Source organism: Glycine max, chromosome 12, assembly GCF_000004515.6.
Source record: "Glycine max cultivar Williams 82 chromosome 12, Glycine_max_v4.0, whole genome shotgun sequence".
Classification (NCBI taxonomy): Eukaryota; Viridiplantae; Streptophyta; class Magnoliopsida; order Fabales; family Fabaceae; genus Glycine; species Glycine max.
Window position 1 is genome coordinate 8370765 of NC_038248.2, and position 63616 is coordinate 8434380.

Consider the following 63616-nt stretch of genomic DNA (forward strand, 5'->3'; position numbering starts at 1 on the left):
ATTGTGTTCGAAGGGACAGTGTGCATATGTTATAAGTTGTATATCAATGGTCGATATAAATTATATAAACCCTAATAAAATATGCACGCAGACCAAGGAAGAAGAAAATACAAATGAGTTCACTTAATAACATATGTACTAAGAAACCTTTTTCTTAATTAGGGAAACCCTTTTCGTATACTCTTTTTCTTTATTGCATTAGCTATATTTGGTAGTAACTGGTAACGAAGTACATGTACATGTATGCTGGCATACACGGAAATGAGTCGTGCATGTACATGTATGCTGGCATATACTGTTGGCTTCCAATCTACCATTCTGCGTAGAATTAAATTCGCTCCGTTAATTATTTGTATGAAAAAAAAAAAGAAAATTGCTCAGACAAATTCTGGCAAATTTGAATGGGCAGTCATGGAAAGAAAATGTTTTCAAATCGAAATTAATAATGGTAGTCTTCGTTGACTCGTGCTGCTGCACTGTCACTACTCAGTGGGGAGAAGCTAAGCTAGATCACAATTCACAACAGCTCCAGTTGCAATACAAGATAATGTTCAGCTCCAGTTTCTAGTTGAGGTCATTCAAGTGTTGGGAGTGTACCCACAGAAACTGAGAAACATCTAATATCTAAAGTTATGTTTAGGTTTAAAGTTTGGTAAGTATTTTTTTTTTTTTTTGCAAATTTAATTTTAATGCAAAATTACACATTTTAATGCATGAGAAGAAAAGATTTATTATTTTGAAACTAAAAAAAGTACTTTTTATTTCTTGTTTGGTAAAGAAGAAGAAAATAGGACGAATGAAAATAGAAATGATGAAACGAAAATAAGAAATTAAATATATTTGATTGAAGAAAATAGATAAAGAGTAAAATAGAGAGATAATTAAAAATAGATGAGAAATATATAGTACAATAAATCCTATTAATTTAAAATCATTTATTCTTTTTCTCTCTCCTACTAAACAAATAACAAGCTCATCCTTTTTCTGAATAGAGACTTAATCTTTTTTAACTTTAATTCAAACATATTCTAAGTCAAGACAAAGTAATTACTATAAACTTACTTTATATTTATATATATTTATAAAATTCATAACTTATATATAAAAAACTTGTTTTTGAGACTTAAAGCGATATAACGCGCATTTATAAGAATTTAAATATGTCTTGATATCTACACCCACACATTTATTGGCAAAAAAAATTGTTTCATCCTTATAACCAGCTAATTACCTTGAGTTTTAATCTGAATATATAATTATGTTAAATATTTTAAAAAAATTATTATTCATAATCATCTTATCTAATTTAAACAAAATTATTTACAACAAAGCATATTTATAATCTCTACGTAAAGAATTTCAATTAAAAAAAATGTACATCGTTGACAACACTAAGGTTTACTTTAAAACTTTCAAGTTACTTTTTTTTTTCTTTTCAAATTTCTTGTAATAATTGTTTTTTTGCTGTAATTATTTTTTTCTTTATCAAATTCATTGTTGATTGTTTCAAACTAATTGAATGGAATTTTAATTTGTGAAAAGACTCGCATTGTCCATAACTATGTTTGCAAGAAAGATTGACTATAACTTCAAAATTTAAGTCAAAATATATAATAATAATGATTACATTAGAGGGAAAATGAATTAACTAAAAGTTTACATGTGACATTTGTTTACATGACAAAAAACTTCATATTATATACTAAAGATTCATTTATTCAAGCTTAAAGAGTTAATTTTGTAATGCAACCTTTTTTTAGTTTTATTTTTCAAAAACTATAGTTTTATCTTTTGAAAAATTTACAAATACATTTCTTAAAGTTTTACATTTTTTAAAATATTACATAATTATTATAAAAATTTTAAACATAATTTTAACCGAAAATGAACCTTTTGTTTTTTAAGAAAAAGGCACACTATAACAAACAAATTCTAAATTAATGAAACTAAACTACTATATATACCAACAACAACAATAATACTAATAGCTGTAAAAAAACAATAATAATAATAACAATCTCATTATTTCCATGGCACATGAACATCAGGTGCCTTGAACCTATTTAAATAAATATATAGTTTAAATAAGAATATCATATATAATCCAAACACGGATGATCTTATAGCTGCTGAATTTGGACATAACATGAAGGAGGGGAGGACAGGAGCAATCTATAATTCTATAATAATCTATGGCATCATAACATGAATGGTACAAGAGAACAAGAGAAGAGGCTTGAGTTAAGCCATGAATGGAAATGAATGACACTGTTCAAATAAGAATACCAATGCTGTTGGTGGCATTAATAGTGGCCCACAGCCTTGCCACACCGAATAGCATTACTTGGAATTGGGTACTCATCTCTCCATGAATTTGCAGGGGAATACACTCTAAGATAAAATTGCTGGCCCAAATACTGATGAACCCAATTCTCAGACCTCACATTCCACATTCCCACATTATCCAAAGGCATGTAAATTGCAGTCCATGACTTGGGATACACCTGTCAAACCAATTAATACTTTTCAATATCTAAATAATAATGACAATGAAAACGATATGGCATCCAACTAAATAATTCATGCACATGCACGACCCTACAAATAATTTTTACCCTATTAATCAATCAGAAATTATCATGTACGATGATTTTGTCGATTTTTATAATAATTATCTTAAAAGTCATTTATAAAGTACTGACCGACTATCAATATACAAGCCTTTTATATTGTCTGTACATTTGTTTTAAACTCTAAAGAGAACACATTAAGAGTTATATCATATCACAAGGGATAATTAAGTTGATTACCTGAACTGTGGAACGAGAAATTGTATCTCTTAAATTGTAATTTAGCCTGCTTGCTGATGACCATTGACCTCCATCCATTCTGTTCATTCAAATGAATAGGCGTATTATTATAATGTTGAATTAGTATGACAAAAATGTGTATATTTGTAAGTTCAAAGATAGAACTCAGTCAGAATTTTGACAGGAGATACATGTGACTCCAAGTTGGTGAGTCCAAAAATCATAGATCTCAAAGAATACGAAGAGTTCCATAGAAGTAACCCATTGTATTAATAAAATGAAAAAAGATAATAACAAATAAGAGTGCTACATACATGCATCATTTATAAAGCTTGTTGAACTAGTAATTAACATGTAATTAACTAGCTTATCAGAAAGCTAGTAGAATCAAAAGCTGTAACACTAAGCAGTTTAGTATCAAATTTGCAGCAGAAAGGAATGAGTTGGGCAATCTTACCCTACTACAAAGAAGCTGTGGCCATCAACGTGCCATGACTCCACAGTGTCTTCAGTGTTCTCAAACACAACCTCCACAAAGCCTCGAAAATCGGCTTCCATGACAGAAGTTTGAAGGTAACCACCACTACCAGTGGGGTAGTCAGGGATACTTCCAAGGGAGAACACCCCTTGAATCTTGTAGTAATCAGCCAGTTTAAGTGGTGTATCAGCAGGTATGAAGGACACACTATTGACAGCGTATCTCTGTTTGCCATTGATAACTGGAGCAGAATTTTGAAGTCTAATTGTTCGAGTTGTGTTTATCAAACCATAATGGTATGATCCTTGTGGATTAGGTCTTGGCCCACTTGCTGTCAAATTCCTCCTGATTTAATCAAGTACATGTTGTAAGTAAGCATGGTACAGTGAGAATAGTATATTTCAGAGACATTAAGATAACATAAAAATTTGGCAGTATAAAATCACATAAACTTGTTATATCACTCGACTAGTTCTTCACTATAGAATAAGTCGATTAGATCTCAAACAAAATATTAATATAATTCTGTGGTGGATAATTCTAAAGGATCAAATAATGATTTTAGAGTGTTGTTCTCCAATCTAAATTATAGTTTAACCTTGGTAACCTACATTGATTTTTTAAGCAAACCTTTATTATAGAGATTACTGAGGTGAAACTCTAATTCTGATTGGATAAGGATACTAGAAACACCTAAGGAACTGCATTTGTATTTTGTCCAAAGGAAAATTGCAAGCAAAATTATCAGCAAATAGCATATAGCTAGCTAATGAAGAACAACATGAAAATGCGAATCTAAGTAAATACCTAAGAGAGCGAGCTTGGTTTAAAGACCAATCAACTTGAATAGTTGGCCCCCAAGGAAAAAGGCCAGTAACACCTCCACCAGAGTTACTATAACGAAAAATGGAGGTAGCATTCAACACTTGGGAGGTGAATCGTGTTGTGACAACAATGAGGTAGTCTTGGGGTGGTTGATCAGCAGTAACCAACACAGAGTAAGTCTGCCCTAGATGAACATCAAGTGAATCATAAATGTTTTGGAGAGTGTGGGTCCCTTCCACCTCAACAATTGTCATTTTATGCCCTTGGATTCTAAAGTTGATGGAAGAAGTGAGTCCCACATTTGATATCCTGAATCTGTACGTCTTGCCTGCCCAAAAATCAAGCACCTCATGATTTAAAATCCAATTATTGTAGCTAGATCTGCTATGGCATCAGCTTTCAAGTAAAGAAATTGCTTGAAGTTTTTGTATACCTTGATCAACTGTAAATGTGTAGGCATTGGAACCACGTCCATTGATGATAATCCCATCTGGGAAGGGAAGGTCACTTCCACCATCCAAAATAGCCCTCAAATCCTGCAAGAATCAATACAAGTTTACAGATGATTTAGCCTGTGTTTGGAAACATGTGTGCCAAAGAATAAATCATGTCACATGATTATTGACGCAAAAGCTACAACTAGTAGCTTCTATCCAGATGTGAAAAACCACATCCATAGAAATTATTGCATAGTCACAGACCACCATGTGTCTATTGTCCCAACCAATCTTCACTAGACATATAACCGAAATTTTCAATTTATGAGGAAGAGTTTATAACTCTCAATTACATGTCGTGTGCCAATTAGTTGGGACCATGGTGGTCCTGTACCATTAAACATGTAATAATTTGTCTTGACACATGACCAAACACGCACATGGGTGGAATTTCTTGAACAGCATAGACTGTTTCTTAGTTACATTGTATGGAATGCAAGGACTAATATAAAGCTCCTTTTAAAGTGAGGTGATGTATAAAGTGGAAAAGTAACAATACATCTAGAAAATTGATTTGATAAAATACTTGCAAACTTAGCCAAATCCAACAACATTTATCCAAAGAAAGCAACTTACTGTGTGATTTCTCTTGTACCAGTCTCCTGCCAATATCGTGAAATCTCCTGCTGGAGGAGGAAAAGGCACCGGAATCCCGGGGCGGCTCTCAATTTTGAATCCACCATAACCTCCTGCTGCCTTGTGGAATGCAAGGGAAGGGTAGTAGAAGTAGCTACCTATCTGATCCTTCACTTGAAGAACATAAGTGAAGTTATGCCCTGGTAGAATTGGACAATTGGTACCATACACTCCATCCTGCCATGAGTTTCTCCTCTGCAGAACTCCATTCCTATAAAGAATCAAGTAGTATAACACTGAATTCTCCTCACATGAATAATAATAAGCGTTGCAATAGAAGTCTTAGCCCTGTCATTTTATTTACTTATTTGGTTGGTTATCACTAATTTACTCATCAAACATTGCCTACCATTTTGGGGCAAAGGCAAGATTCCATCATGTATTATATTGTAACATCTACAAATTACATTAAAAATTTGATGTTTCTAAATCATACAACTATTTAATATTTCAATCAGGGGAGTGTCTGTTGTCACTTGTCACAATTTTTAATTATATAAAATTCTCTAAATTATTATTTTGATTAGCAAATGAGGTTATTTATAAGAAAATTATATAAAATAGGAGTTATAATAAACATATTAGCGTGACAATAGAAGAGTCTTATAGATCTATTGAACCACAAAACATAAAATCAGTGGCAGTTCCAGTCAAAGAGATTTTAAAACCACCCAGATCTAGGCATTTAGCAAATAATATATTCCTGTAAACCAAACCAACCACAATCCTTCCTCTGCATTACCCCTTTTAAACGACATCGTAGCTTCCAAAAAAAGGCTTTCATAAATGGTCAGAAAACAGAAGAAAAGGGAAAACTTTTTTTTCTACAATTTTTTTTCTGTAGCTTATACTTTGAGAGTGAACTGAACAAGAAGGAAATCAGAGAAAGAAACTAACCAAGATAAGAGGAAAGGTTCATCCAAGCTGTTGTAAACATTGATAATCAAGTTGTCATTGGTCACAGCTTCAATTTGTGGCCCTGGGAATTGCCAGTTTATCAAAATCCCCTGCCATTAAAATTTACACATCATATATATTAATTTCATTCATAAGAAAAACTAAGATTATGAAGATAAGAAAATCAAAACAACACTAAAAAAAGGCACCTGTTGTTTAACACCAAGTGGATAAATGTCTCCATATGTAACATTCCAAGTGTAGAATCTATAAGGGTCTTCCCCTCTAGCACATGACACCAACAAAACCAAAAATAAGACACAACACTCTCTTATGGAGCAACCCATTTCTTAATTCTAGGATTCTGCTTCCCTCCCAAACCCAAAAAATGTGGAAATGGGAAAATGAAAATCTTGTTTCAACTTTGAACCAACCAAGTTCAATATTTTTTTAACACAGCACCACCCTCTTTTCCTTTGTGCAAAGGGGTCAATGCCAACCCTTTGCTTTCTTTTTCTTTTGCTTTAGAAACTCAGCCTAAGACAACTGATATAAAGAGAGATAATGTCGGGAGAGAGAGAGAGAGAGAGAGAAACCAAAGGATTCTTCAACAGAAGCAATGGATCATTAGGGAACCACCTCTTGCATTTGCATGTGGATATGTGAGATAGTAACCAGTGGCATAATTGAGCTGTACCCAACAATGCAGTACCTTTATAATGAGTGTCAGCAACCCCTTCAGACTACGTCCTTTCAAATTGACCATAGCTAAGTCATTGATTTTAAATTATTTGATGTTAAAATATACCAAAAAGGAAATAGAGGCCCAGAATTAAAAAAAATAGTTAAATTATTCATTTATTTTTTTTTATAATTTTTATTTTTTAGTTTTTAAAGTGATTTTTTTTTATAATTTACAAATTACATGAACTAACTAATAAAAAATTAAAATGTAAATTATAAGAACTAAAAAAATACTTTTAAATTACATAAAGTAAAAAAGAATTAAAATATAAATTATAAAGATTAAAAAAATTATTTTCAAATTATAAAAATTAAAAATATAAGAATCATGAAACTTATATAAAAACATAGTTTAACCTAAAAAAAATTGAAAGTTACCGGATAATTATAGAACCACTATTATGGAATGACATTTACTTACTTTGGTATGCTAAAAGAATAATAATGCCTTAATGATAGAAGACAATTTTAAACTCTAAAACCAAATTCAAGGTTTAACTTTATTTACTTTTATAATAATTTATAACCGCAAGTTGCTTTTTTAATTAGGAAATGTGAGGAAAAACTTAACATAAACATAGAAGAGTATCAATTATCAGGGATGAATTTGTCTTTTTGTTCTTTGTTGCTTTTTGTCTTGAAGGAACTATGTAACTGATTTGCTCCAGAAAACAGTGCATTAGGGTCTACTTTGTCTGCAGGTGTTTGAAAATCCTGGTCTTGTGCATTGATAGCCAGTAACCACTTTTTCTAACACGGTAACACTTACTAGATTTTAATTCTACACGTTGATTCCGTGGCTCGTCTAAAAAAATATTCTCTCTCTCTCCCTCATTTTCTTTAATTAAAAATGTTTATAGTTTAATTGTAGGATTTCCTCTAAACATAAAGAAGCAAATCAAGAAATTTATTGTTTATTTTTAATGGGTCAGTTTGTTTAAATTTAAAAAATATTCTCTAAAACAGTATTATTTTATTAATGCTACACATGATACATGAAAAAAAACTAGTTTTGAGGATTTCAATTTTTATTTTAAAAAACTTATATAAGGATAGATTTGAAAAATACAATAAATGTTAAAAAATTTGAATAGACGTATTAAATTAAACAATATTCCCACCCTAAGTATAGAAATATTAACATTAAAAAACTTTAATTAATGCTACACATGATACATGAAAGAAACTAGTGTTTATCTTAATTCATATAAACACTATATTTAGATTATAGTTATCATTAATTTTTCAATAAAATAGAAATATCTCTATGAGTTTTATGAATTTTCTTTTGAAAGAGATGTTATAGAGCGTGTTGTACTCTTTTTACTACGGGAATTTTTTTATAGAAAAATATAAGAAACCAAAAATATTTTTATAGTAAACAACGGCTTACAGTTCTTAAAAAACCACCATGTTCTTTAGATTTGGCCACTTTTGTTAATATAATCGGAAATTGGGAAGGTCAACTCTATAAGACATGAATGGGCCACATGGACTTCAGCCAACCCAAACCTAATATGGATTGGGACCATGTTGGACTTCTGGACTACAGTTTACCCTTAAAAAGCAAATTGCTATTCCTACATGAGATTTTGTTATTCTCACCTATCCTTTTTCCAGATACAATCCAAAGGACCAAAATAACCCTATCCCCTTTTTTACACCCTTCCCCAATCCCTTCTCTTTCAGAATCTTGCTTCTTCCACCCCCACCAAGTGACCATGTTTTTGGCACCCCACCCCGTGACACTGTCTGACCAAGATGGTAGTGACCATGCATATTCAAGTCTCCGCATTGCCGCCCTGTCAACCTTCGGCAAAAACACCAAAAGGGGCCCTTTTTACAAATTATTTACCAAAAAGGGGCCCTTTTGCAATTATTTCCGGGGGGTCTCTTTTTTTATTGCAAAGCGCCCCCCACCCAGGCGCCTCCACTGTGCACGTGACACAGGGAGGTAGCGCCCCTGACGCAGGCGCCTTTGGTAGCGCCCAGGGGTCAGGCGCCATTTGTAGCGCCCAAGGGTCAGGCGCTACGGCTAGCGCAGGGCAGCCAGGCGCCTGCCCCCCCCCCCCCCCCCCCCCACCCCCCCAGCCTCTTCTTCTCACACCCCCTCAGCCCCTTCCCACACCCCCCAGCCTCTTCTTCTCACACCCCCCCAACCTCTTCCCACACCCCCCACCCGAAAATTCTATATTTTTTATATTGTTTATCAAAAATTTAAATTTTGTTTCATTTTTGTTATTAGTATTATTTGTTATTTTTTTATATTCTCCCACCCCAAAATTTCAATAAGATTATTTTTTATACACTCTAAATTGTATATTTTTTAATTTGTTTATCAAAAATTTAAATTTTTTTCATTTTTATTATTATTATTATTTGTTATTTTTTTATATTTTATTATTCTCTCTTTTTGAAGTATATATAAGTACATTTTCAATAAAATACATTTTCACCTAAAATACATTTTGAAATCCTAAAATGTTTTAAAAGGTTTTTTGATTTGGTCAATTCTTTTTTGATTTGGCCATTAAATTACGTTAGAGATCACTTTTGATTTATGTGTCATTAACATTATGGTTATTTATTTTTATTTATTTTAAAAGCATTGCACAATAAATTGAAACGTTGAAGTGACAATAATATAAAATTAACATGAAAAAAAATCATACAAAGTACATGACAATATGAAACACATGGAAAAAAATAATACAAAGAACATGAAAATGTTAAACCATGCGGAAAAAATATAAACTCATTATTAATCAATCATCACTATGTCTGTGATACCGCGACGAAGTTCCACATGGCCGGTCCCAATTTCTAGCTGCCCTATCAGGATTTCTTCTTCTAGGATTCGCCCTTTCATCCACTTGGTCAACCTCGGCAGAGAAATCATGACGTAAATCGACCCTTAATAAGTCGTCCATGTCGGGTATATCTCCAGGTACATTCCACGGACCAGCAAGTGGGGCATTTGGGGTCGATACTTGACCACTTTGGGTAAATGAAGGAGTTTCCGTTGAAGAAGGAGAGGACCCAAATATGCCTGCAAAACTATACCCAGGTTGAAAATCATGTGGGTATGAATACATCGGCGGCATCTGAGACGGTTCTTGGGTGAATGTCAGCGGTGTGTAATACATTCCATGTTATTGTTCTGGCATCGGAGGCAAACTATATGTTGCTGCATCAACAGTTTCCCGACGTCGCGCTAAGCCTCGAGTCTCCACACTTTGCCGTAGTATATTAAACTGTTGATGTTCAAATTGTGGCTGAGAAGGGGGAGCATCTTCATGTGCCTCAAGTATCCTATCCTCTTCCTCAGACAAAAGAGTGATCTTCTCGATACATGGCAGTAAATCGTCAAAAGTAGAAACCCTTCTCCCAACAGGCGACACCATAAAATGTAGTGTTTCGGCGATTTCACCCTGCATAGAAAATAAATGAATAGTTATTAAAATAATCTTAAATAAGCGCAACATTATTTTCTAAATTATAATGGACAATGTATACCAATAGTCCTCTTCTTGCATGTTTTGGGTCCACATAAACTTTTGTTTTACGCCTGTACAACCTCATATATTCAGAGTTCAGACCGAGGGTCCCTGTTTGTGGCGGCGTCTGCTCTACTCTCCTTTCATAGCGACTATTTCATTCATTAAGCGCGGGTTGCATTAGTCGCATCCAATTTTTTCCTTCCTTTCCCTTTAATGTCAAGTCATGTATGTTGTTGGGTTGCATTACTGGTCCCGGAATAGGTTGCTGCATTCCAAATTGTCTCATGACTCTATCCGGCTGGTGCCATTCCACTTTTTGAAAACAAATAAGTGGTATGATACATGTCCATAATACAGACCCAAAAAAACAAACTTGACTCAAATTCATTTCCACATGTCCAGCATAAGGGACCCATACAAACTGCATATAAAAGTTAAATTTAATAAATTAATTAAGAAATACAACATCATTTAATAAACAAACATCAAAATTGTTACCTCGTCGCGTTTCATGACATCTAATTTACGACGAAACTCAATTAAATTGTCATTGCCTATGTGATGCAATTCACCTCCCAACCAATGATTAACATCAACCAAGCATGTTTATTAATAATGAATTCAAAATAGTAAAGGAAAGTATACCTGTAACCAAGTGGCGCGTTTTGTTGTTGTGGAGGAATAACTGAGGGGGCTAATGTTGGGCATCGTTCCCATGCCCATAATTGAATCAAGAGAGTGAAACCGCCTATTGATTTAGCATTATAGTCTGTTGCGATGCACATCTCTCTATAAAGGTTACCCAAAACAGCAGCTCCCCATGCATAACTACTGCACTCTCTAAGGTCTCTCAGAAACTGCAAATATTTCAAATGCACCCGTTTGCTGCTTTTGTCAACAAACATTACCCCACCTATGAATCGTAAGATCCAAGCACGAGCAAATCTTTCAAGGCCTTTTTGGTTGCCTGTAAAATCATGAATATTTGCAAAATGAGAAGACAACCAACTCAATTTAATTGAGTTCCCATCAATTGCAGCATCGTCAGGCATGACACCCAATAATTCATGAAACAATTCAAACCAGTCAATATTTGTATTTCCAATTAATGGTCTTCCATCCACAGGAATACCAAGTAGCACAGAAACATCTTGAAGTGTAATAGTTGCCTCTCCACACTTCAAATGAAATGTATGCGTTTCTGGCCTCCACCTTTCAATAAAAGCATTCACCAATGCTCCATTCACTTTCAGCTGCGCCAATTTCATTATCGGGTACAAACCCGAAATTTATAATAGAGGAATAATTTCTTCGGGCGGTGCTTCTCTATGATTGTACAGTGGTGTGGCTCGTCGAATTTTTAATGTCCTATCATTAGCACCATTCCAAATATGTTGGGATACATGATTTTTTTGCATCCACAATAAATCATCCTCTAATGGTCCAGATGCCACGTCATAGTGATGAGAAGATGACGAACTAACCATATTAAAACTCCTGTATAGAAAGAAAAAAAAATTAATAGTCACACATATCATAAATAATAAATAAAGTTAAGTACGTACGCGTAATTTAAATTTTAGAAACGAGCACGTAATTTAAATTTTAAAAATGAGCACGTAATTTAAATTTTAGAAACAAACACGTAATTTAAATTTTCTTCACATTGAGTGAGGAATTTTTTTACTTAATTTTCAGAAAATATATTTTTTTTTCTCCATTTCAACAATTTCAAAAAACATATATATATATATATATATATATATATATATATATATATATATATATAAATTATATATATATATATATAATAAAAAATAATTTTTACACATTCAGAAATTTTTTTCTTCATTTTCAGAAAAAAAAAAATATATATATATATATATATATATATATATATATAATAAAAATTAATTTTTACACATTCAGAATTTTTTTTCTTCATTTTCAGAAAATATATATATATTTTTTGTCAATTTCAGCAATTTCAATATATATATATATATATATATATATATAATAAAAAATTATTTCTTCACATTATTGAGGAATTTTTTTTTTCAACTTTCAGAATATATATATATATATATATATTTTGTCAATTTCAGCAATTTCAATAAACATATATATATATATATATAATAAAAAATAATTTCTTCACATTGTGGATTTTTTTTTTCTCAACTTTAGAATATATATATATTTTTTTCCTCAATTTCACAAATTTCAGAAAATAATATAAGAACACGTATATATATATATTTTTTATATATAATAATAATATGCCTTTCTATTTTAAATACGCCTAATAACAATATTACAGTAATATTTATTATGAATCTTAATTAAATTTATATTCTAAAAATTAAACAACCGTAACATAAATAAACAATTTGTTATATAATTAATAAAAAATAACTAAAATAATAAACAAATTAAACTAACAGCAAAAATATATAAAGATAAAAAAAATAAACTTGTTATGTTGTGAGTTAATACAATTTTTTTGTACACAAGATGACCACCTGCAAAAAAAAACATACAAATAATAAAATATAACAATTTATAAAAAATAAATAAATTTGAAACAATTAAAAAAATAACATACCAGCAAGTTTGGGGGAGAATGAAAACAAAAATGGAGTGTTGGGAGGGGGGGAACAAGCCTGAGACAGAGGAGAGTTTGGGGGAGAAGGAGGGAGTGGGGTGAGGGGGGACCAGGGGGTGAGGGGGGGACCAAGAGGGGGTGGGGGGGGGGGGGGGGGGGGCTTTAACGCGGAAAGAGGGGGTGGGGGGGTGGCGCCTGGTCCCTAGGCGCCTAGGGTCGCGCCTGGTGCAGGGGCGCCACCAGTCGCGCCCAGTGCCAGGGCGCTACCAGACGTGCCTGCATTAGGGGCGCTACCTCCCTGTGCCACGTGTCACGTGCACAGTGGAGGCGCCTGGGTGGGGGGCGCTTTGCAATAAAAAAAGAGACCCCCCCCCCCGAAAATAATTGCAAAATGACCCCTTTTTGGTAAATAATTTGTAAAAAGGGCCCCTTTTGGTGTTTTTGCCGTCAACCTTCTCCTGTCAATAGAAAGGTGCTTTTTCTAATAAAAAAAACTGCTAGATCTAACGAAAAAAGGATTCCATTATGTAAACAAACACAAAGAAATCCCATTTCCCCGTTCATAATATGGTTAGGAAACAGTGGAAATGAGTTTCTGAATGTATCCGAATCTGGATCATAACGGAAACCCCTTTTCTCTATGTATCCAAGATTTCGATACATAATGGAAATGAGTTTTTGCTATGGTTATTTTCAATTTTAAGTTTTTTTTTTAATTTTTTTTGTTTGTACATATTTCATTGATTATATACTTAATTTAATTCAATGTGAGCTTTTGATATGCAAGTATATACATTATAAAAATTTATTTAAATTTTAGTAGTATTTATTTAAAATCAAGTCATACTAGTACATATTTGTTGTAGTTAATATTTATATTTGAATATGTAATTATTTAAAGGTTAAATTATTTTATTGGTCCTTTAATTTATTTTTTAGGTTTCATTTGACTAAGTGACAATTTTAAATTATCACAAAATGTATATGTAGATAATACTACCAGATTTAGACCACATGTAGGATCAAATTGAAATGATTTTAAAAATTAAAAGATCAAATTGAACCTAAAGAAATAAAGAGTCAAAATGTAAAAAATAAATTAGAAAAAAAAACAAATTTAACCTTATTTAAATGATAACATTTATTTGAATTAAGTTAAAGTTAATTAGTTAGTTAATTATTAAAGTAATTAGTTATTTAGATTATGACATGCCCGACGAATTAGTTATTTAGTTATTACAATTTAATTAGTTATTTACATTTGTTTAATTGTTATTTTGCTTTTTTTTTTTTTGGTGTTCAAGCAGACCCCTTTGCAATGGAGGATGCTAGACCAACTATCAGCCCGTTGTCGGTATAGAGATGCTAACATGATTGGAAGCATTGCAGCACTAATAACAATAGGAGGTGCATTAGGAGGAGGTACCAAAGGATGCTGAGGACGTACCTCATGGTGAACAACATGTTGAGGATGTATGTGGGGCATACTTGTGAAATTAGGTCTGATATGATTAAAGTAGTGAGTTATTGATTCAACTAGTGCCAATTAACCTATATATATATTAAAAATTTAAAATTATATATGTATTTATTATATATAGGTATATAACTAATATTATTTAAGTAAGAAAAATTCAATCATATTTTAAAACTCAAAATAATAATTAATAATAATAAGATATCAAAATGGTATTGTACATTAGTTTATTTTTATTGGTATTTGTAAAATTGATTAAGTCGGACCAATCCAATTAAGATCTGGTAACTTAATCGATCGGATTATTTTGAGTCAATTGTATGATTGATCCAATAGTAAAACTGGTTCACTTAAACTCATGAGTCCTATTTGAATTCGTACAACCTACTGGATGGAACCGAATTTCACAACTATCATTTAGGCTGATTTTGCAAATCGAATTGTTGAATTTCCATTGGAGACTTACTCCTTCCATTTGTCAATGTGAGAGTCATCTAGAATACTTTAATGATCTTTAGTGTTTGTATGATCATCTTAATCGTGCCAGCCTCCAATCCACAAATCGGTGTGGAGGATATAATTTGCTTATGATATATGACATCAATTTGTTTAAATTTATTTATTAAAAAAGTATTTTTAAAAAAATTTGTTTATCTAATTCGTTTGCTGAAAACAAATTTATTTGCTTATTAAATAAAATATGTTTTAAAAAAACTTATTGTAAATTTAAACAAATTCACCCATTATCATATTTAGACTTGTTTATTGGTTGTCTTTTTAATTTGTAATTTAATGGATTATTTTTGGTTTTTCACGCGCGGATATATGAACACATGCCAATTGCCAACCATGACCCATCAAGAGACATGCATCAGTTACATGGAAGAGAAGCCTCGTGCATATATATGGAAGATGACTAGGGTACATGCCTTGCATTGAGAACCAGACAAGCGACTTTGACCAACTACAAATGGATGAAAATAATTAAATAAAAATATATAACAAAAAAATTAATTAATGTATTTAGAAATTTAAAAATGATACCATAAAAAATAACAAACAATTTTTTTAGAAAATTCTTTTAATTAGGAAGAAAGGAAATAATTAAGTTGTTGAATGATTTATATTTTGTTTTAACAAGTCTAATTAAAATACTCATTTAAATCTTTATCTAACGATGTAAAATTCATACAGAAAATCCATCTCCACCGAACGCACTCACAGCCCTTTCTATCTTGCCATCAAGTGAGTGGTGAGTTCGTCTGAAAAAGCAACGACAATTCCTCGTTCTTGAGATGCATCAAAAAGACATTATAGATACGTAGCAAAATGCAGCACATACATAGCCACATATCTCACGTAATTGACCACAAAAACATTTTATGTTGCAATGGTTCACGGTTCACCACGTAGCTTACTTTCAACTCTGAATCGAATAATGAAATTTTCTTGCATCGGTGACTAGGTTGAGCACTGGAACTTTTTTAACGTGGATCCCACCTTTGATACGTAACTTCTTAAGAATATTTTTCAATCTAACTCGTGTTATTTCACGTTAATTTTTTTATTCACTAGAAGTCATCTTTTATTTTCTCCAGATGATTTCACATTTTATAGAGAAAAGGAAAAAGTGATATAAAGTAAAATATTTTCAATTACTTTCTGACTTTCACATTTTTTAACATTTATTTTTATGTTTATTAAAAATTCTCCTTATACTTTTATTTTCTCTCTGTATCAAATGATTGTAGACCATGTCCATTCCAAGTACTCGTACTCTTTTTTCTTAATAAGAACTGTTAAAATTTTACCTTGGAGTTAACCTTATATCGAGATATGAGATGATTTTTTTTAACAAATAACAATAGTAATAACAAACAAAAAGTTGATAATTAATATTGATAAAATATAAGAATATGCGATTATTTGTACGTAGAACTCATTTAATAAAAAATGAAATTGTTGGGTTAAAAAGAAAAAAATATATTTAAATTATATAAGATAAAAATAAGCTATGCATAATAGTAAATTCATTTAAAATGAGTATAAATAAATAAAAAAGAGATATATGAAAAACATGATTGTAAAAATAATCAATATAAAAATATCAAACTTTAAAATGAAAACAAAATAAAGAAAAGTAACCTAAAGCAAACATATTTTTATTTCAATCATAACCAAATCATTGGATACAAATCATTGGATACAAGTGATTAATATAATGAAATTAAGGTTGAAATGTTAGGTAATACATAAGTTTGATCCTTGACGAAAATAACTCTTGATCAAACTTTACTTACCTTTTGGTCGAACTCCGAATTAGTCAAGTTATTTTTCCTGAATAAATCGAAGGGTTAAGATAAAAAAAAAATCGTTGTAATTTTGGGGTCCCCACAAATTATACACACAAGCTAAATTCGAGTGTTTCATATGTTCTTTTTTTATATAAATAGTTAAATTTATCTTCAAAAGTGTGATGCGATGATAAATTAATCCCTTAAAGATTAAAAATATAAATTTAATCCCTGAATGTATAAAAAGTGTGATAAATTAATTATACCATTAAATTTATAAGACTATTTTATCATTAAATTATAATATTTAAAGATTAATTTGGTAATAAGTTATATTTTTTAGGATTAATTTGACATTAAGTTACAAAATTTAAATACTAATTTGTCATTAAATTATTTAGAAGACTAATTTATCATATTTTTCACATACTCAAATATTAAATTTAAAATTTTCATTTTTCAATAACAATTTGTGAGCCTCCAACTTTCACACTTTCAGCACAAATTTGATTATTTACCTTTGTTTTTTTTTAAGGATATGGAGCTTTTCGCTTGCATCCACAGAATCTTCATATGTGTGTCTCTCGATCTCTTCCTTTTCTTGGCCCATAACACTAGCCAGAGAGTGTGTGACATTTCCACCTGCAACTCCAATCTAGAGAAACAAAGAGAGAATAAAAAAACAAAAAACTCTGAACAAATAGAAGAACATGGGGTGGATAAAGGCAGCAATTGGAGATGCAATTTTGACATCAATGTGGGTTTTCATAATCTCAACATTAAGGATTGTCACAACTGAGATAACAGTTTTCCTTGGCCTCCAACCATTTTTCCTTGCAGGTCTCATAATCAGCACCATCCTAAACTCCATCTATGTCCTCACCATAAGCTTCATTGGAAGAATCTTAGGTGGTGTCAGCTTCAACCCTTCAACAAGTCTTTCTTTCTACACTGCAGGGTTGAGGCCTGACTCATCCCTTTCATCAATGGCAGTGAGGTTCCCTGCACAGGCATATGGTGGTGCTGTTGGCATCAAAACCCTTCTTCTAGTGATGCCATCTCACTACAAGGACATGCTGAAGGGACCTTTCTTGAAGGTGGACTTGCATTCTGGTGCTGTTGCTGAAGGGCTGTTGACTTTCATTCACAACATGGCTATCTTCTTTGTCATGTTTAAGGGTCCTAGGAACCCTTTTGTGAAGGTGTATTTGCTCTCTGTGACTACTGCTGCTTTGGCTATTCTTGGAGGTGGCTTCACTGGGCCTTCCATGAACCCTGCCAATGCCTTTGGATGGGCCTTTGTCAACAACAAGCACAACACTTGGGAGCAATTTTATGTCTATTGGATTGGTCCCTTCATAGGGGCTTCCTCAGCTGCTTTGATTTTCAGGTCTATGTTTATGCCACCAATCAAGCAGAAGAAAGCTTGAATTAGTTGAACTTTGTACATTTTGATTGACTAACTGAGTAATAAATAAAACATTGCCTTTAGTTACTTCTTCTTCTTCTTCCCTTGACACTTAGCTTTAAGTTGGAATTTTGTACATGACTTCTATCTATCTGCTATTCTGAATATTCTGAAAGACTACTGTGGTCTAGGAAATTTCAGTATTTTATTATGTAGGTGAATTCTAACCTTTTTAGAAGAGTATTCATGATAAAGGGTGTGCTTAGTAATAAGAGTGAGACAAATGAAGAGAATGATGTGAATGAGTTGCTTAAATTGAAGACTAATAATTTTTTGCATAATTTCTTGGATGAACCATTATTGCTGTATTTTTTAGCAATTGGAAATGTTCTTTCATATAATTAGTGAAATAAAATATTGCCTTTACTTCTTCCTTTTATTCCCTTGTGACTTGTGGTTGAGTTGGAAATGTGTACATGATTTATGCTATTCTGAGAAACTATTGTCGGTAGGGAAATTTAAGGATTTAATTTGAATGCTAACCTTTAGGAGTATTCATGATAAAAGTGTGCTTATAAGAGTGAGACAAATGTGGATTCTCTGCCGTCACAAGTCGCTATTGTGACTGCATAAAATCCTGGCCGCAAAAAATAATTAAATATAGATTAAATAATAAAAGAAAACACAACTCAAGAAAATCTGGAGCATTGGATCATAAGCACCGCAGGACTCTGCAGTTATTTTTGAACTGCACAAAAAATAATTATTATATGAAAGTGGGGAACTAATAGCTCAGCTAGACTTATATGTGATTAAAGACAATAATCACGCATATGATGTTTAACTCACTAGCTAGATTTCTTGATAGACGTACGTGTATGTGTATATATATATATATATATATATATATATATATATATTACTGCATGAGGTATATTTCTGAAATAACTCAAATAAGTGACTCAGTAGCATTGAAACGGACCCTCTGCATTTGCTTTTCAATTAATGCATTCACTCTCAAGACATTCACGCATTTAATAATTGGACGGTTCATATTTCATTTCCCTCAATCAACCTAAGAAATTTCAGCCATCCGATGATCTTCCGTCTAACAGATATAAATGTGTTGAATGCATAAACGCATAAGTATGACTGCACTGAATACTGTCCCATTGAAACTTGAGGTTTATTCATTGTGTCGTTTGAAGAGAAAAGAAATTGTGATAAAATTTGTTCTTGTGTGCATCCAAGCGCGTGATGAGAGAGAGAGAAACTAGTGAAGATAAACTCACAATATGATATTATTACACAGGAAATCAAACTTTCACTATTCATACATAACTCACGTGACCATAATAATTTAATACTATCTGCTGCAAACAGCATCGGGGAATTAAAATTCAACAGTACTATTACAACCATAGAATGCAAAATCTTAGACTTACTGCTATAATAAACAAAGCTAGTATTCGATAAAGGATTAAAAAAGTGACAGGTTTTGAAGTTTCCAAGGGGAACTCTCTTCAGCAGGTACAAGAGCATATGATCTAAATGAAGCACACTTGCAAGCTGCCATGGAGTACAAAATTACAAATTCATTACATTGAAGACTTGAGATCATGCATAGTCGTCCTTTAAAAGAGGGTGCATTGGTAATTTGAGCATGACCATTAGGCCCTCTTGGGGTGCCATGTTGCTGCTTAGTAGTTTTTCAAGTAGAAGGATCTGCATAGTGCATTCATAGCATGCAATTGGAACATATTTATGAGTCAGAAAATTGCACAAGGCCTCGCATGAACCTTTGTCCCACTTTATCATGCTATCACCACCACCATCGATCCAACTCATGGCTTCTAACTAAAGTTACATCTTCATCTTAAATAAACCCGGATTTGTATTTCCTACTCCAAATTATTGACAAAAATGGCATTAGCACCTGTTTCTTCATATCTCTTTCTAATCAAATAATTAATGAAATTATATACCACGGCATTCATAACAAATATTATATGAATAACTTTTGGTCACAATATATTTAATGTGTGTTTGGATCAATGTTAATAATATTGATATTGAATGAAATTAATTTTGATTGAAATGAATTTTAAAATGATATGATTTATATTTAGATATTTTTGTTATAAAATTTAATTAAGAGTAAAATTTAATATAATTTTTTTATCTAACACAAAAGTTATTCAATTGTTTCAACTCAATCAATTTTAAATACAAAATCAATTTTAAAATCTTCTTACAACATGAAACCAATCATATAAAAATTTATCTAAAATCAATTTTGTATTTAGAATCAATTTTCTAAGGTGAAACTAAACATACACTCAATATTTGTATTAAAAAATAATTTGTGATCTTAAAATATTATATTAAGGTAAACCATTGGGAGTGTTTGGTTTGGCATTTGAGAACCCAAACTTATGTTCACTCCTCATGAAAAGTTACACTTGCTTAATTCTTTTCTGATTGAGTTGAACATGATTATTATCAAAACTGATGTATATCCCAAATCTATTATTCTCTTATTTGTCCATTAACTGAGAAAATTTCAAAACATAAATTAAGTTACATTAAACAACTTCTAGATAAACTTAACTTTACATAATTAAGTTCAACTAAATTTCATTTTTTTCAATTGTAATTCAAACACATTAGGTAGTTTAACAACAAACTTTTCTTTTGTGTTTGTGTGTGCCAATAAATAGATAAATGATGACGGGAAAGAGATCCTCTCTAATTTTGAATGAACTGGACACAATCTCACAACCATTCTAAAATTTGTGATAAATTTGAATTATTAAAAAAAAAAACATGTATGAATGATTGAGAGGTATTAAACTGGACACTTTGCAGTTTTTCCAACTGAAAAGAATGTCCACGATGAATGCTAATGCCTAACAATACACTTTTCTTAACCGATAGATCGATCTCTCTGCAACAAAAACTGCACCATCTATTATACTCTCTTATTTAATTATTGTAAAATAACTAATTAATGCTTGTGATTTGGTTAGATCTTGACTGCAGACAAAGTTGGCTGAAGAGGATTTATTTTGATTTTTAATTAAATTTTTTTATTGGTTAAATTTATTAAAAACTATAAAATTAAAAATAAATATAACTAATTAGATAAAAAGTGAAACTCGTATAAATCATTTTTATTAAGTTATATTATATGAAGACTGATGACCAATGAACGGTTGAACTGACGTGTCAGAGTCAATAACTAAGCTAGCTAGCAGCATTAGAGGATACACAAAGAATATTCTATTACAGTTGGCATCAAGTAAATAATTGGGAGACTTAAGATCGAGTACTTTCCATTTTCCTTGCATCTAGGTTTCGGGAAATAATTTATAGTTAAAAAATGTAAAAATACACAAACATTTTTTAAGAAGAAAAAGTTGATTAAGAAAGATTTAAAAAATCCACAATTAAAAAATAAATATGTATAGTTTTGTGATTGGTTAGTTAATTTGTGCAGCTATAACACCAATTAATTAAGAGCTTGCTGCTATATTTTACTTTAGCTAATGGCTGCCCAAATCAAAGTACGTTTTTCTATTGGCTAATTCTATAATTTTAAGACTTCAATTCACAACGTGAAAACATCACTAGCCAATGACCTATCCTTATATACAAAATCCAAGACCTGCCCCTGCCCAGTGATGCACGCATCTTTGTGATGTGATTTTGGTTGTTGAAGAATATTTAATTTATAACTCATCAAAGCATGGAAATGATCGATCTCTTTATTTGTTTACTCCATTGTTACTTATTTTCCCGACATAGATTACAAAGTAATTAGCCACAACCACAATTTTTTAAGAGAGCCATCATTTTTATTTAAAAAAAGGGAAAACTTTATCATTTTACAAATAACCAATGAATAGAGATAGCAGGAAAAAAAAACATCCCTGAAGTCAGTTTAATAACCCAATTTAAACCTAATTTGGCATATGAATAAGAATATTCATAGGATCATACAAAAATAGCATAAAAGTACCTGAAAGCAACTGCTATTTGGTTCTTGAGGGACACTGAACTTTGATCCGATAGATCAAGGACAAGAAGCTAATGTTGCTATCAAAAACCACCTTTCACTGATGCTGGGGTTACTGATTGATACAATGGACCACAAGAAAAACCTCCCCTGCAAACTGTAACAACAAACCACAGATCAATATATAGTAAGACCTCTTCATAAAAAATATTTCCGGCCATCATATTTCTATGCACAATTTCTTACATCCCATCAATTTGTAACTTTGGATTTTGGAGCATCTGAAGTCTGAAAAGTAGGGATATGATATATTTTTCTTTTTTTGTTGTACTAAGTAGAAATTAACCACTCCAAGTATTTTGGATATTATAACAGCCTTGGACTATATATATATATATATATATATATATATATATATCAGGTATCAAGAACTGAGAAAACAAAGGTGTCTATAATAAGGTGAATTAAGCATATATAGGTTATATCAAATATAATTAAAGCCATGAATTATAAACGTACCATTAGTTGATCTCAGATTTTAAAGATGATGAAGATGTGGGTAAAGGAGGAGGAGCCAAGTTTATTAGTACGGATACAAAGGGTTTGGCCCATTAGTTCTTGGCCGCTCCTCTTCGAAAGAGAGCTAGGGCTTAAACCTTAAATATTCTCACATATGGTCGAAAATAGGAAAAAGTTAGAAATAAAGAAATATTAAGGGAAGTGGCTTGGTTCATTGAACCTGGACACACACAAGAGTGGTGCATAGTACACAGGAACATGGCTATGGGACGAGAGCTGTAAAAGGTTTGGTAGGTGCGCACAGCATCTGTTTAACGTTTTCTCTTTTTCGGGAACAGAATAAAACCGAAATTTAATAAAGTTTTAGACCATCTTCACCGTTCATGATACTTTTGTTGGATACTACTATTTCTTAATAAATACTAAGTGACTATTATTCGATCTTAAGAGACACCAATCGTTAGAAGCACTCACACCTTAATTTCAGACTCGATGTTTAAGGGACCGTGAATCGTCTGATAAATAGGCCAACCGAACATACAACAATTGAGCATCTAATTTTGGACTCAATCACATTCAATAAATTAGGATGACATCCTAGGTCGTAATACGAAAAAGACACACTAGAGTTTTAAATGACTCCTAAACACGATTTTAAATGGTGGTTGTGATTGCGGCCAACAGAGCTGCTGTGATATAGATTGTGGCTGTTGCCGCGTGAAATTAATATATGTTTAAATTGAATCTAAAATAAGAATTTTACAATTATTTTAATTGTTGGTGTGTCTTTATTTACAAAATAGTATAAAATTTCATTCATTTTAAGATTTGGTCTCTCTCAACATCCCTTGCGGCCACACTTATTGGATCATTGGCATTTACAAGTTAGAATGGGAAATTGAAATATGAATCTTTATCCATTATTTTTTACAAAAGAGTGGGATTTTGTGTGATTGAAATTCACAGTGCGATTGCACGCTGATGCGGTTGTGCAGACTACTCCGAAACAATATTGTTGCCATAATTGCGATTGCAGATCACAACTTAGAATCATGCTCCTAAATATGCTTGATGTGAACAAATCAATATACAAATTCAAGCAATTTCATAAATGAATGGACATTATTACTATTAGGATTTGAGAATGATATTTTTTAGGAGTTAACCACTATGTTCAAGTAATCTTATTATATACATAGAAATTATAAGAATGTTTTGGTATGAAATTTCGTATATCTTTTGCTAAAAATAATTTTATTCAAATCAAATAAAATTATTATAGATAATAAAATTTTATCTTTATAAATATTTAATACAAATACATGTATATTGAATGTTTGAAATCATTATTTAAGTTAAAATAATTCTGTATTAATTGATTTACGCACTCAATGATATGAAAATTATAAATTTGTGAGAAGTTAATAAGAGTTATAACTTTATTAATATATATCAATAGTCTCCCATCAATTATTAGGACATTTGGTAGGGAAAATTTTTTTTCATACCCAAAAATCATGATTCCTCATAGTCATATTATTTGAGAATAAATAAAATTTGTTTGGTTGGTTATTGAAATTTTTAAATAATTTTTTTAAGAATCAAAGAGTTATGCATATTTTTATTAATTATTTTAATTATTTACCATATTATATAATTTAATAAAGAATAACATGATATTTTTATTACAGTAAGAGAAATTAAATTCAGAAAGTAAGAAATTTTTTTGGGTGAAATTGGTTAAAAAATATTCTCAAATTTTTTTTTCTCAAAAATGTTATTTTCAAAAAATACATACCAAATATGAAAAATTAAATTTCTCAATCTATGATTTCTAAAAAAAATTAAAAACTTTTCTCCTTCTAAATATCTCCTAAAAGCTACATTCCTTCCTACATTAAGAGTAGAATGAACAATCCCATTAATCATTAAAACCAAGTGTGAGAAAGAATTTATGTAATTAAAGGCAAGTATGTGATGGTTTTATTTTTATCTTTATTCGATTTGGAGTTTTGATCCTATTATATACATTTTTATAACAACTTGTTGGTATAAAATTAAGTGTTTCTTTTAAAGAAAATAATTTTATTCATCAAATAAAATCACTCTAGATAATGAAATTTTATCATTATAAGTATTTTTTTATATAAAAAGGAGGTCTTAGCCATTAGACACTAACATCTCTCGGGATAGAAACCCCAATAAAATCCTACCATAAAAGGCTTATACAGACCATAGGAGGTTCATCAAAATAAAGCAAACCAGGACTCACATGGTGAGCCATGTTAGCCTCCCTAAAATAGGGATGAAAAGCTAGAATACATTGATTGAAGAGCTGAGAAGCCATGTTAAAATCAGTCTCAATCCAAACAAAATTTTCCCCTAGGGACCAAGCATGATCCAGGCAAAATGACGTAAGGGGGTGATTTTACAAACTTTTTCCCTCAGAGGGTCTCTTTGCAAACTTTTTCTACAGGAGGTCCTTTTTTTTAAGGTATCCCGCCAACACCAGGAGCGGGTTCTTCATGCATAGGGTTCCGCCACTCCCATTGGCGAGATACCCCATGTCAGTTCACCTCCATGCATCCATCCATCATCCATGTGTTTATTTCCGCCAGTCAAAGTGGCAGTATTGGTGCAGGCTTGTTCTGCCAATGTCATTTGCGGTATTGGTGCATGCTTGTTCTGCCAATGTCATTTGTGGTATTGGTGCAAGCTAAGCTGTTCCACCAGTGCCATGAGGGTAGGTTTCAGTTCATGCATGACTGTGTCTTTTTGCTAGGGTTCATAGACTTTTCAGAAATAATGAAGAAAAAATTAAATAGGGTTCCAGAAATAACAGGCTTTAATTTATTTTTTTACGTTGTAAGGAAAAAATTTTCTCTGCCTTTAAATACGAGTCTTTGCACCTACAATACCAAATACGCATTCTTCTCTTCTCTTCTGATTGAATGTTTTTGAGTTTTTGGAGTTTAAGTTTGTGGTGTTTGAAACAAAATATGACTGGTGGTGGTGTTATTCAAAGCTTCAATTAGGTATGACGTAAATTTTTATATTATTATTATTCAATTTTAGTTAGTAATTATTTTAGTTAGTAATTATATTACTTAAATTTTCAATCAGGTAATATAATTAGAATTGATATTTAATTATTTGTAATTATTTTAGTTAGTAATTATATTTAAAATAAAATATAAGTGAATTCAAGAAAATATTAGATAGTATTAGATAGATGTATTTAATTTTTTGAAGTATTTTATAGTGTAAAAATAATCTAATATTATATTAGATAGTATTAGATAGATGTTATTTGTTATAGTCGGGAGTAGATAGATGTGTTTAAAAAGAAGTAGATAATATTAGATAGATGTGTTTAATTTGTCGTAGTTATGACTAGTGTAAAAATAAATTAATTTTATTTGTTATAAAAAAATTGTAGATAGTATTAAGTAAGTGCGTTTATGAAATACTATGTTTAAATTTTTATACATATATCTAGTGTTAAAAAAAATATCTCTTGTTTAAATTTTTGTAACGTTATTTGTTATAAAATAAATTATAGATAGTATTAGTTAGGTGCGTTAAAAAAATATTTGTGTTTAAACTTTTGTAATTATTTCTAGTGTAAAAATAAATTAATGTAATTTGTTATAAAAAAATTATAAATAATATTAGGTTGCGTCCGTTTAAAAAATACAATCCATTTTTAATTTTTTTTACTTATTTGTAGTGTAAAAAAAATTAATGTCATTTGTTATAAAAATAATTTTAGATAATATTAGGTTACGTTCGTTTAAAAAATACTAATTGTTTTTAATTTTTTGTACTTTGTAAAAATAAATTAATGTCATTTGTTTTAAAAAATAAATTATAGATAGTATTAGGTAGGTGCATTTAAAAAATATATGTGTATAATTTTTTTAGTTATTTGTAATATAAAAATAATTCAATGTTATTTGTCGTTTAAAAAAATTATAGATAGTATAAAGTTGTGTCCGTTTAAAAAATACTATGTGTTTTTAAAAAATAATTCAATCTTAATTGTAGATTTAGAATATTTAATTTTTAAGTTATCAAAATTGCTCCGAGATGAAGTTTAATTATTTTTTGAATGAACTTTTAATATGTAGTATTTATTAGATATAGATAAATGTTTTTAATTGAAGATTTGTTATTTTTTTGGTATGTCTCCCATTTTAATACCCATTTTAATTGAAGATTATTTGATCTATAGTATTTATTAGATTTATATTTTTTTAGAATTAACTTATAATTTGTAGTGTGTTATTTTTTAGATTTAGAGTATTTAATTTTGGTGTTAATAAAATTACTTCGGAGTTGAATTTTTGTTAGTATGATTATTTATTTGATTAATTATTTATAAAAAAAATTTGTAGGTATATTTTGGTATAAGATGAATTCTGTTATAACAGTCTTATATTTTAATGGAAGGGTATATGGAGAGAATATCGGTATAATATTTGAAGGCAGTAAAAAAGCAATTCAAATTAATTGTGCAATGAGTTATAATGCATTAAAAAAAAAGGAGAAAAGGTAAGGTTAGCAAATAATGAAATTATTTCTTGTATAAGCTACAAATTTTTAGTTTCAGGAAAATATATTGCATTACAAATTTGTGATGACGAAGCTGTTGAAATTATGATCGAAAGTTTTCGTCAACAAGAACAAATGTCAGTTTCATAATTATACATAGAAAAGGATGTTGCTGGTTGTTCTGCGTTTCATTCTGCAAATTCTGTTAGATCATGTGGAAATAATTTATCTAATAATGAGACGGAACCGCCAAGAAATGTAAGCAATTTACATGAGGATGAAGATAAAGATGATGATTATCTTGTATGCAATTCATACGTTGAAGACTCTTTAGATGAAGATAATAGTGTTGATGGTATATCTGATACAGATTATGAAGTTGCTGATATGGTTCAACCAGTTACAATGGTTCAACCAAGAGAAGGTATATTTATTTCAATTTTAAAAAGAGTTGAATACATTAATCATTTTATAACATTTGTATTTAATGATAAATAAAAATTTTGTTGAAATTGACATGAACTTTATTTTGTTACATATTTGGTGTAGATGGAATTCAAAATCCATTTTGGAATGATGTTTTTCATTATAACAATATCAATTGGAGTCATCCCGATGAGGAGGACATTTGCGGTTTGGAGATGCCATCTACTTTTAATGTTGGGCAAGAATTATATGTTGGTATGGATTTTGATAGTAAAGATGCTTTAAAAAATGCACTCAAACAATATGTTATGAAGGTGCATCAAAGTTTTAAAGTTCTTGAAACCAAATCACACGTTTGTTGTCCAAATAAAAGCGCAGAGTGTCCTTGCCCATTTTATATGAAGGCAATTTTATATAAAAAAACCGATTCATGGAAAGTGACACAATGGGGTGGACCACACACGTGTCTAAATATGAGTATGGCACAAGATCATGAGAAACTTGATTCAGATTTCATTGCCACTTGTGTAGTAGGTACGTGTTTTATGTTCACATTATCATACTTTTGCATTTTTTTGGTTATTTAAATTTTCTTATTTATTAACAGGCATGATTAGAGAAGATCCATCGATAAAAGTTTCTTTGATTCAAGAAAGGATAAACACTGCATTTTCCTATAAGGTTTCGTACAAAAAAAGCATGGATGGCGAAACAAAAAACGATTGCAATTGAATACGGCGATTGGGAAGAGTCATATGCGAAACTTTCGTCGTGGCTAAAACACATGCAAAATCACTCTCCTAGATCCTATTTTCAAATACTGCATGATGATTTTATTGTTGGCAACACAATGAGTCGTGAACACCGTCAGCTTGATAGAGTATTTTGGACTTTCGGTCAATGTAAAGAGGCTTTTAATTATTGTAAGTCAATCATGCAAGTTGACGGCACACATTTATACGGGAAATACCGTGGGACCCTGTTAACAACGTGGTCATGGTTTTTGGCACACTTGCGTGAACACGTGACAAAAAAAATGATATTTGTCTCATATCTGATTGTCATGCGAGTATAAAGTCTGTTGTTGCTAACAAGCATCTTGGTTGGCAACCTCCCCATGGTTATCATGTTTACTGCATCTGACACATAGCAAGCAATTTCAATCGCAAATTCAACAACGCCAAACATAAAGAAATGTTGAAGAAATTGGGTAAGATTTAATTTATAATATGATGTTAATTGACGTATCATATATACTTCAAATTGTTGTTGCTAACAAAACCTTCTGATGCAGCCTACACTCCTTGCAAACATACATTTGATCATAACTTAGAAAAGTTTCGTCAGTTGAGTCCAGCCATATCTACATGGATTGATCACATTTCAAAGGAAAAATGGAGCATGGCTTATGATAACGGAGGACGTAGATATGGTTACATGACGACCAACCTCTCAGAATGTGTAAATAAGGTACTAAAGGATTGTCGCAACCTACCCATAACAGCTTTGGTGAAATCAACATATAGTAGGTGTCGAAAGTACTTTGTTGATCCTGGTCGCCAAGTCCAAAGACAATTACATGAAGGACAAGTATATTATTCTAAGGTTAAAGAACTTCAAAAAAAATCAAGAACAAGCTTGTTCGCACATCGTCCTCGTCTATGATATCCATTCGACAAGGTTTGAAGTAGAGGAGATCTTCAATCCTAGAACGCAACGTGGCGGACAAAAGTGGGCAATTAACTTGAATGACCATTATTGTCAATGCGAAAAGTATTCTGCTATTCACTATTCATGTTCACACATTATTGTTGCTTGTGGTTACGTGAGCATGAATTACTTCCAATATGTAGATGTTGTTTACACAAATGAGCACATACTAAAAGCTTATTTCGCGCAATGGTGGCCTCTTGGGAATGAAGCGGCTATTTCTCCTTCTGATGAGCCATGGACACTTATCCCTGATCCAATTACAATTCGTGCGAAAGGTCGGCCAAAATCAACAAGGTTAAGGAATGAGATGGATTGGCTGGAACCATCTGAGCACCGACAGAAATGTAGTAGATGTGGAAGAGAAGGACACAACAGACGTCGATGTCCAATGCAATCTGAATGTGGAAGTCACACATGGATTGATTTATGTATTTTGTTTGTCTACTTGAATGAAATGGAACCTATCGATGATCAATTTGTTTTTTAAATTAGTTATTATTATATTTATGTGCCCGCCATAAACTTGATCAATTTGTTAACATTCATAACATAAATAATAATACAAGTCTAAAATTTAAATTAAAAACATACAAACAAATTTAAATACTAAAAAGAAAATCAATCGTCTTGATGTCGGTGATGTCGTGAGGATGTGCCGCATGGACGATCCCATCTTCGTGTCTGTCTGTCAGGATTTCTTCTGCCACGATGGCCCCCCTCTTCATGCTGGTTAGCCTCAAGAGAAAATTGGTGACACAAATCAACACCTAATAATTCATCCATATTAGGTATTGCTCCGGGTATATTTCATTGAGTACCTAATGAGGCATTAGGTGTTTCAATTGGAACATCTTGTTACTATGAAGGGGTCATAGTAGGCCATGAAAAATTCGAATGTCTCTACAACACCACCTAATGAATGTTCGCTTGCAGACGTGTCACTTTGATGAGCTTCGAATGGATACTGGTACATCTGTGCCAGATACTTAGAAAACGATGGTGGTGTGTAATACATTCCATGGCCACGCTCTGCCATCTGTGGGTCATATATGGTTTGGCTTCAACAGTCTCCCTTCGTTTGGCTATGCCTTTAGTTTCAACACTTGATTGGAGAATATTTAATTGTTGGGCTGAAAATTGACCATGTGACAGAGGTTCAGTTATTCTATCCTGCTCTTCAGATAAAATTGTTATTTTCTCCACATATGGCACTAGATCGTCAACCGTCCATGTATTTCTCCCTTGTGGCGACATCATGTACGGTAACGTCTCTGCAACTTTAGCCTACAATTATCACGCGTTCAAACTCAATAGACTCAAATTTTATAAATTATTTGAAGTTAAATATGACAGAAAAAAAATACCAGTGTCGCCATGTTTGCATTTTTAGGATCAACAAACATCTTTGTTTTATGCCTATATCACACCATATAGTCGGAGTTAAAACTCAGTAGACCTTCTTGTCGTGGATAAGCGTCGATCCTAAAATCAGCCCAATTGTTCCATTGATTGATCGTTGGGCCTAATAGTTGCCCCAATTTTCCTCATGTTTTCCTCTCAAAGATATGCCATGAATATTAAATGGTTGTGAAATAGAACTTGGAATTGGTTGTTGCATGCCAAATTGTTTCAAAACTCTATCGGGTTGGTGTCACTCAATGACTTGGAAACAAATTTGTGGCACTACCACGCACCATGCAACACTTCCAACTAAACAAATTGGAGGCAACACTAGCATAACAATTGCTGAGTAAGGCTCCTAGACAAACTGCAGATAGTTCCAATTTTGATTAATTTCAATGAAATATGAAATGCCAAATTGTTATTTAACCAATAAATTTAAATGTTTTTACCTCATATCGTTTCATAATATCTAGTTTGCGACAAAAAAGTTTCAAATCATCATTACCAATATGTTGATTTTCCTGTCGCAGCCACCTAAAAAAATCATAAATTAACGTAACTTACATTATTAATTATTTTAAGATGAAATCTAATTTTTTTAAACAACTAACCTGTGTCCAAGTGGTTTGTTTTCTATTATGGGAGGAGTCTTTCTTGGAGTTAGAGTTGTACATCGTTCACATGCCCACATTTGTATTAAGATGTACATACCTCCAATTGATTTAGTTTTATAATTGGTGGTGATGCATATCTCTCTATATAAATAACCAAGTACAGTAGATCCCCCACGAATACGTGTTGCACTCTCTAAAGTCCTGTAAAAATTGCAGGTATCTTACCGAAACTTTATTACTGCTTTTGTTAACAAATAAGGCACCTCCAATGAATCGATGGATCCATGCACGGGTAAACCTTTCTACCTGTTCTAAATTACTGCCATGGTTATTTAAATCTGGAAAATGATGAGCCAACCAACTTAATTTTATCATATTGCCTTGAAGTTCACCTTCTTCTGGTCTAACTCCTAACAATTCTTCACATAAATCAGTCCAACTAAGGTTTGTTAGACCAATTAACGGTGACTCCTCCACACGGAGACCTAATAAAACAGAGACATCTTGAAGAGTAATAGTACACTCTTCGCTTCTCATGTGAAACGTATGTGTTTCCGGCCTCCATCTTTCTATCAAGACAGTGATTAATGCCGCATTTATTTTTAAATGCATCATCTTTATAATCCAATAAAAACCAGATTGACGAAGTAGAGGAATGATCTCTTCTGGTATTTCTTCTTGGCCTTGATATGTGGGGACAACTATTCTAATATGTAGTTTTTTATCTTCTTCCTCATACCAAATATGTTGTGAAATATGCTTATCTTGCATCCACAACACGTCACCCTCAACAGGATCAGAAATAATTGAAATATTTGACAAACATGATGAAGAAGCCATTAATACTGCACCACAAAAATTATGTGTTTAGTTTAAAAATTTAATCTTGTCCTCTAAAGAAAAAATGTCTTCCTATTTATTCATATTCAAATATATTTAAATAAAGATAATATTAATAACAAATTCTCATCCTAAGACTTGTCAAGATACACTCAGGATTTACACTAAAAATAATTACGAAAGGTTACACATAGCTAATATTCTTTAAACGCACCTACCTAATACTATCGATATTTTTTTATAACAAATGACATTAATTTATTTTTACACTACAAATAAGTACAACAAATTAAACATAAATTTTATAAACGCACTTATCTAATACTATCTACTTAACAAATAACATTCAATTATTTTTGTATTAGAAATAACTACGAAAAATTATACACATATTTTTTAAACGCATCTACCTAATACTATCTACAATTATTTTATAACAAATGACATTAATTTATTTTTAGACTACAAATAAGTACAAAAAATTAAAAAATAGATAGTATTTTTTAAACGAACATAATCTAATATTATCATAATTTTTTATATAACAAATAACATTAATTTATTTTTACACTAGAAATAATTACAAAAATTTAAACACAAATATTTTTTAACGCACCTATCTAATACTATCTATAATTTTTTTTATAACAAATAACATTACGAAAATTTAAACAAAAATATTTTTTTAACACTACATATATGTATAAAAAATTAAACACATATAGTATTTTATAAACGTACTTATCTAATACTATCTATAATTTTTTTATAACAAATAAAATTAATTTATTTTTACACTGGCCATAACTACGACAAGTTAAACACACCTACCTAATATTATCTATTGTTTTTTTAAACACATCTACCTACTACTATCTATAACAAATAGCATTAGATTATTTTTACACTATAAAATACTTCGAAAAATTAAATACATCTACCTAATACTATCTAATATTTTGTTGAAAACTTAACTAAAAGAATTACTAACTAAAATAATTACTAGCTACTAGCTAAAATTCAATAATATGAAAATTTAAATCATACCTAATTGAAGCTTTCAATAACACCTCAATCTTTCAGTAGCACCACCAAGCAAAAAAAATTTCAACCACCAAAAACTCAAACTCAAAAAACTCAAAGGCACAATACAAGAAGAGAATGCGTGGATCGTGTATTTGGTGGATATTGCAGCCCTATTTAAAGGCAAAGGCAAAGGGAAGAGGATGACTTTCACGTTCAAAAAAAATTAAAAGGTTGTTCTGAAACCTGAAAATATCAGCCTTGAATTTTTTTTTCTTCTACAAACCTATATTGAACCCTACGTAACAGTATGAAGCATGCATGAAGCAAGGGATTGAACCTACTCTACATGAAGCCATGTCTTTTTTTTTCTGCATGAAGGCCAAGCCAATCTCGCCAGACCAACTAGCGGATCCACGTGGATGAACAAAAGCAATTTCGCCACTTTGACTGGCGGAAATCGCTATGGATGATGGATGATGTTGCGCTGATGGATGGATGCATGGAGTTGATGGTGGGCATGGGGTATCTCGCCAATGAGAGTGGCGGAACCCCATGCATGTGTAGAAGCAAGCTTCATGATGATGAATCAAGTTGATTCAAGTAGTTTTGATGATGACAAAGATGATGACAAAAAGCCCAAAGAATGATTTCAAGATTGAGTCAACAAGTTCAAGATCATGAATAATTTCAAGTTTCATGAGAAGAAATCAATAAGATTCAAGAATCAAGAGAAGTTTGATTTCAAGATTCAAGAGAAGATGAATTCAAGATTCAAGAGAAGAAATCAAAAAGACTTCACAAGGGAAGTATTGAAAAGATTTTTCAAAAACAAACATAGCACAGTTTTGTTTTTCAAAAGAGTTTTTCTCAAAATTTTCTAGGTTACCAGAGTTTTTACTCTCTGGTAATCGATTACCAATTACTTGTAATCGATTACCAGTGACAAAGTTTGATTTCAAAAGCTTTTAACTGAATTTGTAACGTTCCAATTGATTTTTAAGTGGTGTAATCGATTACAATATATTGGTAATCGATTACCAGTGTATCTGAACATTGAAATTCAAATTCAATTGTGAAGAGTCACATCTTTTCATAAAATGCTTTGTGTAATCAATTACATTGTTTTGGTAATCGATTACCAGTGACAAGTTTTGAATAAAAATTAAGAGATATAACTCTTCCAATGGTTTTCAAGTTTTTCTCAAGGTTATAACTCTTCCAATAGTTTTTCTTAACTAGACATGAAAAGTCTATAAAAGCAAGACCTTGACTTGCATTTCAATATCTTTTTTTTTTCATATATACTTTTACAACCTTTGAATCTCTTTGAACATCTCTTTGAACTTCTACTTCTTCTTCTTTTTCATTTGCCAAAAGCTTTCTGAGTTTTCTGGTTTCCAAACCTTGTTCTTTCACAGAAAACAAAAGTATGCTATATCTTTTCATTATCTTCTCCCTTTGCAAAAAAGAATTCGAGAAGGACTAACCGCCTGAATTTTTTTTGTGTCTCTCTTCTCCCTTTTCCAAAAGAACAAAGGACTAACCGTCTGAATTCTTTTGTATCTCCCTTCTCCCTTTTCAAAGAATTCAAAACGACATAGTTTGAGAATTCTTTTGATTCTTCCCTTTCCCTTAAACAAATGATTTCAAAGGACTAACCGCCTAAGATATCTTTTGTTTCCCCTTCACAAAGTTTTAAAGGACTAACCGCCTGAGAACTTTGTCTTAACACATTGGAGGGTACATCCTTTGTGGTACAAGTAGAGGGTACATCTACTTGGGTTGTTGTAACTGAGAACAAGAGATGATACATCTCTTGTGGATCAATTCAAGTGGAGGGTACATTCACTTGGTTGTTCAAAGAGAACAAGGGAGGGTACATCCCTTGTAGATCTTTTCTTGTAAAGGTTTTTACAAGGTTGAAAAGAAATCTCAAGGACAGCAGGTCGCTTGGGGACTGGATGTAGGCACGGGTTATTGCCGAACCAGTATAAAATTATTGTGTTTGTCTTCTTCTTCCTTACACTATTTAATTTCCGTTGTGCACTTTAATTATCGCTTTTACTTTTGGTTAAGTTTTTATTTTTGTTCTTTACTTTCTTAACATTGTAGTAAAAGTCTAAGTGAATCTAGTAACATTAAGAAGGATAGATTTTTAATTAGTAAATGTTCATTAATAATTAATTCAACCCCCCTTCTTAATTATTCCGAGGTCACTTGATCCAACAACATGAAGAACCCGCTGGAAGTGCTGGCGGGATACCTTAAAAAAAAAAGGCCGTGCATGAAGAACCCGCTGGTGGTGCTGGCGGGATACCTTAAAAAAAAGACCCCCTCCAAAAATTGTTTGCAAAGAGACCCTCTGAGAGAAAAAGTTTGTAAAACCAACCCCTTTACGTCATTTTGCAGCATGATCCAATGCTCTAACAATAGCGCACAACTCAACTCCCATAATCGAGCAGTGGCCCAACTTACTTTCTGCAAAGTATTTAAAACAAGTATATATATATATATATATATATATATATATATATATATATATATATATATATATAAAAGTTAAATTAATTTTGTATCAATTGATTTCCATACATAATATAGAAATTATAAAATTGTGAGGAATTGATAAGGATTATAACTTTATTAATATCAATAATCTCCCATCAATAAAATTTACATATATATATATATATATAAAAGTTAAATTAATTTTGTATCAATTTATTTCCATTTATTGATTATTTTAGTTATTTAATATAATATAATTTAATAAAAAATAATATGATGTTTTTATAGTGAAAGAAAAATTAAACCCCAATTAAATGAATATGAGTAAAAATTTTACAAAATTAAACTTCCAATCATCATTAATTTATTTATAATTTTTGTTACCTATCATTAATTTTATAAATGATATAAGTAAAAATTAATGATTAATAATGTTAAAAAAATAAAATGATAATTATTATAGAACAATGGAGTAATATTTTAAAAGTTATTTTCAAGAATCTAACATTTCCAATAATCACTCTAACATTTCCGACAATCATTTTTTAGTTAAGTTTTCTACTAAAACTTTTCTAGGATTCTCATGAAGGGAGATTTCTTTTTTATTTTTATAGTTGTATCTCTCATTATCAAAAATATCTTAAACATACTAAACATATTTATGACATTTTCAGAAAACACGATTCCAAAAATATAATTCCTAAAAAAGCATGTATGATTTTAGGAGATAAAAAAAAAGATTTTGTATATCAACCCCCTTACACTTTCAATCAATGGCCATTTTGAGTTCACTTTCAATCAATCTGGTATTTATTATGCATATAATGTATTTTTTGATACCTGAGGAAAGTAATATGCATATAATGTTTAATGTAATATGTGTGAAATAATCAATCCAATTTAAATTTCAAAAAAAATTGAATTTATTTTATATTCAAATCGATTCAAACTATAATTATATTTTATCTTTATTAGATAACTTTTTTTTCTTTCTAAAAGTAGGCTTGAATCAAATCACAAAATAACACTAACCCAGTCCTAGCACCAACACAATAAAGTTGTGGGATTAATAATATCCTGTATTTTTTATCCGTTAATAATATCCTGTATGCATATTGCATGGAATTAGAAATGAGAAATTAATTATTAAACAACGGGAAACTCTTGAACAGTGATAACTGATAAGCCCCAAAACTCTTTTAAGGCCCGCTATATATAAAATGATGGTGGCTGTTACTATATCCACTCCCCCTTTCTCTCTCTTTTTTTTTCTTCCCAAACTACCCATTAAAACACACTCCCGTCATCTCCATCTTCCTCCTATGTATAAGTCTCATTCAGAAAAAGAAAGCACACTCCCCTTCAACACCTATCCACAGACATAGCAACAAAGATCCCAAAAATACTATCATACCCGTCATGGTTTAGGCGGACAATATTGCTATCATCATACCACGTGTTAAACTACATGCATATTTTTAATTCCTAACTGAACTCTTTTTTCTTTTAATGTTTTAATATTTTAGTGTTTTCCCCAAAAAAACATTTGATGGTAAATGAGACATATCAAATTTTTGTTCCCACCTTCAAGGCACATCCATCATTAAAACAAAATTCTCTGATTTTTCTTCCAACAAATCAATAGCCAAAAGAAATGGGAGGAGAGTAACTAGCAGGGTATTGAAACTTAAAAAAGCAACATTTAAGGACAACTTTTTTTCTTCTACAAAATCAATGACAACTTAATAAAACGCTTTTTTTAACTCTTGAAAACTGAAATTTCCTGGAAGAGAATTAAATCGAAGAGAAAAAGAAATGGGAGGAGAGTAATTAGCAGGGTAGTTTGGGAAAAAGTAAAAAGGGGAGTGTATTAGAATAAAGTGGGAGTGAAAATAGCAGCAGCCGATGATGGTTAGACCGAAATAGAAAGTATAAGGGCCAGTTACCCAAAAGCTACACCGGCATTGTTCGGGGCACTCCTAATAACTATTTAGACCCCTCAGTTTTTACAAACTCGTTTTTCTAACAAAAATATCCCTAGCCTTTGGCACTCCCCATGACATAACGAAATCTTAATTTTTGTGTTAATTTTTTCAAAAAAAATTAACAATAAAAACTTATTTCCCCTGTGTTAATATTTTTTAAATCCATTTTTTTAAAAGTTAACACAAACAAGTTTTCATTATGTAATTATATATATACGATAATTTTTTTAAAAAGTTACCTTTTAATATTAATTAAATCATTTATTTCAAAATTGCATTTTTTTTTCAATTTTAATCAAATTAACTACAAACAAATCAAATCATTTTTTTAATTTTATCATAATGAATTTAATAATTATGAATGAATCAAAATAATTTTGAATTTTGAAAATAGTTAAGTTACAAATCAATTAATTAAGATAACAAATAAATTTTTATGCTACTCTGTAATTATTTTGATTACCTTTTAAAAGTATCATAATTTTTCGAACGAATCACAATAATTGCCCAAATAGAGTAATTTGTTATTCTGAAATTAAGGCATGTGTGTGAGATAGAACATATTTATAAGTAATCCTTAAAACTATTTAATAAAACATTTTTATTAAACGCAATTTTTGGTCAAATTATTTTATTTATATATATCTTAAAACTAAAAAAAGAAGTGATGGAGTCAAATTATTTTAAGTCAAATTATTTTATTTTAGGTCAAATGCAATTTTACTTATATACCTCACATATTTAATAATCCTTTTTAAAAATAACAATTAATCCTTAATTATGAGCAAAAATTTGTTTATCATTATAAATAATCCTCAGAAATAAAGCTTTGTATTATCAAAGAAATACAACAGAGGCACAAAATGGTGAAAGCTTCATTGTTGTTTCCTTGCTCGATAGTTTTATTTCTCGTAGTATCTACAATCGGTATTTCTCTCTACTTTTATTTGCTGTTTGTCTCTTATACACACTTAGAATAAATTTATTATCAAAATCAGGTTGCATGTAATGCAAAATAATCGAAATGTTGATTTCATAAAACCATTTTTTTAATGTAGCGTTAAGGTTTTGATAAGGTTGATTGTGTGAACAAATTTTGCAGGTTTTGCGAATGCGAATGCATGTACTAAGTGCGACTTAGAGCATGATTGTGGTCATTTACATTGCTTTGGCCCTCGTTGCTTAAAGGAATGCATCGATGGATGTTGCGGTTGCAATTGTAGACCACCTAGTAAAATTGTTTGACAAAGAAGGATAATAAAATAAAGCTGAGGCTTCCATAGTTCAAAAATAAGATGCAAAAAATTCATGCCTCTAGGGTGGAATTTGTTTGTAATAAGAGAAATTGAACTTAATAATAGCATCCTCAATTATCCATCGACAACATTCACATCTCATCTCATTTGACATTTTGTTTTGCTTTATATGTGTTTTATATATTGTCCCCAATTTTCAGTATACACTAAATCTCTTTGTTTATTCCAAATTATTGTTGATTCTTCTCATGGAAATGGTTGATTCACTGTGTGTTTATATTCATGTTAAATCTGTTAGACCAGTACTAATTATTTTAAATTTGTTGAAATGACTATAATCTAGGATTTATTTACTGATCATTTGTAAATAGCTCTTTGTAATTAAGTAGTATTTGTTGTTTTGTTTAAAAAAAAAAGTAGTGATTTGTTTGTATTGATTAACTCGAGAGACCCAATGTTTAAAATTTAGTTGTAGTCAGGATCGATCATCATGGCATTGTCTGGAGGTGCAAAGACCCAATCTTACATGGTAATTAGAGAGTATTTGTTTCTTGGTTGATTAGTTTTTTTTGTCCGATTAGTTTTATACATTCATAAATTTATATTAAATAATTTTTTAATCAATTCTGGCATAATAAAATGTAATGTAATGGTACGGTAATAGACTAGAAATCTTTTTTTTCGTTTAACAAAATAAAAATACAAATCAAAACTGAAGTTAAGAAAATAAATTAAAAGTTATATTTAAAGATTTGTAAATTTTAATATGAAATGATAAGAAATTGATGGTGGTATACTTTCTAGAAGACGAGAGAGAGAAAATGAGAGATGTAATAAGGAATGTGACGGGAAAGAAAAAAGATAAATAAAAATAAAAATACAAGAGTTATAATACATAAAATTGTATAAATTTTTCAAAAATCATATAAATATGCATAAAAAATATTTTTTTAACCGTTAGAAATTATTTAATTTATTTTAAAAGTTTTTACCCAGAAGTTCATTTATAATCAAATTATATGTATAAGTATGTTAATCAAATCAAAATTTAACAAAATTACTATTGAAAATCAATAAACTGACAATGTTATTCATATGTAATAAAACATATATATTTTTAATGAAATTAGCATTTTTTTTAATTAGAGATTTTAAATTTAAATTCTTGGAAATACACTTATGTTAAAAAAAGAATTTTTTTTAATAATCAAATATCTAATGCGATATTTGAATATAAAAAAACTGCACATTGATAAAATAAATTTAAACTCCAAAGATTTGATATATTAATGTACGCACGGGACACACCCAGTTGATGGAATCCTAAGCTGAAAAGGATCTGCTTGGACGATCCTCAATTAATTAATAATCAAACACACATTCACATAATTTGTCAAACTTAATGAGAGAGATAGTTACTTACCTTTCTAGAATCGTTGGGTTTTCTGCGTATACAGTATATAGGTGACATGACTCTCGCACATCCAAATATGCTATGCATATAATTTTCAGCTCAAGGATAATTTGAGGAAGTAGGTATGTAGGTTCCTCTCCCAAAGATTTGTGATTAGTTGTGTCTTTGTGACTGTGTATAAAAGAATTCAGAGGGAATTACGGGTCTCCTTTCCTGTCTCCACATTCTTATATATATTGTCCGTGACGAACCAACTAGAAATATAGTTTCGTATCTACTATAATACTAATATAATATATAAGATTGGCTCTTATTAATTAAAGAAGAAGAGAGAGATTGACGGATATAAAAAGTTTTCTTAGTGGGACAATAAATATCTTATAATATTCTAAAAGAAAAATATTGCAATCTTTTATAAAATATATAAAGTTGATTTTATTTGTTAAAATTTATGGCACTGATAATATTTTTTTTCCAAGTTTGATTTGAAAAAAAGATTATACCACAACAAAAATTAATCATAACAAGACAAAAATTTAACTTTTTATTGCTCAAAAAATTGAAACAATTTTTGTCTTAGCTATAAAGTATTCAAAAGAGACCATATATTTTTACTTTTTTTTTTCTTGTTTATCAAGTAGTGTATATTAATTGTCATGTATTTTGAATTCACATTATTTATTAATAACAAAATCTTATCATATCATCTGTTTCGAATTCACATTATCTACTAGTTACATCTATCAATCCTATCCTATCATGTATTTTAAATTCACATTATCTAAGTACTAGTTGCAACATCCTTATCATGTTATATATTTTGAATTGCATTATCAATTAGTTAACTTATTTGTATATATTTTATAATTTGAATTCTCATAAAATATAATGATAATATAAATTATATTAAGATAATTAATATTAAAAATAATATTTTAGTAAATTTTATATTATTTGACTTGTGTTCTCCATTGTTAATCAAACAATGCTCATGATAAAAAAAAAAGTCTTGTAACTCAAATATTTGTCAAGTATTGTTATCTCTTTGTCCTTTGACCTAATGTGTTACAAACACAACAATAATGTCATGACAAATAAACAATCCAAAATATTTAAACTTCAACAAATTATAATTGTTCTTTACACATTTTCATTAAAAATATTTTATGATTGTTTCATTGTTAATACTATAAAAAAAATATTTGTATGTGTATGTAACCAAATAATCATTCAACCATCCATATGCACTTATGCAATTGCATTCTTCACAAAATTCATTGTAAAAAAAATCTTAAATGATAAACTCTCTTAATCTTTTTCTTGCTATTGTGTTTAGGAATTGGGATGAAATCACTCAAATGAAAATATGTAGTGTAAGTTGGTAAAAGAATCATGGTGCTTTGTTGGATGTCTATTAGAAGAGTTGAAACATTAAAAATTAGGTTATTATTTGGGTCCTATGATTTTTGTTAGGTTCAATTTAGTCGTTTTAGTTTTTAAAAATTTAATTTGATCCCTTAATTTATATATATTAGGTTCAAATTAATCTGTTTATTTTTATAATTTCTAATTAGGTTTATATTTTTTAAAATGGGTTCGATGTGGTTCTATATTGCTTCCACACCATATATATTTAATTAGGGTTTTAACGTTATTTATCTTTTTTTAGAAGAGGTTTAAAAACAGCAAGCAAATCTTCAAGTCAAGAACAAACAAGCCGGATGAGCAAACTTAGATCATGTAGGCCTAACCTACAACGCATGATTGGTGGATTCTCTAGAAGGTTTATCTTCTTCATGTCTTTGCACTTCCGTGATTCTTGAGTGGTTGAATTTGAATATAAGATTATAAGCTCAAGTTGAGTCTCGCAACTGTGATTTACCTGCGCCTGAACTCTACATAGGAGGATATTACGCATGTTTTCATGATGTTTGAATTGAAGTTAAAAATGTAAATTTTTGTGTGTAATTTAAGTACATTATACTGTATTAATATATATAAATTTTTGTTTATAACTCTTGATAGTATATTTTGTTGAAAATAATGCTTAAAATATTTTTATTAGGAATCTTTTTATCAACTTATCATTTTATGAATAAACAGTTTATTATATAAAATAGATTACTTATTCTAATTTTACTATATTTAGTTTTTATTTACTTCTTTTTAATGATAACTTATATTTATTTTTAGAGTTTATATAACTTTAAATGATAAGTTATGCTATATATAATTACAGTTGATAATTAAAAAATCAGACAAAATATTAAAAAAATCAAAATCAATTTTTAGAAAAAATTGATGTTAGTAAACAGAAAATAACATTAATTTTTAGAAAGAAAAGAAATTGATGTTGTGTAATTTATTTTAATATCGATTTTTTTAAAATCATTGTAAACGTTTATATTTTCAATATTGAAGGTTTCAACATGATTAATAATAAATAATGAAATTCTTAATAAGCGATATTAAAAGTATATTTTTTTTTAAGTAGTGGGAGTTATATTCAGGAAGCATCATCACTCGTGGCCACTTATCGCACTTGCACGGTTGCACCCTTCCTGCATTGCTCCGCTATCGCAGCGGAGTCCAATGAATCGTTTGTTGAATACTTGAAGGCTGAATCTCAGCTGGTACATATAATTTTCTTTTAAGTAATAAAAAATAATAAATTTTATTTCTTGACACATGTTGTTATTAACAAAACTCTTTTTAAAAGAAATTAATATCTATTTATTATTTAATTATTTACATTTCTTTAAAATATTTTTAATGATAAGTAATTTTGTATTTGATGTTCATGTTTTAAATTATTTTTTTTTCTAATGAAGATAAACAAAATTTGTATTTAAACCTCGTGATGCATGTCATACCCGTGCCATCACGATCATATTTCAAAGTTTATGATAAGAACTATAATTCTTATAAAGTGGTCCCTCGTTAGGACTCGAGTAAGTAACCTAGACCCAAGTTTAGGGCTTAGAATCTGATGGGTAGGGTATCTACCGAGTGAAAATCATAAATTCAGAGACCTCAATTTATATTCTCTAACTGTTAAAATGTATCGTCGTGTTGTCAGTGGTCCAGAGTGGTTGGTGCAGTTCATAACAATTTAAATTAATATCTACAAGGGCAACATTTAAAAAAAGTGAATAAAAATTATACTATGTGCCAGGCCCAAGGGCTATGCTCATCCAATGTCTGTTTCAACTATCACCTAATTTTTCGCCGCAGTGTAGGTACATGTTTGGAAAAGTTGAATTTCAGTTTGTTTGAGCTTACTTAATGCAATAAATAGATATAAATCATTTTGCTATTACTTGGATGAGCTTATCCAATGAGTACGTAACCCTAATATAAATTAAATGAAGTTAAGGTATACCGTGTGGGAAGCGATCTAGCTTCGATTTCTGCCCAATATAATTTTAAAAAGAGATAATAAATTTAAGTGTAATTAAATTTCATATTAGAGATTGATCATAGAATTTAATTTGAAGGATCGAAATTTATTGGCTATCTTGAGATATGACTGAAGAGTTAAATCCTGATTATGATAATCAAAAGAAAAAAAAATATTATTGTGTCATTCATGTGTGTGTATGAGTTTAATTTACATGTATGATAATACTCTTTTTTTAATAATATTAACCAATAAAAAAATATTTTTAATATAATTTTTTAAAATTATTATTATAAGAAAAATGCTAACAAGTGTTCTTAAATTTGAAATAAAAACATTGAAATCAAAAGAAATACTAGAAATTTAAATTATTTAATAAACCTTCTAATTTATTAAATATTTAAATAATTTCTTATAATTTAATCTTTTTAATAAAGTCTTTCTGATTTTTTTTAAATACTTCCCATTCGTTGATAGCCATTATCATTTTTTTTATTCTTAGTCATTATCATTTGATAAACTATAAGATGTTCAATTATGATTTTCATCAAATAAATTTCTATAAATTATCTAAGCTATTGATGAGTGCCTTCTTTTTTTTAGGTACAAACGCTATTAATAAGAGTCTACAATCTAATCGAAGTTGGAAAAATCTCAATGATTATTCACTTTCATAAAAACAAATGCCACGCCACTGGGTTAATTTGTCAAATAGACTGAGTTAGGATTTGGTATGTTGCAGATTCTAGTTTGCTGTTTGCACTGGTCTCTTAATTTGATGCAAATAATCGTTAGATTTTATGAATACTTTTTAGGTTCTTTTTTAGGGTACTTTTTAGGTTTAGAAGCTCATCATTTTTTATCACTGATTTTTTTTCTCCACTAACAAAAAAATCATTGTCATAAATCTTGTAATAGGGCAAATGAAGCATAGATCAAGACTCCAATTACTTAATGTCTCAAAAAAATTTACACTTTTAAAACAATTATTTCCTGCTGTTGCTAATATAAGACAATCTAAAAAGAATTGGTTATCTTTTTTATAAGACATTTTGTAATTCCTAAAATAATTATTATTAGTACTTATTAAATACTTTAAGTATATATTCAGAAAAAAAAACTTTTAAGTTTATGTGTTCTTTATTGATAATAGAGTATAATGCTCTCATACTTTAATATTTTTAAATCACAAGTTAATGATTATTAATAATTATAAAATTTGCATTTAGTAATATTAAAAAACAAATAATACCAACTTATTTACTTATTCTTATTGGTATGTATAATTCTATTATAAACGTCTTATATATTAAGGACCATATAGTATATATTATTAATTTCATTTGTCAATTAATAAATATTTTTATAATATATTAGTTTCTGTTAATTCCATTACTAAAATTATGCAATCTAAAGGTATTTGGTAAATGTTGAGGTGGATCTTTTGAAGAGATTTAATTATTTATTCAAAAAGTTACAAAAAATATATATATTGCATTTACTTCAAAAGGCTATCTGCGTTTCAAACTCCACCCCATATAAAGAAAAAGCTATAATGTATTGAATTTAAAGATGCTTAGGTAAATGTTGTTTGCAAATATTAATTGGTGTAATTAGGATATTAGTTAAGGAACTAAAATGAAAAATATTGGATACATTCGTTTTCAAAAGATGAAAATTTAAATTTTGATCCCAATAGTAAAAAAAGTACAACAAACTTATCCATTCAACATTTTCCTCCGTTATTGTTAATGAAAAAAGCCTACGTGACTTATTCAAGGATGAATTGATCAGTGATCTACACATTCATGGATGAAACTGCCTATTTACACAAAATATAATTTAATTTTCATTTCCTCCCTCTTTTCTAATCGAGCATATCATTACAATAAACACTTAAAAAATAGAGAAGTAAGCATAAATTAAAACAAACATAATAATGAGACTCAACCAGAAATATATAGCCATTAAGTTAATACTTACAAAAAAAAATGAGACTTAACTTGATTTTATCACTAACTAATGTGATCATAATAGAAATTTTAGAACAATAAACAAATTAGGTTTATTAATCAATATTATGTTTATTATTATATTTGTTATAACTTATGTTTGTTTTCTTATTTTTCAAGTGCTTAGTGTAATAGGGATAGATGAATATTAAATTATATTTTAGATAAAATAGTTATTTTCGTCCTTGAATGTATAGAATGCTCACAAATTCATCTCTAAATATGTTATATAGACTTTTTCATTAATAGAAACGGACAAAATTTAAACATATATATGAATTTATCGTATTTTTTCACTCTCAGGAACTAAAATTTAAATTTTTATATTTCAAAAACAAATTTTTTAACGTTTTACACCTCCAAGACAATAATAACTATTGGTCCAAAAAACATATTATTAAGATGCCTAAATTTACGTTACCAAAAATACTTTCTACACTCTCTTATAATCTCCACAATAAATATTTTATCATCTTATTTCCTTAACCAATGTTGACACTATATGTGCATTACCGTTTTCACACTTTGAATCAATCATGTGTTGAATTTAATTTAAATATATTTAAAATATTCAATCATTAATTCTCATGTATTATAAGATTATTCATTTTTATAATAAATATTTTAAAAATTTTACTCATGATAATTTTTAGTGAGTTAATATTTAACAATACATGAAACTTATGTTATTTTTTTTAGTATAACAATATTTACTTCAATAAAAAATATAGAAAAATTCATTATCGAAAAAAAGAATAGCAAAGTTAAACTAAAAAAAATAACAAATTACTATCTGTCTGTTGTGTGGAAAATCTAATACTATATTTTGTAAAGATTCACCAAACTGAACCACCGGAAGAAAAAAAAAGCTACAAAAGAATTAAATGCAAGAAATACGGGACCCTACGTGGTTGGCTGGTGGCTGGTGGCTTCGTGGAAGATGGAAAATGGTTAGTCAAACAGTGGACACGTACATAATAAGCACAAATCAATCCGTTCGGTTTTGATGTTTTATTTTTCCCCTTCTCTACACGCAGCTACCATTTCGTGGCTCATCTCAAGAGGGGCATGGAAGAAATTAAACCAAACTGATTTTACCCTCCTTATATATTTATAGCCCCTCATCTCACTCAAGACTCTTGTTATATAATATGATACACTCTCTGGTCTTTAATTTCCTTTCTTTGAAGATCATTAAGAAAAGAAAATTAAGAGTGGTGAAAAGTGGCATAATCAGCATCTGGGGCACACATGGAGAAAGGAGAAGAATCAAAATCCATAAGGGTCATAGGTGGTGATGGGGGAAGTGTTGTATGAAGCACAAATCAAGGTATTGGCGTGCCTCAATTTGAAGACATGGTTAAGATGAAAACCAGCCATGTAATTTTAATTGAGCCGCGTCAATATCTCATCTTGCACTTCTTTCCATCTTCATCCCAATCTCAAATCCTCCCTGGTATGTTCATGTTAATTATTTCTCCAATCCTCATTAATTTTTTTTTCCTCTCTCTCTTAATTATACAGTTGTCCTTAATTAATTTCCCGAGTTATATAATGTATTTCTTTTCAAACATATACATATCTGTCTGTTTTTTTTGTGTGTATAATAGTGAGAATAAGGTTAATTTAAACCTAGTACGTACTTTGTGTAAAATACTCTAACTCTTACCATTAAGCTGATTCTAGTAGATTATAAATGTTTGTTTTCTCTTTATATGGTTGTTTTGTTTCTTATTCTCAGAACCTTGCTTCTCCACCTGTCTTTGCCTATCCTCACAATCAAACAAATGGATTCTACGTATTTGTGCAGAAAACAAAAATTAAGTTTTTTAAGGCAAGTGGATATACACACATGTATAAACATGTATAATGTGTCTTTCTAAGATTAGTTGGACGGTGGGATTATTAGCTATTCCAATATACTAATGTCAATCAAAATAAAGCTAACCAATGAAGACCCTTTTTCTCAGACAAATTGGAATTAGGGCGCAAGATGAATGTATTCAACAGAAGACTTGGGCTAAGTTTGGTTTATCGTTTGATATCCTTCAACTTACATTTGTCTAGAAAATTCAGTTGGGTAATATGTTTGGTTTCTCATAAAAGTATCTTTGCTCACCTACTTTGGCTTGACGCCAAGTTACAATTGAAAGCAAAATCAAGATTGTTTTTGCAAACTTAGTTTGCAAAATAAAATTCGTTCAAACTAAAGCTTGAATAATCCAAATATGTAGTTAGTAGGTGTAATTAACAAAGATATTCATTAAGCACAAGAATTATGCAACACAGTATGCCTATGTTAGGTAGGATGTATAGATATTGATCTTGGTCACAAAATCTCTTGTGTTGCTTGCCACCAACTTTTCTTCTCCACCTAGATTCGGTATCTTTTGTCTTCTCACATCTCTATAATGAACCCTGGGAACCAAAACATCTACCCCACGAGTATTAAGAACTTCTGCTTCCTCTAGGCACGTTGCTAGTTTAACAATGATATGATGATAAATTAATGCATATATAATGCTCATTAACGTCAGCAGGAGTTGGTAAAATTGGCGTATCAGGTCGGCCATCAGAGCTGGCACTATCCATTATTCTATTGCATTATCTTTTATACAAAAAATAGAGAATCCTAGAAAAAAACAGCAATTCAAGGCAAAGTATATTTAGTCCACCCTTTGTAAAAGAGTATATATATATATATATATATATATATATATATATATATATATATATATATATATATATATATATATATTCTAAAATTAATCATAATTTTAATTATTGGACCAATTTATTTAAACTTAAAAAGACAATTTAAAAATAAGCATTTTTAAAATGTTTTTTCAAAAAATAAATATTTTTTTAGAAAACAGATAAAATTTATTTCTTAAAATAAGCAAAAATTTATTATATTTTAAGTAGAAATAATGTAAATAAATATATTAAGAAAAAAATATTATTTATAATAAATAAGTTTAAACAAACTGACGTATTATATAAAATTTAAAGATGAATACCTCCTCACATACGCACTAAATATAACAAAAGCAATAAAATCTTTTCACATTGGATGTGGTTAATTATATATATGAATTACACAAAATCATTTAGTTCGGTTAAAACCATCGGACTTCATAGCCGGTTAAAAATTCCACTCAGTCTCAAGCTCAAATCAAGGAGGGTTGTGTTAGGTCTTTAGTAGCCAACATAAAAGTCGTGGCTATATTGAAGATGAATAACTCACAGACTCAATTTGTAAAGTGGAAAAAAAAAACCTTTCACTTGTAGTTTTTACAATTATCTTTGAGCGGTACTTCCATAAAGAATTAATGTCATCTTCTCTAGCTACTCATCTGAAATACTTAATGTCCCCGGTGTCGATGCCAGTTATGTCAAATAATAAATATATGCACGTAGAACTATAAATTCTCTGCTATGTTGAGGGGGTGGGGGTTGTTGTACCACAAGTGAGGGATACTCATGATATTTAAGCGAGAGAAGAATAATGAGAATGATGTTAGGGACTGGTTACAGGGAGGGGACACAAGGAGAATTAATTAAGGGAATCAAATCAATCCTTCATGGTTGAGCTATTCACAAAAAAGCTAGCTAGCAATGCTCTTGAAAGTGCAAACTCAAGTGGGGCCTGATACCCTTTACTTCTTCTTTTTTCTTCTCTTTTTTCTATTGTGTTTAATTTTGCATTAACTTCCCTACCATAAGTTGTGTCCCCATATACATAGCTAGCGGCGGGGCAGGCATTGTGAATTGTGATGTTTCTCCAACTATCCTGTCCTTTTGAGATTCCAATATTAACTCATGCAGAAACTGATGAAAAGGAAAAAAAGAAAGAAAAAATATTGAAAAAGATTTTATTAGTTAGGGCTTAACTTTATATGGTCAACATGAAGGGAAGGGAAGTTCGATTTTGAGGAGAGGGGAAAGCCAGCCAATCGAGTGGTCCACTAGTCAATTGCACTAAATAATGCAGTTTCTATCACACGCTTCTAATTTTTTGTATAGTTTATATATATATATATATATATATATATATATATATATATATATATATATATATATATATATATATATATATTGTTTACCCGTTATAATAGTTTACAGGAAAAATAGAAGGGTGTGATTTATTTTTTCTGTAAATTAAGAGTGCCAAAAATGTGACGAACTTGAGGGGTTGACCTAATTAGAACAATGTAAAGTTAAGAGGTTTGGTTGTTTAAATTTAGGTTGGAAATTATTTTAATCTACTCTAACTTGGTTTGAAGTTTTCTTAGCTCGATGCTAGCTGATCCGTGGTAGAGCTGGCCAGCCCATTCATCCTAATATATATATATATATTCCCTTATCAATCCAGTTTTTGTTCCTTATTTTTGTAAGGGAACTATATTTAGGTGATGTTATGTCTATTGAATATTGATGCTAGAAGTTAATAAAAGACTTGACACCTTTCTTTATGTCAATCTAAGCATTTAATGACGTGAGAGGAGCATCATAGATTCATCACACTTTTTATTTTCGTGGGTCAAGGATTAGAGAGCACCACTCTTGGGTTTTACGTGCTGCAACAAGTTGATGATTTGATTATAATCCTGCTCTCCTACCTTTTGTCATGACTCCTAAGAAAATCATAATCACGAGGCCCACTAAAGCAGATACGTTTGGATTTAGACAAAATTATGGCCATCTTTACTTGTTGACTTCCCATTTATAGTATTTATGAGAGAAAAAAAAAGTATACGGATGCTAATATATTTTTACTTAGTTGATAAAATAAAGGGAAAATTTTGACTTTTAAAAAATATTTTTCTACTCAATTCAAATTTTAATTTTTTATTTAATTCTCTCTCCAAGTAGAATGATTTTTTTCCTATACTAATTAAATAAAGGATTAAAGGCACATTTTTCTTTATCCTTAAAGGCCTATGTTATTGAAATGGCAATGTGTGTGTTTTTTTTTTCTTTTGGATTAATTAAGAAAATGGAAGAAATATGAAGGATAAAAATAGAGTGGAAAATATGTTGTTTGGATGAATAGAAATAAAAAATAAAAGAAATGAAACAATTTCTTTCCGCTTGTTTAGAAAAGTGAAAAAGATAGTAGAAAGAAATAACAAATTATATAAAGATATTTTTATACTCGTTAAAAAATTTAATTTTTTAATGTTATTTTCTTAGTAAAAGAAATATTTATCATTTGTTATCTTTTTATATTATATTTTAAAAAAATAAACCAAGAAAATTAAAAAGAGATAGTACATTTTTTCCTCCAATTCTATTCCAATCTAGAAGGTCGGTGTTTTTCTGGTAAGTCTCGTCTCGGATAAAAAATTTCTCTCTATGCTATTTCTCCTTTCAAATTAAACAAATGGTAAGAATTTAATATTTCTATCTTATCTTCTTCCTTATTTTCTTTCACTCTATTTACAACCAAACAAATAAGGGATAAAGAAATCTTTTGTGAGAAATGGTCTTTGCTTCATTTTTATCCTCTTGTGTTCTCTTTAATTTATTGACAACTACAAACATCTTATCGAATGTGCTTCTATATACGATGTTGATTAAAGAGTATTTGTTGCTAGTTGCCAAGCTGAAAAATGTGCTTTTCATGATAAGAATTCATTTTTTTACTGGTTCATAATAAGAATTTAGAACATATTTAGGTAACACGTAAAAAAGAACATATTTAAGTATTTAATTGAAGAATAAGCATTTATCACGTGCATTAATTTATATATATATAAGTTGTTTTTATAATTACAGAGAAAATAAGAGTAATTAAAATGTTTTTATATAACTTACAAGTTGTTTTCATAAAATATCATAAAGACATTATTGAAATAAGTTAAAAACAATTTATGAATACATCATAAGTTCTTTTTATAAGTTATCTCACGTCCTTATACATATACTTTTGTCATAAGATAAGTTTAAATATTTTTTTTCAAATGGATCCTTATTCATATTTTAGTATTATCAATATTCAATAGGTTATAAATATATATATTTTTTTCAACGAAGATAAGTTCTTCAATAATAAAATTCATAGATTTTTCTTGATCTACACTTAAAACTTATAGTAATTCTAAAAGAATTTAATTTAAACGCAAAAAGTTATTATATTTTTAAATATTATTAGATTTGCTATTTCATCTGGAGAAGCAATCATTTTCAATATTGGGTGAATCGAGAGATCGTCTCCCTACCTAAATCTCTTGGGGGCCTAAATATTCACCCTGTTTGTAAGGTTAATACAGTGCTCCTGGGGAAGCATACTGGGATTTTTACATGAAAAGCAAAAGCTTTGGGTCCAAATGCTATAATACAAGTACTTACGTCTAGGTTCTACCCTTCTAACTTCCACAATCAATGGGACATCATAGACGTGGAATCCTATTGTTAAAGCCACCAACCGTCTTGAGATATTTCTTTGTGGTGTGACAAATGGCTTAATGATGATTACCTTGGTCGTCTAGTGTCTTTCGTCCATATTTTTTATTCTCATATGTGTGTTAGAGTCATCTATCAAGATGGTGTCTGACATTTTGACAGATTAGCAACACAAATAGCTCTAGAAGCCAAGAAAGAATTCTAGAGTCTCATTCTCAATGAACATATGGAGGATGTGATTATATGGGGACCCTCGGGAGATGGGGTTTTTGCTACTTATGTTTCGAAAAATAATTTAAATTGTGGTCATCCTTAATTAAATAAAAATATATGTTGAAAGTCTTACATAATAAATAGTCATAGGTAAATTAAAGAGAAACACAATAAAGTCCTACATTGACTCAATTAAGATATTGTTGAGATAAAGAATATAAGAGGAAAACAATTCTCACTTTACAAATCGATTTAGTATGATTGACATTGATTCATAACTCACTTTTTAATATAATATCAAAGTTTATCCTAGATCCATTAATGAGCCTCTTATGTTTGTCATGGTACAAGCAAGTCTTAAGCGTGATGGAAGATGTTAAAAAAAGTCATCTAAATTATGATCATTCATAGATAGAAGGGTATGTTGAAAATCTCATATAACAAGTAGCCTCAATAAAAAGAGAACATGTCAAAGTACTATATTAACTAAAAATAGTATCCAGATAAATTATATATTGAAAAGTAATATTTACCTTACAAATCGATTTTATAAAATTGAGTTACGATCACAATTCACTTTGTAATCAAAACCTATCATAAACTCATTGATGGGCCTCTTATGTTTATCATGCTACAAGCAGATAATCTTGAGCATAAGGAAGGATGTCAGAAAAGTCACTTAAATTATAATCATTCCGTAGATAGAGGGGTGTAACAGTTGCTTCTACCTTCAAATGGTTTAGTGTCAATAATCCATCGCCAACCCCTCAATCTGGAAACTGGTCCTGGGTCTGAAAATTGCAATTACATAAAAATATGAAACACTTTTTTTGGCTCACCTTTCATGGTAGTCTCCCTACTAATGATTTTCGTGTCTTTAGATACGTATCTTTTGTTTCTTCTTGTAACAAGTGTATGCAAGGCCAGGAGACTATTTTTCGTTTATTGTGTGATTGTAATACCTCTGGCAAGGTGTAGCAGTAGCTGAAGCTTAATCGTACTTCAGATTTCTACACTGCAAATTAGATTGAATGACTGGTGACCAACTTGAACAACTCTAATGGAACCCCTTTTGCTGTCTCGTGTTGGATTCTTTGGAAAAGTAGCAATGCTCTTATCTTTTGGGACATCAGATGGAGCGTCTGGCAAATTATTAACCAAGTGCATATTCTCCACTCAGACGTGATTAAGGTTCTTGGTCATCCTAAACAAGCGACTACTACTAGGCTCGTGAGTTGGGAACCCCTTTCTCTACCCTTTGTGAAGTTGAACACAAACAACAACCTAGGAGACTCAGGCTTTGGAGGTATTATTTAGGATCATCTTGGCAATTGGATCTCAGCTTTCTTTGGCGCGTGTGGCGTCACTACTAGCCTCAAGGCAGAGCTTTATGCTACTTTATATGGTCTTCGTAAGGCGTAAGAGGATGGTTTCAGACACATTATATGTGAAATCAAACTCAAAGCTTGTGTTACATCTTACCCAACATACTTGTCAATGAGTTTCAATTCATCCCTACTCTCCTTTGATTCAAATTATTTACAAGCTTATAGATTTGGAATGGACAGTCAATTTCAAACATACCCTTTGGGAAGGCAATACGTATGCCGATTGGTTTACCAAATATGGTGCCATGCATGGAGAAACTTTTCTCAGTTGGAATGTTTTCCCAACTTAGTATCCCTTGTGTTGACTGATAAAGTGGGTGTGGTTCACATTAGGCTTTAATTTTCTGTCTTTGTCTTTTTTTCTTTGTATAAAAAAAAGGACTAAAGTATCTTTTTAGTTCTTTATATTTTAGGTAATTTTTGTTTTATCCTTTATATTTTAAAGTTTATGTTCTGGTAAAAAAAAAAAGCTAAAACAATTTAAAATTAGAATGGAGGAAGCATAATTCATTATTAACCCATTAAATGTGTGCGAGCGCCAAATCATCTTGTGTGCAGGCATTGTAAATTTGCAACAAATAGGTTGAAGGTAACTTTGACTTTCCTGGTCTCTTAAAAAATAAGATGGGTTCAAGATTTAGTTTTAAAGAAACAAGAATAAAAAAATTCAATCTCAAGTATTTTGAATTTTGTAAAATTTGGCAGAATTTGTGAGAAACCCACTTCACAATTTTAAAAAGAAATAATTTGTCTATATATATCATATTAGTGATAACAACTAAGAGAATTTAATTTAATTTATTAAATAAAGTGTGTGAATTATTATAAACTATCTAATATATGTCTTCAGTTCTTACAAATAAAAAATATATTATCAACAACTACATATTATAATTTTTAAGTACTATCAAACTTATACACTACATATTAACGATAAATGAATCAATAATGATATATTAATACTTTTAGTTACTTTTATTTTATTTTTTAAAATATGATAATATTAAAAATTAAAATTCTTAAATGAGTAATCAGGAATCTAGTTTAATTAGTTGAATATAATATGTGAATTATTTTAAATCCTTCAATACATGCTTTTGATTCTTACAAATAAAAAAATATAAATAAAAAAATTGATAAATAAATATAATGAATGAACTTCACCAAAACAAAAGTATAATAAATGAATGAATATTAATCCATGAATGAATGCATGAATTTAAATACTTCAATGACACCGTTAAAACTTATTATTCTTCCCCTAATATCTAATAAAAATGCATTTAAAACCTACTTTCAATTAAATGTCTAGCTAGTTAATATTTATTAAATAAATAAAAACTAAAACAACTAAAAATAAATTGTCTAAATTATACTTATATTAAGCAAAAAAAATCAAAACTTTTTTACTTTATATTATTAAAGATTTTATTATTTTAATTAGAAAATATATTTAATGCAATTTCCTGAATTACTGTAACTATGTATTAAAAAATTAAATAAAGTGACATTTAAAAAAATGAAGATTGATTATATTAATTAGTATTAAAGATAACATAACAATTCGTTACTACCATTATTTATAATTATAGTAAATTATAATGAAATCGTGATAATAAAAAAATATATACTGACTTTTTTTTTTTTTTACAAAATCATACTGACCTGTGACCTGTGAAAATCATAGTAAAATAAAGATTCCACGACATACTTCATATTCCATTATCAGGAAGTGTATTCATGACTTCTTGTATTAATTTCTCGTAACACATTATTAATTCTCTTGATCTGATTATCATAATAAATTATTTTAATTGGTCAAAAAGGTAAATATTAATTTTTTTTATATTTTCTTTATATTTAAAAGTATCCGCACTAGATACTTACTAATATTTGATAATAAAAAAATGCTTACTAATATAATTTGATTACAATGTAGTGTAACCGTGTAAGCTAGTCAATTCGTAACGCAAGATTGATTAAAAATATGAATTTCTCTTTACATATAAAAAAAGTGTGGTGTAACCGTGTAAGCCAATTCGTATTCGTAAGGCAAGATTTTATTTTTCTAAATAAATATTGTATAGTACGTTATTATAAAGATTTTATTTACATGTAAGGCGTGTTTGTGTTTTATACTTTATTTTTTAAAAACTATTTTATAGATGGTTTTTCAAAAACTAAAATGGATATTAATAAATGACAGTATTGATTATGGAGATAAAAGTGATTAGTGTATTGAAATTAAAGGTTAATCGTTCAAGTAGTTGAATTCGATTTTTAGCAGAAAAAATTCTTAAATAGACTTTATCTTCTGATGAAATTTCAGATTAATCAAGGTCTTTTTTTTCTAATGAATTGAAGAATTAAGAAAAAAAAGAAAATAAAAATAAGAACTTTTATTGTAAAAGTATTTAATATTTACTTTTAGAAATATTGTAATAATTTATTTGTTGTTTCTTCTTTTTTTAGGAGATGTATTTGTTATTTCTTAACTTATTTTTGATAAGGAGTTTATTAGGAAGACTCCATATAAAAATATTTTGAATGTTTTTTCATTCTTTATCCGTAACAATAATTGAAGACATGTATAAGAGATTTACAATAAGTCATAAACATGCTCAATCATTTAAGTTAAACCTCCTTAATAATGTTTCTTCATTTTAAATGCACTTTTATGTATTGTTTTATTTATATTCCTTAAAACTATCAAAAAGATAAAGTCAGGCAATCAACCTCAAATATTTAATAATGAATCCTTAATTATGAGAAAAAAAATTGTTTATTGTTATAAATAATCTTCAGAAATACAACTTTGTATCATCGAAGAGAAAGGAATTGAATATCACTTCCAACATAAAGGCACAAAATGGTGAAGGCTTCATAGTTGTTTCCTTGCTTGAAAGTTTTATTTCTCATAGCATCTGGAACTGGTATATGTTCCTCTCTATTTTTCTCTGTTGTTTGTCTCTTGTATATAATTATATACACTTAGAATGAATTTATTACCTAGATTAGTTTGCAATGCAAAATTTTGAGAAAAGGATCGAATTTTTGCTCTCAAGAAACCATTTTTTTAGTTAAGTGTTAAGGTTTTGACAAGGATGATTAGGTGAACAAATTTTGCAGGTTTTGTGGATGCATGTACCAAGTGCGAATTCGAGACAGAATGTGATAGTTTACATAGTGCTGGCCCTCGTTGCGTAAAGGATTGCATCCATGGTTGTTGTGGTTGCAATTGTAGTCCACCTAGTGAAATTGTTTGATATAGAATGATACTAAAATAAAGTTATAGCTTTCATGGTTAAAAAATAAGATGCAAAAAATTCATGCCTCCATAGAGTGAAATTTGCTTGTAATAAGAGAAATTGAAATAAAAAAATAAGATCTTCAATTCTGCGGGAAAAAAAAATCACATCTTATCTCATTTGAGATTTTGTTTTTCTTTTTATGTGTTTTATATTGTCCCCAAAGTTATACACTAATCTCCTTGTGTATTGCAAATTATTGTGAATGATTTGCTCATGAAAATGGTTGATTCGATCAGTGCATATTTAGTTTTAAGTTGTGCGTGTTAGACAACCACCTACCAGATTTTATTGATTTGTTGAAATAGTTATAAACTTATAATCAACGAATTTGTTTATTCCCATCGTTAAGTTTAATTAATATATCGAAAAAGCTATAATCAAGGGATTTATTTACTCTTTCTCTCTCTAAAAAAAAAGATTTATCTTTCTATATAAGACCTGTTTGGATACACTATTATAAAAGATCGTATAGGTAAAGAATTTATTCAAGAAGTTCTTATCTAAAAAGTTATTTTTACCTAAATTAATTTGATGTTTGGATGATAAACTCTTAAGTGCTTATTTAAAATAATATGGTGTTTGGATGAAATCGTAGAAAGTATTTTACATAATTAAAATTACCAAAAAGGATATTATATGTTTTGATATTATTAAAACTAATAATTAAATACTTAAACATTATTATATAATTATTAAATTCATTAAATAATTGAATATTATTAAAAATAATAAAAATTACATTTTTCTTCTATTTCATTTATAAAAATATTTTAACTTTATCATTATATTTAAAATATTGTTATATATTTTCTAGAAATTTTGATTAAAAAATATTTATTTTTATAAAAATAAAATAAATGATCTCATAAAAATATAATTATACGTCTTTCTACATAATTAATTTTCATATTTAAAATGTAATTAATACATTATTGTTTTAGTAATGTTATCACTTACATTCTAGTTTATAATTTAATTATTATCTATGTAATTATAATTTATAACAAAATATAAAATGTCATTAACCTAGTAATAATATGATCAATAATGTCTTCCAATATAAAATTGTTCAAATGTACCCATATCATAAACATACAACCTTGTATTATTAAAAAATAAAGAAATTAAATACGTGTTGGAAACATATTCTTCAAAGATTTTCTAAATTGTTCCATTTGTAGAGTACTTTGAGCATCCGGTTTCTCCCATGTTGTCGAACTTCACTTTCATCTTCATCACTATCTATATATTCGTTATCTTCATCTAGTGAATCAAATTCTCCATCACTCTTGTCATTTCTTTGAATGAAATTATGTATAGCCATGCAAGCAACAATGATTTGGTTTTGTGTCTTCAAAGCAAAAGGTGGCATATTACCCAATATCTTTCATCTTGCTTTACATAAACCAAATGCATGTTCAATTGTACTTCGAAGACTGGAATGATAATAATTAAAAACTTCAACTCTTCCCTTGATTTTAGGCCCAATTCTAAATTGCGAGATATGATACCTAGTTTTCTTGTACGGCCCTAGAAAACCCATAAAAGTAGGGTAACCAGAATCAACAAGATAATATTTACCTAAAGAATAAAATAATAGAGCATATTAGAACACAAAATTATAATGATACATATATTTATAATATATAAATTTTAAGTACCTTGAGGAGGATGTGGAAAATGTAATGCAGGCTTATGTAAAGCCTCCATAAATATCTTAGTATCATGTGCAGAACCTTCCCAACCTGCCCAAACAAAAGTGAAACACATGCTAAAGTCACAAACAACCATGACATTAGTGGTAGTGTAGCCTTTTCGACCAATATAGACTCCTTGTAGATGAGAGGGAATGCAAACTCGTATATGAGTACCATCTATTGCATCAATACAATCCCTAAAGTAAGGGCGATATCTGACATCTTTTAGAATCTCATCAGGAGTATCCCTAAATGATGGATCAACAGGCTTAGTTATATCCTTGGCAAACATACACACAACTTCTAAGACATTATGAAAATGTCTAGATATTGTTTCACCTGAATGTTGAAATCTTTCCTCACAATTATGAACAGGACCTGGTTGACTCAACATGTATAAAAACAAGCCAACTTGCTCATAAATGTTAACATTTCGAGTTTTTTTTTAAGTTGTACTTGGTTTCCAAGATATCACATAATTCAAGAAAGACAAGTTTCTTCATTCTAAACATTTGATAACAACATATTGGATGACCATTTAGAATTTCAGATACCCAACGATGGCCTGTTATGCTTGAATCTCTACATGGATTAACATAATTCATGAAGTAATGGGTAACATTAACTACAACAAACATCAACACTTTGTTCTTCGTAATGTGATCGTCATCGCCAGATGAAGAGTCATTTGATGATAATGATGAAGACATCCTGTAGAAGGAAAAAAAATTCATAACACAACTGAAAATAAAAATCAAGAGCCAAACCATAACCAATATCCATAACATAACCAAAATTAAAATCAAAGATCCATGACATAACTAAAATTAAAAACTAAGATCCATAGCACAACCAAGGTTCATAACCAAGCAAAACTAGCAAGTGTCAATGATATCAGATAGAGGAGAAACTAAGGAACTTGTGCTTAAGTGTTAGACTTGATCCATCCAAGTTGTAGCTCAGGCTCTTCTAAAGCAACAAAGGTGATCATGTTTGCCCTTTTTTTCATAAGTTTAGTGGCTTTGTAAAATAGTTCACTCCCACGCTCAAGTCCTGGTAGATCTTTCAACTTTGCTACACATGCAGTAATGCTAGTTGGTCTTGAGCAGATACACTAGATTCAAATGTTTGAATAATACGATCTAATTGTGAGGAAAGCTTGGCAGCATCCCAATTCTTTTGTCACCCTCTCTTCCTCTCTTCCTCTGTCCATTTTCCTTTGTCGAAGACGTGTTCTGAGTTGTCGTGTCTATCTCAGGCTCATTCACTTCTATGTCAATGTTATCATCAATATTATCATTTGTCTCTTCTGTTCTTGTGTTGAATCCTTCATATTGTCTTGAATCTTCAGATGGTGCATATGCTACAAAACCAGAAGCAATAATACCCTTAAAAAGGAATTCCATCTCAAGTGAGAATTCGAGGTCTTGCTCTCTAAACTTTGCTATTTCAGGATCCTCCTGTAAAATAAAAAATAAGAATTATAATATATATTTGGCATAGGAGTTAAGAGATAAAAATCAATCTCATTATAATATATAGAAGTGCCTTCAAATATTACTCATGTTATATTTAGTCCTGCATCATAGATTCTCGTCAGCTACTAGGGTGAGCATGCATTTTTACTTGATGGGTACAATTCTTGGTAAGGTTGACATTCCTATATAATTTAAATTAAGAAAAACCTAATCCAATATGAATTTTTGCATATGTTAACCTGTGGAATAATATAAGTCCTCCTAACAACAACTTGACAATTCTCAATATAATGTCATTGTCTAACAATAAGGCACATGTATTGCTTTCAAATATTATAACTCAAAATCCCATATTTACAAAAAGCCATGCCATAAAAGCTACATGCCTACCAACTACCATACACATTAAAGCTGCCACAAACCAATAACATCTTTACTACCCAAGTGATTATGGCAGCAATATCTCCTAACGAGACAATGACCAACAATAATTACCGAAATTCTTTCTGCAATAATTATCTAGAAATAATAACAAAACATCATAAAAGTTGCTTCCCCTGCTCCAAGAATATTTATAGAACGGGTCCTACCATACGCTCACTTCCAAGGCCATCAGTGCCATTGAAGCAAATCAAAATATACCCACTGCAACTTAATCTACCACCCACACCAGCCAATCACACCTCATATAAATTCCACTTCCAGCCAACAAACACCACACCACTTCCTCTGGTCATGCAGGATCACGTATAAAAGCCTCCCCCAGACACACATAATATCAAAGCTGCCACATTATGTGGGGAAAACCCCACAATATGTGCGATTTTAGTTAATGTATTTTATAATTTTTTAACATAAAATGAAAAAATCACATAGGTTGAGATTTTCAATATATAAGAATGCCTACTCAAATTCAGTGGATTTTGGGCAGTATGCATAGGTTTTAAAATCACTTTCGTACCAGCATATATTTTAATTTATGAATGTTAAGAATGAGAATAAATTATTTTGGTTAAAAGTTCAGACTTGCAAGATGCAGGTGAAGAGAAGTATCAGCAATCTCATGTTGAAAATATGATGGATTCTAGTTACAAAAAGCTCATGAAAATTTAACTACAATTTTCTTGCAAAACATACCAAAGAATTGCCAAATATAATGGATAGTAGTAAGTAGTAACTCAAGTACTCAAGTGTCAACTTTGGTTTCACATTAATTATTTTACTTAATGATTGAGAATATCTTAAGCAAGAGCATTATTTAAAACTTAAAACCACAGCAGGAAAACACAACACAAGAAACATTCAGTACAAAATAATTAATAGACCTTCTCTTGAATTTTATGTCTAAACCATGTTGTCACACAATAGAATAAACTATGTTATAGTTTGTCAATTCAAGTACGGGCAATGGCATGGGGTTTCCAACTTCCATTTCAAGTGTTAACTAAAAAAATCCTAAAAGCAAACATTATCCGCCTATGGCCTACGTATGGTCATTCCCCTAAGTCACCCCAATTTGAAAATTCTCGAATACAACCTAAAGAATTGCCTAACTTATTCCTTCAGTCTATCCTACACACTATATATTTTTGTTTAAATTCTATATTATTAATCACCCAAACATTAATTCTATATAATTTTTGGATATAAACTACAAAGTCAGGATATAGAAAAAAATTATGATTTTTAATAAATTTTACTCAATAATATTTAGTGTGTTTAAAAGAGTATATTAAAGAGAGTGTATTGCTAACATATTTCATTTAAATCTTTGCTTCAAACCACAGAGAAAGTAAACGAGAGGAGACCGGGGAGAGTTGTAGGGAGAAGAAAAAAATTATCATTTTCTAAAAGAATAATTTTTTTTTCATGTTTCATTTTTTATACATCTGGACAGAAAAAAAATACCTTGGTAGATTTGTTTACTAGCTAGTTTAAAATTTTAATCGTGGCACTATAATTACAGTTTGTCGATCACAACAAAATATCAATGCTATTATATCAGCTTTGTACATTCTGCAAAGGCAACTAGAAATATTAATTAATTCTTGTGTATGTTATGTTTTGAAATTTTCTTTACCAAAGCAATTATAATTTTAGTTTTACCCCTTTTGCAGGCTCTGCGCCTAAAATTCAGTTTCAAAGAACATGTTGCCAAACATGGGGAAGGTGAGATACCAATGAAGGAGGTGATTCAAAAGCTAATGAAGGACACAGTTAAAGTTGACAAAAACTCCCCAATTTTCTTGCAGAACATACCAAAGAATTTCCAAATATAATGGAAAGCATCTAAAAAGAGCACAATGCAGTCAGCCTAAAATACAACTTTCTTAAGAAAAAAAATAAGGAGTTATTTTTGTATGACCACTACATCAACATTGCGAAAGGAACCATTATCCTCTGATTTATTTGTTGTGCTCCTCACAAGCCTTAAATAGGGCTTTTGTTGCTACTAACAACTAAGGATCACAAGCAATAATCAAACCCCAAACATTTAGTTGATGCACCTCAAGCCTAAGCTAACCTTCATTGAGTCCCAATTTTTAAAAATGAGCAAGAATATACCAGACTACAATACAACACATCTCTAGAGAGAGCTAAAAAACATCAATTAACACAATAAAATCACACATCAATTGTATATCCTTGTTCTGGCAAACAACCCCTCAAATTGCCAGCATGGTGCATTTCATTTTTTTTCTGCATCTAAACTAACTCAAATTCATTTCTCTGCATCTAACCTAACTCAAACAGCTAAGGATCACAAGTTAGCAATAGATTCATTTCTCTGCATCTAAACTAACTCAAATTCATTTCCATTGGTGCTATGGTTGAGGACCAATTGCAACATGTAAATTACCTCAATTGCAACATGTAACAAAGTAGTAACCAACCTAATTATCAACTAAAATTTCAAATGCAAGCTTCTAAAAAATAGTCTGCAACTGCAATTTTGGCCCCAAAGTCAAGAATCACACAAAAAAACAAAAGAACAAAAGAGTGGCATGCACAAAAACTCTATTTTCATTGAATAATACATACCTGAATTTTGGCTTCCCACCATTCATCACTAACTGCAATGGTTTTCTTCTCCCCATCCCAGCCAAGACCTGTGTCCTTCCCAATAAGCTTAGCCCATAATTGTCATTCCTTTTTCAAAGAATCCCACCTATTTCTGAATTGTTTATACTCATATCTCAAATTTGTTGCCTTATTGAACTTTTCTGCAATATTTGCCCAATCAAGCTTAGTGAAGTG

The 63616-nt window shown here is 29.9% G+C and overlaps 2 protein-coding genes, 2 long non-coding RNA genes and 1 other non-coding gene across 6 annotated transcripts; 3 read left to right on the plus strand and 2 right to left on the minus strand.

Annotated features, from left to right (window-relative positions):
- Positions 1-2002: 2002 nt before the first annotated feature.
- Positions 2003-6898, minus strand: LOC100775285 (L-ascorbate oxidase homolog). Its single transcript, XM_003539811.5, has 8 exons — positions 6353-6898; positions 6144-6253; positions 5187-5457; positions 4547-4649; positions 4096-4441; positions 3268-3633; positions 2811-2889; positions 2003-2504 (listed from the first exon to the last, which is right to left on the minus strand). The coding sequence occupies exons 1-8, from the start codon at positions 6488-6490 to the stop codon at positions 2304-2306; spliced, it is 1614 nt and encodes a 537-aa protein (XP_003539859.2). The 5' UTR covers positions 6491-6898; the 3' UTR covers positions 2003-2303.
- Positions 6899-17383: 10485 nt separating this feature from the next.
- Positions 17384-18253, plus strand: LOC100775829 (putative MIP superfamily protein). Its single transcript, NM_001254112.3, has one exon. It carries the CDS (start codon positions 17477-17479, stop codon positions 18194-18196), a length of 720 nt encoding a protein of 239 aa, NP_001241041.1. The 5' UTR covers positions 17384-17476; the 3' UTR covers positions 18197-18253.
- A 1198-nt stretch (positions 18254-19451) lies between these two features.
- LOC102661722 (uncharacterized) lies at positions 19452-22853 on the minus strand. The gene is made up of 3 exons (XR_417081.4): positions 22712-22853; positions 22196-22349; positions 19452-20075 (listed from the first exon to the last, which is right to left on the minus strand). It is a non-coding gene; the product is annotated as an uncharacterized lncRNA (long non-coding RNA).
- Positions 22854-46577: 23724 nt separating this feature from the next.
- Positions 46578-54300, plus strand: LOC121173191 (uncharacterized). 2 transcript variants are annotated; one of them, XR_005887590.1, is made up of 2 exons: positions 46578-47319; positions 53491-54300. It is a non-coding gene; the product is annotated as an uncharacterized lncRNA (long non-coding RNA). The 2 variants fall into 2 exon arrangements; XR_005887591.1 differs by having other exon boundaries at positions 53591-54300.
- MIR171M (microRNA MIR171m) lies at positions 47167-47299 on the plus strand. Its single transcript, NR_126653.1, has one exon. It is a non-coding gene; the product is annotated as a microRNA MIR171m (primary transcript).
- Positions 54301-63616: the final 9316 nt, after the last annotated feature.

Bases quoted from the DNA above. Each gene is read 5' to 3' on its own strand.
- LOC100775829 (NM_001254112.3), top strand. From the start codon at position 17,477: ATGGGGTGGATAAAGGCAGCAATTGGAGATGCAATTTTGACATCAATG.
- LOC100775285 (XM_003539811.5), bottom strand. From the start codon at position 6,490: ATGGGTTGCTCCATAAGAGAGTGTTGTGTCTTATTTTTGGTTTTGTTG. The intron at 2,890-3,267 runs GTAAGATTGCCC...TTGAATGAACAG, and splicing joins CACAGCTTCTTTGTAGTAGG to AATGGATGGAGGTCAATGGT. The intron at 2,505-2,810 runs GTAATCAACTTA...TTGGTTTGACAG, and splicing joins TTTCTCGTTCCACAGTTCAG to GTGTATCCCAAGTCATGGAC.